The sequence below is a fragment of the Thermobia domestica genome, chromosome 17, assembly GCF_964235325.1.
Source record: "Thermobia domestica chromosome 17, izTheDome1.hap1.1, whole genome shotgun sequence".
In the NCBI taxonomy this organism is placed as follows: domain Eukaryota; kingdom Metazoa; phylum Arthropoda; class Insecta; order Zygentoma; family Lepismatidae; genus Thermobia; species Thermobia domestica.
In genome coordinates this window covers 176,123,171-176,195,259 of record NC_137470.1, presented here as the reverse complement: position 1 = coordinate 176,195,259, position 72,089 = coordinate 176,123,171, and positions in this window count along the sequence as shown.

Sequence of the window (72,089 nt, the reverse complement as noted above, 5' to 3'; positions counted from 1 at the left end):
CCTGCCCTGTACGGCACTTTGAACTTTTCCTTCTCCGCTACAGAATTTCTGGCTTTAAAACAAATCACAAACTTGGATCATTCCTCTTACTCTCCAGACCTGGTTCCGTCCGATTATTTTTCGTTTCCTCAAGATGAAGTTGCAACTAAAGTCTGAAAAATTCGATACCATCTAGGAGATTCAAAAAGCTTTTACCGACCATCTGAACCCTATTCCCGCATTAGGCGTTTTCCAAGTCCATGAACAAGTCGGAAATTCGTGCTTAGCAGTATATTGCTTCAAGTGAGTCTATTATGAATAAACAAACTAAAAAAATGGTACCAGCGTTCTTGCTTTTCTCATATTTTCCCTAAGTAAGGGACGTATGGTCCTCCTCAAACCACCACTGCTGTAGCATTGCGCAAAACTTGTAAGGGAGAAGGAATCGCAAATTGTCATTAGCACTGATTTTCGCAAATTTTTATTGTAAGCACAAATCTAACTTATGGTTCATAACTCGACAGTCAAAGACCAAATTTGTCAATTTCTACAACCATGCTAACTCTGATCCAAACCTGATAATCTGTGTCCGTCCTAATTAGATATTAGACACATTTTTTTTAAGGGTAAAATTTTAGCCGTGTTACGTGCACACTACACGAAATACATTGGCTTATATAGAATGATTTTTCTTAACCAATATTTAAGTCGGAAGTTCTAGTGTACTTCTGTCACTTTCGGGTTTAGTAGAAAGTAAAAGATAGAAATGAAACGTATTTTTGGAAGGCTTAATTGATGGATCTGGTGAGAGAGGGAGCTACACCACAAATATTGAAAATTTTAGTTTTTTGCCATTTCCTGTCTTGTACTGTCATATGTCACCTTTCATGTGAGCTTCAATCACGTGACATAGCTCCCGCGTTTTCTGCAGCACATATTCTGAGTTCATGAACAAGTTCTCAACAGGATTTGGAGTGAGAGTAGGAGCTATCCACTTACCGATGGTGTCCGGTATGGCACTAGAGAAGATACCAACAGCTGAATAGTAAAATAGTACAAAGTAGTGTTGCAATTTCCTGTGCTAACTTTCATATCACGAAAATAACTGCTGTGAAATTTGATAGAACACTACCAGGCATACCCTTCTTCAAATACATATACTTTGGCATGGAACTCTTCAAGAAGATATCATTTCTAAAACTGGAAGAGATCTAGTAGTTGATTATCCTTACGTGACTACAGTTCTTAAAAAAATACCACTACTCTATTCACATGGACGACCCATATCAGCCCTGAAGTTTAAAAAAAATCATGGCAATAATGCTGTATATCTGTCCAGTTTGTCATGGTGTTTACCAAAAACTAATATCCACGGAAACAATGGACAGTGAAAATACTCCAGAAGACATACTACAGTCTTTCTGTAGTTCATATGTAAACCTGTGAACATGATTTACACTCAGGCTAAAGTGTTTAAATCATCTTAAAACTCTTTGATATACTATATTGATTTTTCCACATGGGTATAATACAAACATTGTACTATGCATATATATTTGGATAAGGAGACCTTGAATGAATTGAAAAGCATTTCAAATATCTCTGTAAATGTTTTGACAAGTTTGTAGCAAAATGTTATACACATATGCACATATGTTGTTCTTTAACCCTTTAACGCACCATTTTTCCTATAAGACTGATATTTTATTTTTTTAAAAATTTGGAGTTGTTTCGGTGTAGGAAACACGGGATTAAAACCATTAAAGCAAATAATATGGGGTCTATGGGATATTTTATGGTGTTTGCATATAGGGTCTATGCAAAGTTGCGCGTTGACATCTGGAAAGTCTACTAAAACCAGATAGATCCAATAAAACGCGACAAATGTCAGCGCACTTCCACCTTTGCACTCATAACGCTTCTGTCTAACACAGAAAAAGTAAACGATTCAAAACTGTGCACCTAAACAAGCAAAGAAAGCTCAAAAATGACAATATGGCGTAACTCCGCGTGTAACAAGTAAGCCAAAGAGTCCGACGCTGGCTTACTCTGACATCTAGCGAAAAATTCAGAATTTCATTAGTGAAAGGGCGTCTTAGCTAATACGCAAAGCTGCTTTTCTATGTCCGAACTAGAAACTACATGTTGCAATTCAATTTCAAAGTAAACTTTGTATATATGCAAAGCTGCGCGCTAAAGGGTTAAATTATTTCACTGCCACTGTATCATTAATCCGACTAACAACTTGTGCACGTCCTGACTTCCGCGGCTGTAGCTGGAAGATTAATGATCTTATCAAAACGAGGCAAATGGCAGCTTGTTGTCCAAACCTGCCGCTAGGGGCGCTCAGTAGCCAGAGCGTACTCTGTCTGCCGGTTGGCGCGCTGTTTCAAAAGTTCGGTTCCTTTCTCAACGTCTCGTATTGAAGTGCAGATGGAATATACTCCTGAGATGACTAATTGATTGCAGACAACAGCTTCTCGCTATCCATTGCCGTATTTACTCTACATCGATCACTATTAACCAGAAGTTATTCAGTTTTGCCACTTCCGATTTGGACAGCGGGTTACAAGAGAAGATGGTTCTCATTTTTGGAACGCTAAATTGATTTCGAAAACCTGCTTTTGCTGTCTCTTATTGTTTTTGTTTCATATAGATAAATATTGAAACCGGAAGTTAAAGTGGATTTATTTCACTTCTGGTTTTAGTAGAATTTTAAGGATGGATATCAATCTTATTCTCTGGACGGTAAGTCAATTACAGGAAGTCGCTTCTCGCTATCTATAACCGTTTATGATCCTTATAGATCGACGTTAAAACAGGAAATGGTTGATTTCTAGTACTAATGGTGTATGGACCACTTCCGGTAACAAACTAAATTAGTAATTTTTTTTGACCCTTTACATCCCGCCGAAAGTTGATGTTGATCCATTAAGTAGTCGTTGAGCCTTTTTACAGACATGAGAACATATAGGTAGTTTTGATTTGTATCAAATAGAACAGATTCGGCCCGCAGGTCTTCATTTGATCATCACTGATATAGAATATGCTTGTACTTTCATTTTCAATATAAAAAAGATATAGGAAGTAACGTTAGATAATTTCAAGGGATTAAATTTCTGGGCTTTCAGTGTCTACGCTAATGTTAGCTCGTCCTACATATGAGGGATGACGTCCCTAGGTGATCACAATGCCCGAGGAATTGGAGAAAAAAGAATGAACAAGGAAAGAAGCAGCCTGGGAACATTATGTTAGGTACAATCCCGGCATTTGCCTGGTATGAATGAGGAAAACGCAGGAAAAACATCACTCAGTATGCTTGTCCTGAAAAAGCTGTTACACCTTTTCTATCTAAGAATCTCCACCGGGAATGCAAATCAGGGCCAATCGTATCAAAGGTGAGAGCGTTACCGACCACGCTCTGAGGGCTACTAAATAACTTCAAAATGCAGGTGTCGAGAAGAATGTAGAAAATTTCCCAGGATTTATTTGTGGTTCCATTATTCTTCCAACCGTGCTGAAGGGTTGAATGAAGCCAGTAAGATTTGTATTTAAGGACCTGAGACATAAATGCAACCGAAATGTTCGGATGCGGTACCCCATGTTTGGTTGCTTCCATGCGAAATTGAACGCTGCTGTCCTCCGAGCCAAAGTTGAAATAACAGATTTAGGTAAGTGCTCACACTGTTTAAGCAGGTCAGTGTATATTTATCTATTTATCCATCTAATTGTTGAGAAGACATGAAATCTCAAGAACTACCTTGATGGATAACCACCACTTTTGACCAGAAAGCAGGATCAAATGTTAGAAATCGATTTTCTTGATGGGAATAATCCATTCACCGGAAGTTGTAGAGACCAACCATTTCCAGTTTCAACATTGATCACTATAAAGTAATCTGGAGAAGAGATTACCAACAATCGATTAATATTGGCAACAGCATATTGAGTTCCCATTTTTAAGAATTTTCTAAAATCGGAAGAGTGACAAGTCCAGTACAACTTCCGTTTTTCGCCTTTAAAAAAAAAAGAAAAGATAATCTTCGAGTTTAACGTTTCACGATTATGCCCTTTATGGTAAGGAAGACGATGATTAAAACAAATAAGTGATGATGGAAGATTTGGTGGAATGGGAACGTGGGAATAAACAGTAATACCTTAGAAAATTCACACACACAATGTTGTGCACCACAAACTTACTTGGCCAGGGAGAGAACCATTCCATTGATCTGAGCAAAATTATATGTTTGAGTATAAATTTGCAAAAGTAATTTTCAAGAAAATAAACAAAAGTGATTTTTGTTAAGGTTAAAATATATGCTACACGGGAACCAGACCATCTATCAAACCAAAACTAATTCTAAAATATATCCCCAATCTTTTCCTTACGACGCTAGCAAGACTGTAGTCATGAGAGCGCCCATGGATGTCCAGCGCGTAAGGAAACCTCAAAAATCTCCCTAACTCAACATACATTTGCTCACTTTCTCAAAACAATACTTGTTTAACAGGGATTGATATAGTATGAATTTGATCAACGAACTTAAAAAGTTCGTTACTGAATTATCTATGTCTGTGTGTCTGTCTGTCTGTCTGTTATTTGCGATTTTTTTTTTTCAATTTTAAACCCTGCATTCGATAGAGAATCAAAAACTACCAAAGCAAGTGATTAAGTTTCTCGCGTCACTCTTAATGTTCTCGAGATATTGACCAAAAAATGGCCAATTTCTAGATATTTAAGAAGCCATAGCTCGGGAACCATAAGTTGTAGAGAGATGATATTGATGTTGATCAATACCTAAGAGGATGGTAAATATTTTGGTGCCAAATAGTAACCAGCGGCCACTGTCCAACTGGTCACTGGTTTGGCCAATGTTCAGCGGCCGCCAATTATTATCGCTACCAAAATCTTTACCATCTTCTTAGGTATTGATTAACACAAATATCCTCTCTCTATGACTTACTGTTTCCGTGATATTGGCCAAAAATTGCCAACTTCTTGATATTTAAGAAGCTGTAGCTAGGGAATCATAAGTTGTAGAGAGGTGATATTGATGTTGATCAATACCTAAGAGAATGGTAAATATTTTGGTATCAAATAGTAACCGGTGGCCACTGTGAAAGTCACACAGAGATCATATTGGTGTTGATCAATATCTAAGACGATGGTAAACATTTTAGTACCAAATAGTAACCACTGATTAACTGTCTACTGGCCAACTGACCACCGTTTCCCAGATATTGGCCAATAAAGTTCGAATTACTAGATACTTATGTAGCCATATTTCGAGAACTGTAAGTCATAGAGAGATGATATTTTGCTAATTTTTGCGAGAAAGAGAAGAAGGTGCGGATAAAAAGATACTTTTACATCTAGGAACAATGACAGTTATCCTTTCCGCTCCATCTCTCCATTCTTTTTAGTTCGTTCTGGCAATGCTCTTTTAGCATTTTCAACTGGATTTATACTGTATTCTTTCTCTTATAGAAAACAATCTAATTCTATCATTTTTCTGAAGATATACTGTAGGTGGAAATATTTTGCAATTATTAGGGAGTATGGTAGCTCAGTGGTAGAGCGCTTTCTGGTGAGTTGGGACTCTGGTTCGATCCCGGCCAAGTAAGTTTGTGCTGGATAGCATTTTCAGTGTACTCCCATTTCCTCCCACTTTCCCATCCCACCAATTATTCTATCATTATTCACTTTCCTTAATCATCGTCTCCCTTAGCCTAATTGTGGGGCGTTATACTGAAAGATTTTATTTATTTATTTATTTATTTATTAATAATTCCTATCTTCTTCTCGTCTGCAGAATATTACCCATTCAATATTACATAGACTTAGTGGCTTGCAGTATTGGACTCCAACCCCCAAAGCTTGGAGTCTCTCAATAAGTGCGTGTCTTGGTGCGCGCGCCTGTGTGTACTACACTCAGTGTGCTTAAGGAGACATAATGAATCAATATATATAGTAAAAGTAAGTGTGGTTTGTCCGTGCGTGCCACAAAGGCTCCGAAACCAAGACCCGGAGCCCCATGGGAGTTATATGGTACTGTAGCCCTGTATCTCCAATCCATGAAGAAGGTTTCGGTTTAGACCAGCAGGGGTCTTAGAGGGAGAAAACGCCCTAGCAAAGATGTTACTGTGCTAAAAGAAAAAGGTTAAATTTTAACGACAATGCGTGCATTTCTCTATTTTCAATTTCAATGTTGCTTTTCTTTCTACACAAATCATTATTGATCGAATATTTCAGAATGCTCTAGAATTATCAACAATCGTGGAAAATGTTACGGACTGTTATAGAAGTTTCCGAAAGGTTCGAGAATGTTCTAGAATTTTTAGGATGCTCTAGAACCTTCTAGAATGATTCAGGAAATTCTAGAATGTCCCAGTCCAGAATGTTCTAGAGTTATCAACAATCTTGGAAAATGTTACAGACTGTTATAGACGTTTCCCAAAGGTTCGAGAATATTCTAGAATTTTCAGGAAGCTCTAGAACCTTCTATAATGATCCAGGAAGTTCTAGAATGTTCCAGAATGTTCGAAGTTATTGTAGAATGTGCTAACATATTATATTATTTTCCTATAGTTTCGAAAATGTTATAGAATGTGCTCCACTAGGAAGGTACCCAATAAGAATACGGGGTCATTTTCATTAAAGTTTACATATCGTTATGTTCAGGTTCTTCTCAACATATTTAATGTTTTGAAAGAAAAATGGTGGAGTTATGTCTGGACCATGGGAGCCAGACAACAGAACATACCTAACCTAACCGAATCCGAGCTACTATTACTATTTGTACTACTACTAGCACTAGACCTACTTACTGCTACTACCATCTACTACTAGTATAAAATAATATTTAACTGTACAATTTCAATGTCTTTGATTTAGTTATGTAATGTATGCGTTATATCAACTGAAAGTTCTTTTTTCTCTATTTTGATTTTGTTACTGTTTCACAGCCTTTTATAGCACTGAGATTTCAAGGACAGATTTACTCTTAATGTGGAATCCTTATCACAACTGAGATTTCAATCCGGAACAGTTAGAATTTGCACAAGCACAATGCAAGGTTGGGGCATGGTGGCTCAGTGGCTGAGCGCATACCTCTGGTCCATTGACCTGGTACGATCCTTGGCCGATAAATTTGTGGTGGACAACATTATGTTCGTGGGTTTTCTGGGAGTACTCTCGTTTCCTTCTACAACCTCATTCCACCAATTCTTCCATCATCATTCACTTGTCTTCTCCCTTAGCCAAAAGGTCATAATTGTGCGACGTTTAACTGAATGCTTTCATTTCATAATGCAAGGTATATCTTACATACATACATACGCCGTTCCCCACCTTACAACATCACCTTCATGAAAGGTGGATTATGCAGGGTATTTTAAAACAACACCGACAACGGTAGGGGGATGATTCCTGATACCAAGATATGACAAAAAGTATAGACCAACCTGGGTGCAGAAATGCTTCCTCTAGGAGTTATAGGCTGCCGAAAACATGAAAAAAAAATTTTAAAGGTCCATAGCTCCGAACTATGGGACCTATCGCAATCAGATCAAGATTTCACTTAAAAACTAGTATATGCCCTATCCAAATATCGATGTTTCAGAATCGTAAGGTACTCAAGCACAATATTTAAAGAGGGAGTTTGGCTACAGTCATATAATTTGAAGTTCTCACCAACTACCTCAAAAAAATGTTGCATAAGTATCTTCGGATTCTGAAACATGGACTTTTGGATAGGACCCATATTAGTTCCTAAGTGAAGTCTTGGCCCAATTGTAATGGTTTTGGAGAGCTCCCTCGTGGCTAAGCGATTAGCATACGCGCCTTTGGCGTGGGAGACCCGGGTTCGATTCCCCGCGGGAGCTCATGTGGTTCGGATTCCACGTTAATCAGTAGGTCCACGTCTCATATACCCTCGCTGCTGAACGGGACGCTAAACTAAAATCAACTCAACTAACGGTTTTGGAGATATGGACCTTTAACCTTTATTTTTTTCATGTCTTCGGCAGCCTATAACTTCGAAACGAATCATTTGTGCACCCAGGTTGGTCTATATTTTTAGTCTTATCTTAGTGTCAGGAATCGCCTTCCAAACGTTGTCGGTGTTGTTATGAAACACCCTGTATAATTGCGCCACCTATCCCGCACTGAGAAAAATCCGTTCTCCGGACAGCGATATATTGTACACATATACGGAATCCTTATGTTTACTACAGAAATCAGTACGAAGAATACGTTATTCATATGGTTTATACGCACTGCTCTTAGATGTTACATCATGATGTTGTAGTATGTCTAATATGTCTAACAGTCTTCCGTATATTACATACGTACACATATGTTACATACGTCAGCTATATGTTACATACGTCCATTCATATGTGAGATCTTGACTTCCTTTATTGTTTCATACCGAAAGTACGTATAGATGGAACACTTATGCGGTAAGTATTATCAAACATGCATTTTCAGTTATACGTTTGCTGTACGTTAAGTTCAAAAATTACAGGATTTACAAATGTAATATACGTACGCCATATACAATTTTTATCTCAGCGGGGCATGCACCAAAATATATAATCGAGCTAACCAATACCGTGACCACAAATGACAGATGGGCTAGCAAAAACAATTCAACAGTTAAAAAAAGCAAATTAAAAACAGCAATAAAGCACAAATGAGAAAAATAAACTTTTGACAGGAAACGTGTATAACAATTGTCTTCAGCTAATAATTATGCTTGTGGACCAAAATTCTGACTGAAACTCAAGAGACAATTCTGGTTCTCTTAGGTATATAAATATGGAAATATTTGGGATACTTGAACTTGCAACACTGTTAAAACATTTTCTCCGCTATCTTCCGTACAAGGAGCCATCGCTGATTACAGATCCAGCGCCGGAAATGAACTCGCAATACTATTTTCATATAAGAGATGGGGAAAAAATACGTGGTCGTCAGGCGCCATATCGTCTCACAACCATTATATTTTCGTATCTGGTTCTGGTTCTGTTCGCTACCACCAGAGGGCAACATAATCGACGAAGAAGCTAGAAGAAAGCAAATCCACCCATATCTCAGTGATATTCGTGTTGAATGTTAAGCTAAAATTTTCGTGCTAGTTCCTTTTTTCTTCTTCTTCTTTCGTTTTTCATCATTTCTAGATGAGATTCTAGTCCAAGATATGAAATACAAAAGCAACAAGTAGGCAAAAATAAGGTTAAAAGATAAATTGAAACCAAAAAAATGTATGAAAAGAAACGAAATTGCTGGTGCATACCAACAAACAAGAGTTTATTTATGACACAAAGAGTTTGCTAATGTGTTTGGGAAAATAACAAAAAATTCCTAATTAGATATTTTATTGCATGGCAAGCCATTTATTGATAAGCATCGCTTGCATTAGAGATTAGTTTCAAGGTTTATTTCCAAATCCATGACTGGTCCGCTCCGTACCTCTTTGGTGTCCAATTTAGGGACGTTTTTTGCTCATATATTATTAAAATAAGGAAGAAACAGCTGCGAAGAATATGTTTGAATGAACTTGTGTAACTTTTACACTTGTAGGGGATATGAGTTGACTTTCATTGGTTTCCTAAGCAAATCTTAGTGAAGTAAATCCTAAGTCCAAATGGTACAGCCGGATAAGGGGGTGAAAAATCCTCTTACATGGATTGTTAATATTTATACCAAAGGTTCCTATATCACTGGTATACAAATTTTGATCAAGATCGTGCTTATGTTGCTTTTTCGTCGGTTTCTTAATGATTTGCACCCGCTGAACACGAGTATGGCAGTTATTTGCCCGTAGTGTCAAAATTTGAGATGATATAAGCATATCAGATTTTATTGAAACAGTAATATATTATACAATTGTATCTTATAGGAACATTGAACTACAAACATAACACACACATTTTGGACATCAAGTTTCTGGATAACAAAAATCTGCATAACAATACATAAATACCAAAATGTATGAATATTATATTTCTTATTAAAAATATACAAAAATACTTTAGATTGGAGGAAAGTGTTCATCAAGTACTGGAATTCCGTAATCAAAAGTGAAGGTTAGTGGTTCTTTTTATTTTGTGGGAAACGTTCACTTCGTCACGGACTAACCCCCAAATATAATCACCCGTCATTGCACAGTCCCACCTTCCTTGATATCTGCTTTCCATTACCTGAATGTCCTTATGGAAGCGTCCCCGGGCTCTTAGCTAGCATCTCCTAAATTATCTCTAAAGAAATCCAAGTGTGAATGAAGCATATGTAAATTTAAAGACATTATTCATACCAATGATCGATATTGATCAATGAGTGTCTTAACTTGGTGATCGAACACTTCAGTTCGGTTATGCACAATAAATACCGTCACCAACTTATGAAAGGCCTCCCAAGGGTTTCTGTACAACTCCGTCATTTTTTGTTTAAGTGAAGCACTATTAAGCATGACACGAATCTGAGGCCCTGTGAAAATGCCAGCCAGACCTTTTGCCTCTGATACACTGGAAACATTTGTTTGATACATTGTAGGGCAGGTGAATCGCGATCCAGAGCTTCCACAAATTGTTTTGAAAATCCCAGCTTAATATGTAATATTGGCATGAGAATCTTCTCCGTGGGTACTAATGCTTCATTTATCACATTATGTGTTCCTGGAATTAGCTCCGTTTTTTCAGGCCACACGGTTTGATCATAATGCTGGTTAGTTGCCAGACTGTCCCACAAACATAGAAAGCAGTAATATTTAGTATAACCACTTTGCCACCCAAGAAGAAAACCAATAATTTTGAAATCCCCACACACGTCCCATTGATGTTCCTCATGTTTAATTTTCTCCATCAGCTTCACACTTGAATAACTTTCCTTCATGTGGATGGAATATGCAACAGGGATTGAAGGATACTGGCTTCCATTGTGCAAAATGTGTCCGAACAGCCTTCGGACTAGTACTCGAACTGTCCATGAGCAGTCGCCATTCCTTTGGATTATATTGAAAGCCAATTGCCCTAAAAGGACCACCGATATCTGTACACTAGCACAATGAATCCTCAACAGGAAAATAAACGGAAAAACGTTGGTGAATGCTTCTGTATTTAGATATTTTGCAGGAAGGAAGTAGAAAGTTCCACTCTTTGAGTCGTGATGCTAGCAAATCGAACTTATTTTTCGGTAATTGTAGATCTCTAATTAGATCATCTAGTTCTTTTTGGTTCAGTAAATAAGGTTTCTCAGTATCTTCCAAAACGAACGAACTATCTGAAATGTTGGAATGAGCTGCTTCTTCACTGAAAACCATCTGGGGTGGATGTGAGGGAATAGGGAGTTCTTCACTATGCAGAACAGGTGCTCGGGAGGATATGTTTGGGTATTGTAACTGACGTCTGTTTTTGCCTTTATTATAGTGCGTCAAGTCGATCATGCAAAAATAACAATCATCATGATGGTTGGTAGGTTCTCTCCACACTCGCGGAATGACAAACGGTATGCTTTTCCTATTCCCACGCAACCAACGTTCCAACGTCGACCCGCAATTACCACAAGACACATGTGGGGCCTATGGCTTGTCAAGATCCCCAACCGTCATTACGAAGTAAGCTTTATAGGCGCACAAAATTTTGTTCCAGACACAATCCTAAGCTTCACCTGCTTCAGACCAATATGGTATTCACACACATAACAAAAGGAATCCACAAGTAACTTGCACTTTCGACCCGACAACATGTTTCTCAAATACATTAACTACACTTAACTGCACGCGCTTACATTCAGACAGACTTACACGATAATATAAAATAACTTTGGAAAATGTGGAAGCAGCACTTTGAGACCATTTCATTACTACTAGAATTGGCTACAGCTTAATTATTGCTTAGACTCTATTTAATCAATTTACAATTCTGCTATGAATCTTTAGAATCTATATTCTCTGTTTGCTACTCCGAACAATTATCTTTAATAACATATGCGCTACCATCTAGCGAGTATAGAAATAAATGTACGCAAGTTGCTATGCATAAACCAGTATAGGTAGAAAAATAAAACATGCTTATATCACTGAAAATATTGACACTACATAAAAATAAGTGCCGGATTCGTGTTCAGGGGGTCAAAATACATAAAAAATCACCAAGAAATAATAATAAACAAAATATTGTGTACCAGTGGTATTCAAAGATAACTTTGGCCAGAAAATCAACTTCAAATACTTCCAAATTTCGAAGTTATTGTTGAAAATTTGAAAATATAAAAAATAAACTACTTCTTCCAGAAAGTTATTTTTTTTATGTAAATCACGATTTAAAATATTGGTATCTTACTAAGGCACTACCACTCTCACCGTGTTTGTAGAATAGGTTTGATTATGGAGTTATATTGCTAACATTCATGACGAGTCAGAGCCTCAAAATCGACCATCTTCAACTTCTGACAATATTCATGCTGACCAAAACACCAATGTCGTAAAGTGAGTTGCCTATGTTGTAGGCAAAATAAGCATCACAACTTTGATTGTCCTTATTCTACACCAATTTGCACCAAAGGTATCAAATCATGTTTAAAATATATTATAGGAGGGTTGGTGCTGCCCCTATGATGGAAAACGAGAAATGGTCACTCAAACATAAAGCAAAATAATTTGAGTATCAATATTTTCGACTCGTTTTCTCAAGAAATTCGAAGAGCTAAATGTAATATATAAACAACACAAGACAGGGAGGTAAATATACCATGAATATGTTTTGTAGACCGTGTAAAGGTCAATCCTGACTTTTTTTTTTTTTTTGTGGAGGAGGCTCCAATACCACAGGTCACAACGTCTATTTAGTATTGAAAGGGTATCATTATGCATCCGAAAAGACTGTAAGTAATTTGAAACACTTTCACTCATATTTTCAGGAAGAAATATACAACTGGGTTGTTTTCATAGGATAAACAGTACAGATGAAGTCTAAGATCAAATTTTCATGCTACATCAATCATTTCCTTGTTAGACAAGTAGAGCTTTAATGAGAAAGTGTACAATTATACAGGCTGTCCACAAAATCCCGTTACCCCAGAAAATAAGTAATATAAGTCACTAAACGTACGTAAATAACTACGTTGGTAGTGGTATCTTAACAGTTTTGTGCAACGATACCCTTTATGAACTCCCATAGAACATTATCATAGGTGGTGAGGTTAGAGCTTCGTGTTGGCCAGGCAAGTGGCGCGGGCAGATCACTACCACGACTATTACGACCAATCCAACACCCAGGAAAGACTTCCGTAGGATATTTGCGTACGGCAAGGGCATAATGGGAAGGTGCCCCATCATGCTGAAATCAACATGTCTTTTTGATTCCATGTTCATCCAAGAGAGAAACAAACCAGTTCTGCAACATATCCAGGTATCGCTGGTGATTCATGGTTCTATCCTTGGTCCATGGTTCTATCCTTGGTCTTGTAAGTTTGTGTTGGACAACATTGTGTTCATGGGTTTCTTGTGGTACTCCCGTTTCCTCCTACATTCTCATTCTACCAGTTCTTTTATCATCATCAACTTGCCTTAACCCTTTTGGGATTTTTAAGGTGAATTTTAGACAGTCAAGCAGCTACTGCATCATCATTATTTAATCTACGATAGTGGTTTGTACCTCATTCTCTTTAGAATAAATCAGCCTTTCAAACACTACCATTCACATCTCCATATCATATGCCTGAAAATGGGAATTCTAATCCCTTTTTTCAAAATTTTTGGGCCCTCCGGACCGATCCTGTGTTAACGTACAGATCTCAAAATCAGAGGAGGAGAGAGAAGAAGCCACAACGCGTGTACTCTGTCTGAAGCTCATGTCGACGACATAAATATGTGTTCTTGCATCCCATAAAACATTTTGGGCAGCATTTGCGAGAGAACAAAATAAGCCTTTTGAGTTGTACTGTTGAAGGCCAAACAGATGACGACATGACCCCCTCCAACTTGACGAGCTCATTCTCTAAAGACACGTAACCTCTTTTGTAATGCATGTACGACTGAACAATAAAAAAAATAAGCAATAATATACGTTATAGACCATAAATCTGAAAAAAAGATTGATCATTCGTCTCCCTTAGCCTAACGGACATACCCGTGGGACGTTGGACTGAAATATTTCATTTCATTTATGTTTACACTGAATAAAACATGCAATGGCCACCATTTTAGATAACATTTTTAGGTTGCAAGTGCAAAAATTCTTTTACATCTTTCAACGGTGGTATCTTTGCTTCTTTTTCTCATCCATACACTCGGGAAATGAATGGAATAATAATAGAATAATTGACTTTTGTTTTAAATCTGATACAAAGGTAGACTTTTGAACTATAGAAATCCAATCGAAACATGAAAGGATAGATAGGTCTATTAGTTCCAATTTGAATAGACAAATGAAAGAGGAAATTATATCTATTCTTGGAGCTCCAAAATTCATACATAAAACCTTGTCTCCCCATCACTTCCTGTTTGAGCTCTATGTCAACCAATACTGGGGACGGAAGTAGTAGTAAATGCATACTACTATCAGTTTCAATAGAGAAATAACACTAGATATGGGATCTATTCTAGGGACGCTAGACCCTGTAAAGCGCAGTTTAGCTATCAGTGTTATTTTTTTTTCTATGGTGAACATAATTCAAACTGGAAGTTATAGTATCAGATTTGGAAACCAAATTGACACCAAAGTCATACTAGAGTAAGATTTGTGATAAATTGTTTTATCTAGACGCTAGGTCCATAACGCATTTCACTTGTCTGTTTCTGTTTTTCTTCCGTGGGAACAAGATTGAAACCGGAAATTGTAGTAGTAAATTTGGAAATTGGATTGAAACTGAATGCGATACTGGAGTGGTGATAGATTCTTCTATAAGGACACTAGATACATGTAAAACAAATTTTAGCTGTGTTAGTTTTTCTGCTTTGGTAAACAAGATTGAAACCGAAAGCTGTCGTATCAGATTCGGAAACTGCATTAAAACCGAAAGTAATACTGGAGTAAGATCGGTGATAGATTGTTTTACATTATCGGGACTCCAGATCCATATAAGAATACACCTTACCTATCTGTGTTTGTTTTTCTTCTATGGTTAACAAATTGTATTACCAGATTCCGAAACAAGATTGAAACCGAAAGTGATACTGGAGTAAGGTTTTTTCATAGTAACTCTCAAATTCCTATTAAGAAACCTATTTATCGGTATCGATTACCATTTTAACTCTTATGATTTTTAATATTGAGACCGGAAAATATAAACGGAGGCACGTAGTTGATGTATTAGACTTGCTATATTTAGCAAAACGAAGAAACTGAAACGAGCGGAAATTAACCTAGGAAGTTCTTGGTCTTTATTGAAGTAACGTGATACTCAAAACTGTAGCCCATCAGTTTCGGGTGTTCGTTGTCAACATAAATAATTAATTATGCCCGAGGAACGCACCCAATGAGGAAGCAATTGCCTTGAAACTACATACACATTTCTCCGCGGAAAACAATTTTCGTGAAATTGGTAAAGGGTGGAGTAGATATGAATTACATAGCTCTCTTTCAAAATAATCCAGCTCTCTATTTCGTTCTCTATCGACATACACACACAAATACACGTAACATGTCCTCGTATATATACACATGCATAAATCACAAAACAGCATTTAACATGGAACCCTTTGCAGCATTGTTGCATCAAATCTATTTGCGTAGGAACAAGTTTTCCTTCTCATCTCTCTCTCTCTCTCTCTTTCTCTTTTCTTGTGCCCTTCCACTTGTTCCCCATGCACCCTCCACGATGCACTCAGTTACAAAAACAGACAAACTAATCGAGATTACGTCAGTTTGCCAAGAAAGATGGCCCCTCACTTGGAAACCCAGCAGGACGCCCTCTGTCGTTTTGCTCTCACTCCAATAGTGATGTCAGTACTGGGAGGAGGGTGGTCAGATTTACTACCCTCACCAAAACTCTTGTACTGTACCATGTCTCATTATCTTGTCAGGGTTGGCAGCACAAAATAAATTATTCCAATACAATTTACACTGCAAACTCTCCGCTTTTTACGAGTTAGAAGACAAAGCAAGAATGACGTCATCGGAATTGTTTTGAATTTGTCTACTCTTTTTGATTAATTGGCTTAAATGTTACACCTATTTTTATACCAACGTGTAAAACAGATGCACCGACTTTTCAATGTATATCTGAACTCACTCTTCTTGCACCAAAGAGAACTCTTCCCTTATACAGGGTGTTTCAAGTATTCCCGCCGAACTTCCGGTATTGAGTTTTTATGTAAAAATAACAACCTAAAGTAGTTAGTTTCACTGCTGCTTCGTAGTTTTGCCACTTATTGGGTTAATTTAGAACATTATAAATTAAACACTTTTTTCTTTAAATTTCCTATATAGTCTTGTCAAAATGAGTATTTTATTAGCTGTGGTCATTAGATTTTGAACATGTATTTATAATGCACTTTTTGTACACCGTAAGATAGCCATCTTATTGTTTTCTATCTGGATTTCCTTTTAGTAAACAAGTATCCTCCGTTGGTTTCGTATCCTCCGTTGGTTGGTGGCTCAGTGTTAGAAAGTTTACCACTCGCGTTTGGGGTCCGTAGCTCGGTCTGCTGCTGAGTAAGTTTGTGGTGGACAACATCGAATCCGTGGGTTTTCTCGGGGTAATCCCGTTCCCTTCCACTTTTTCATTCCACCAATTCTTAGATAATCATTAACTTGCCTTAATCATTGTCTCCCTTAGCCTAAAGGGCACAAAGGGCGTGGGACGTTAAACTGAAAGATTTCATTTCATTTTCATTTTGTATCATGGTTGTGATTCAAATTTTGGTATTGAATAGAGAAGCATTAATATTTATGTCGATTTTGCACTGCACCTCACTTTTGAACTTCAGGTTAGAAAAAAACGCAGAAGATTATCTTCGAGCTTCGGTGGCTCAGTGGCAGATCTCTGGTGCTTGGAGTCCTTGGTTTAGTCCCAGCTCACTTCTAATAGGCTTCGCGGTGGACAAACGCCTTGTGTGGAAATTTTCTCCGGGTTCTCCTGTTTCCTCCCACTTCCTTTACTACACAATTTGGTTCATTGTCATCACCACCATCTCTTCTATCCTCTGGACAGAATCGTGTGATATTAGACTACTAAAAGAATACTATTTTGCATTTAATTCATTCTAAATCGGTTTCAATTCCGTTAAGAGCGTATGTTGTTCAGATCTCACGTTAAGCTGTAAGTTTATGTGAATCTGATGTTAAGATGTAGTATCGGTACTGAAATGAGAGGTCTAACCCCAGATCAGTTAACTAATCAAATCAATTTTATCATAGTATCAATGTACAGGGTGGTCCAAAAGTCACGAAGGAGATATAACTGTAAATGGCTTCTTTATTTATCGTTAGTTAATATTGATGTTTCACAGATTTAAAGACTAAACATGGGAGATTATTTACACTTATGTGTAAAATATAATTGCAGGTAGGTGTCCGCCATTATTTCACTTACAGATGCGGACCCTGTGTAGCTTGTGATTTTATTTGCAACCATTTTATTCAGTATCATCATCACCGCTTCCCTTAGTCTTGGTGCATAACCTTGGAATGTTAAGCTTAAAAAAATCATGCATTCATCAGAATGAGTTATATATTTCTGTATGTAGCAATCTTGTGATAAGAGTGTATTACAGGTAGGGGAGCTCCAGAATATTGTAAAATATAATTTTAAAATCAGTTTACATGAATTAGAACTATATTACTGAACAGATTATTACTGAGGATTTGAAATTTTAGATTTCACAGAAAGTACTATATTTTAGTACTAATGTAGAAATAATAAAAATTAATTTATCTTTGCTTCAACCCACCATTTAAATTTAATATGATAACTATATGAATGGTACAAGTATTTACAAGTACATTTTACTCTTATTGCCGTGTACATTCAAGACGTTAAAAGCAAGAGGATTCATAATTTTTAAATGTGTTTCAGATGGAGTTAAACAAGTTTATAACACGACTCTCTTAATTTTGTATCAGCCCACTGCATAAGCTGTCTAACACACACATATACAGGGTGTCCCAGGAGGAAGGGGCAATATTTTGGGAAATGGTGGTATGGGTGATTCTAAACAAAAAAAGTTCATATGAACATAGGTTGTAATCTTAACAGTTTGAGAGCTACAGGTTGTGAATCATTTTTTTACTTTGTTGCGTATTGTTTACCCTGTAACTATTTTACGCAGGTAAGACATGGCGGATTTGAAAGGTGATGGAATGATCTTTCCAACGGTGAGCAGCATGTGGCAGTGTTGTCTTTGGAGGGGAAGCTATTAAGGAAAATTGAGAAAGTTAAGGTTATTTAAATAAATTGGATGGCAACACTGATTCCAAATATCCCTCAATAACTTCTCTTCCAAAGACACCACTGCCACATATTGCATATCGTTCTAAAGGTTATTCCATCACTTTTCAAATTTGCTATGTGGCACTTCTGTAGAACAACTACAGGGTGAGCAATATAAAGTTAAAAAATGGTTCACAACCTGTAGCTCTCAAACCGTTTAGAATCAGCCATACTACCATTTCCCAAAATATTGCCCCTTCCTCCTGGGACACCCTGTATACACACAAATTGCTGGCGCTGTGGCTTTCCTATGAAGCATGACGTTACTTGTACCGCTGCTAACAGATGGTGTTAGTTTCAACGTCTATCAGACTAAATTAAAGTTGTATGAGTAATGACAATCCATTCCCAATCGAGGAAGAAATAACCAATGAGGAACGCTGAAAAAGGTGGTTAGACAATCAGTATGTTCGAAAGAGTCCTCAGATACCGTCAATATGACTATTATGTACCGATGTTCGCCACTTGACCGTTATCAATGAAAATATCTGATTTCTTTCAATTTAATTGATAAGAATATATACATAGTATTCCTCCTTATATAAAACTAAAACTGACAAACCTATCACTTGTTCTTAGAATATTGAACCTCTTCAGTCTGAAGTCTACTGTGGTTTTACAGTGTAAAAACTGATTTCTTTTAGAAACAGTTAAAAAAAATACAGTATGTCCCAGAATTCTTTCCCTGATTACAAAGATTCCTAAGGCATAAAATAAGACACATAGACAAATACATTTTATCTTGATAGCATGTAACATATTCAAGTTTTTCTGTGTACATACTTACTGTTATTTTGTTTGTTACAGGGCCCAGTGACGTAACAACAGCGGAATCGAACACCATTTACAGAAACACGTACTCAAACCAGGATACCAGTGTGTCCTCTGGTATCACGAGACACAGTCACTAAAAACAGTCCAGAGATAATTCCTGACAGCATACCATAGACAACCACCAGATGTTAAAAGCATCAAGATGAAAAATGCTAAGGTCTAGAAAACGGACAGGGTCAGTGATCTTCCCAGAACAGACAGGCCTGGACCTACTGCGCAGACAATTCAGATAATGAAAAACGCCTTCGTGGAAAGTCCCAAGAAGTCAGCCTGCAGAGACTCACTTGAGTTGCAGATTCCTAAGACATCAGTGCACGGCACCCTACCTAAACATAATCTCTTCCTTGCGTACGAAATAAAGATCGTGCAGTCCTAGAACTAACGGATTACAGAGCACATTATGATTTTGTTGTTGCCATGCTGTCTGAGATTAAGGATTATGTTGACTTTCTGAAACGTGTCCTTTTCTCGACACGTTTCATTTGAACGGTGTTGTCAACCGACACAATGCTAGTATCTGGGGGGTCCAAGAGTTTTTACGTTGTGTTTTAGACCTTCAGAAACAGCCGCAAACTGAACATATGGTGATGTCTTATGTACGCTAAATCATAGGACCTTTCTCTAAAGTGAAAAAAGACGATTGCAGCCAATACCTACCTTGACATGTTGCAGTTGTTTGTTGTGCCACATATTCAGGATAATCCGTGCTTAATTTTCCAACAAGATGGTGCGCCATCTCATTAGGTAGTTAGATGCACGTGGCTATTTAAATACAACATTTTCGGTAATATGGATCGGGCATGTTGGCCTCATAATTTGGCTCCGTGATCACGGGACATAACACCACTGGATCTCATCCTTTGGGGTTATGTCAAGGACCAGATTTACCAAACACCAGTCAACGACATCGCAGCATTACGGCGCAGAATTACTGAAGTCATAACATCCATCCCTCATGTAATATTGACCAACACATGGGTGGAATTGGAATGTCATCTGGATATCCCTGGGGCAACGAAAGGATCACATGCAGAAATTTATTAATTTTGTACACAATTCTGGGACGTATGTTGATAGACGAATACGTTTCTTTTAAAAAAAAACAAATCCCTATGATGTTCTTAACAAAAAAATATATGAGCATTTTTTCTGTTCGCTGTTTTTTATTCTTAGCAGACTGTAGAACTTGTTAAAAATACTGTTGCAGTTTTTGATTGTTTCTAAATTGTTGAATGTTTTATTTTCATTTCAGAAATAAAATTAAAAAAAGAGAGAATTCGACACAAGTCACGACATTGGCGTAAAATAGAACTTTTTAAGTAGTAGAAACAAAGAAAAAAGAAAGAAGGAAAAAAATAGTTTCAAATTTTCTAATTGTTTGTAGAATGACTCACAAAATTACATTTCATAAGTTAAAGAGAGAGAGGACAAAAAAAAAAAAAAAAAAAAAAGGAAACAGAAGCAAAAGTTAAAGAAATTAATTTCCCTTCACATTCGTTGCACTTATTTAGCTCTGAAAGAAAACGAACAAAAGAAACTAAAAAAGAAAAAAAGTGAGGCTCTTTAAAAGAATAGAAAAGTTAAACGAAATATTTAACTAACCGCCTTCTTCTTTGGACAAAAAAAAGCAGATAAAAGAAACTAAAATGGTAAATTGATTTGTTCTAGCTCGTTGATTACCTAGTCACAGAATTTCTGAGAACTTCAACGAATCTTCGTGCCATTCTCTGCAAAATACATCACGTGACCTGACCCCCAATCACGTGACAAAAAGCTAAACATATTACGTCTTTCCCCTAAACCAGAACTTCCCACGGAATTCTACATTTTTTGATAGTCTTTCGGTTTCTTGACAAGTAAAACGAAGTTCACGCATGTTAACATTATTATTATTATTATTATTATTATTATTATTATTATTATTATTATTATTATTATTATTATTATTATTATTATTATTATTATTATTATTATTATTATTTTGCTGAATTCATCCTTCTGTATTACGTTTGAAAGTTGTTACATGCTACAGTTCTTGTTATATAAGCGAAGAAATTAAATGTCGACTACAAACTGGCATTCGTGTTACTATTCAGCGTAAAATCTTTTGTCATCGCGAATTCTGTCCAAGTATTTGAAACATATAATATATAAAATGATAAAAATGCCTCATGTGCTGAATGGTTGCAAAACATGACCTCTTTTTTGAGAGATGAACGCAGACTGAAAATTTGAGAATAAGACCCTGAGACGAATATTCAGACCCAAGAGGAGCGGGAGTGGGGATTGGCGGAAACTTCATAACGAGGAATTGGATAATTTATACCGTTTTCCAAACATTGTTAGGATCATCAAGTCTAATAGGCACAAGTGAGCAGGTCATGTAGCCAGAATGGAAAAAAGTAGGAACGCTTTCAAAGCTTTAACTGGAAGATCAATCGGAAAACGACCATTAGGAAGACCTAGGTGCAGAAGGGAGAACAATATTAAGATGGCTTTCGCAGAACTAGGAGTACAAAGTAGAAACTGGATCCAGTTGGCTTAGTGCAGAAATCGGTATAGAGCTTTTGTGAATGTATTATTTAACCTCCGAGATTTATAGTCCATAGAGTTAGTTGGATAGTTAGTTACATTTCTTATTCGGACTATTCGCTATTATTATTATTATTATTATTATTATTATTATTATTATTATTATTAGTAGTAGTAGTAGTAGTAGTAGTAGTAGTAGTAGTAGTAGTAGTAGTAATAGTAGTAGTAGTAGTAAAAATAAACCGAATGGCTCACAACCAGTGCAAAATATTTGCATTCAATATATTCGCAATTTAAATTACAGCAAATATCTTTCACAGTTTTATAATAAACTCTGATTTCTGGCAATAAGATAAAGGAAATTTATACAACACTAATTTTCTTTACATAAAATACTTACTACGTTAGAATCATTGTATCTAAGACATAAATTTTCATATTAAATTCCAACAAATAGACACAAACTTCAGGTGACATTTTCTAATATTTTATACCCTCTGAAGACGTACTAAGTAATTAAATAATTAACTCTATGACCTTTGGAACTTGGAGGTTCAATGCTACATTCACAAAAGCTCTCCACTGACATCTGTTCTCAGAATATCCTCCCAATTGCACCTAGATCTTCTTAATGTTCTTTTTATACTTTTTTTTTTTTTTTTTGTTACATAACACGCTCACTTGACCATTCTACTTAATGATCCTAACAATGTGTAAATTGTATAAATTATGTAGTTCCTCATTCTGAAGTGTTTGCCACTCCCATTTCTGTTCCTCCTACGTCCGAATATTCGCCTCAGGAGTTTATTTTCAAATTCTCTCAGTCCACGTTTTTTTCTCAGAACAAACGACCATGTTTCAAAACCATACAGCACAACAGGCATAGTTATGGTTTTATACAGGGTGTTTCAAAACAACACCGACAACGTTTGGAAGGTGATTTCTGACGCCAAGATAAGACGAAAAGTATAGACTAACCTGGGAGGACGAATGCTTTCTTTCGGAGTTATATCCTGCCGAAAACATAAAAAAATGAATTTAAACGTCCATAGCTCAAATACTATGAGGCCTATCGTAGTCGGGTCAAGGCTTTATTTAGGAACTAGCATGTGCCTTATCCAAATATCCAAGTTTCAGAATCCTGTGGTACTTCTGCAACAATTTTTATACAGATAGTGGGTGAGTATTTCAAATTATATGTCCTTACTCAGGCTGCCTCTATAAAAAATGTTGTGTGACTGCCTTAGGATTCTGAAACATAGATATTTGGATAGAGCACATATTAGTTCCTAAATGGTCTTGACCCGCCTACGTTAGGTTCCATAGTTTTTAGCTATGGGTTTTTAAAGTTCTTTTTTTTTCGTATTTTCGGCAGCCTATAACTCCGAAAGGAAGTATTTGTACACCCAGGTTAGTCTATACTTTTTGTCTTATCTTGGTGTAAAGAATCACCTCCCAAACGTTGTCGGTGTTGTTTTGAAACATCGTATATATTTTAAACTTCAAATTATCCTACATAATTCCTGAAGGGAAAAAGATTTTGAACTGAATAACAACACGGGTTGTTTGCTCTCGTGTGTGTGTCAACTTACTAAGGAACAACGTTTCACCAATGTTAGAAAACATTCCATTAGAAGTCAGAAGGAATATGTGTTTCCAGCACGATGGCTGCACAGCCTACAGTGCACAATTCACTGCAGTCTGTGTTAACGAAAGTTTTTTCTCATTGATGGTTTGAAATCCTGTGAATTGGCCAGCCCATTTCCCCGATTTAACCTTACAGATATTTTTATGTAAGGAATGGTAAGAGACAACAAGAACATGAACATGCCAACGAATTTCGTCAACATAAATCACCGTATTACTGCAGCATGTTTGCTCTAGCATATCGGCTAAAAAGCTACAGCAATCTTTACAAACTAGAATGGAGGCTTGTCGTATGTCTAATGGATATTATTTAAAACATAACTTGCCAATGTGTGTGTATTGTGTTGGCAATATCTGTTGGCCCATGAAGCTTCATGCGTCCTTCTACTGTTGAATAGTGCATTCGTCTTGGTTTCTTCCGACGATATCTCTTGATATATTTGGACTAAACACATACAGTAAACGCCACTGACATTCTTATAGCTGGTGGTTTCGTTTAAATGCCATTCTAAGGAGATGCTCTATTTAAAAAATATACAAAACCGTATTCAACTGTATTTATTTGTTTAATGTTCTATGAAAATCGGTCTTCTATACACTTGTATCTGTGAAAACAGCGCATGTATTGTATATGCCATTTTCGAATTATTCATGTTAAAAATTTTGAAATAATCACACTGTATATTTCTAAATGACGGCAAACAATGTTCTCCATTAATTTTAACACATTTTGATCTTCAATACACATTGTATCTATTAAATATTTTGTAGGTTAACGTTTAACAGGCTCGGTCAACGTAGTTTAACTTAATTCTTTTTTAAATACTAGTGATTTTAATGACTCGTAACTTGAGAATACATCAGTGGCGGATCTAGAAGGTAACAGTTAGAGGGGCAGCCCGAACCAAGACTATAGCATAGGTATATCATGAGTTTACTATAAATTTTCAATAATACATAAACAATAACTTCAATTCTTTCGACACTCAAAAAAAAAACTGGGGCCTAGGTCCCACTGAACCCGGTCTAGATTCGCCACTGAATCGATGATTTTCACAAGATAATATTTTATCTGCACACAAAACTTCTTATGTGCAATATTCGGTAAGTATCAAATGATCTACTGATCGAAATTTTAACTGTTACGTAATAAAAGTATCTTCTTTAGGCAGAGGAAGATGGATGGTTATTGTAGGTGAATAATCAATCAATATATATAATAAAAGTAAGTGTGGTTTGTCCGTGCGTGCCACAAAGGCTCCGAAACCAAGAACCGGAGCCCCATGGGAGTTATATAGTATTGTAGCCCTGTATCTCCCATCCATGAAAAATGTTTCGGTTTGGACCAGCAGGGGTCCTAGAGGGAGAAAACGCCCTAGCAACGGTGTTACTGCGCTTAAAAAATGGGTTACATTTTAACGACAATGCGTGCATTTCTTTATTTTCAGTTTCAATGTTGCTTTTCTTTCTATACAAATCATTATTGATCGAATATTCCATTATGTTCTAAAATTATCAACAATCTTGGAAAATGTTACAGACTGTTATAGAAGTTTCCCAAAGGTTCGAGAATGTTCTAGAATTTTCAATATGCCCTAGAACCTTTTAGAATGATCCAGGATGTTATAGAAAGTTCCACAAGGTTCGAAATTGTTGTAGAATGTGCCAGCATATTATGTTGTTTTCCTATAGGTTCGAAAATGTTCTAGAATGTGCACCACTAGGAAGGTGCACATTAAGAATACGGGGTCATTTTTATTAAAGTTTACAGGTATCATTATCATTATGCTCAGGTTCTTCTCAACATATTTAATGTTTTGAAAGGAAAATGGTGGGGTTATGTCTAGATGATGGGAGCGAGACAACAGAACCTACCTTAACCTAACCTACCCGAATCTGAGCTACTACTACTATTTGTACTACTACTAGCACTACTAACTACTACTACCAACTACTACTACTACTGTTTGTACTACAACTACTATTACTACCAACTACTACTACTATTTGTTTTACTATTACTACCAAGTGGCTAAGTGATTAACGTAAGCACCTTTGGCGTTGGAGACCCGGGTTCGACTCCCGGCGGGAAGCTCATGTGGTTCGGATTCCACGTTAATCAGTAGGTCCACGTCTCATATAGCCTCGCTGCTGAAATGGACGCTAAACTAAAATCATCTCAACTCACTATTACTACCAGCTACTACTACTAAAGGCTGCTTCTCATATCTAAACACGATTATCTCTGTGGCGCCTCTGAAGTTTACCTGTTCCAGGTTGAGTATCCCCATGCGCCAACACAAGAAGAGTCTATAGCGACACTATTTCCACAAAGGAACGTGTTTCAGAGTTACTACAAGAATTACTTATTCAGAAGCATAATTAACTAAAATTATAGTTTACTGAGAAACAACTTTTCTGGGAGTTAAGTATGAAATAAAATGATAATAATATCAAATAGAAACCAGACTTTCCTTTCACAACAATTTTCATTTGTATTTAATAGCATTATTTTTGCTTTTGTTTTAAATGAATTTCCGTTCACCAAATTTTCCATTCTTGCATAACCGTGCGCTTCATACATAAAAGTACGAAACTTATTAAATAGTCACAAATCAATTTATAGCGAGTCACCTATCTCCTATAAACATATTTCCCCCGTGCAAAGAACGGGTATTTCAGCTAGTTATGAAATAAATCGTGGAATGAAAATGTAGAACGAGGCAGGGCAATCATGAAGAAACATAGAAAAAATATTGTCTGCTAGAAACTTGAAATGACATAGGATCGAACAAGGGACCCTTGCACATCACATTGCATTTTAAACTTCTAGCAGAAGAGAATTTACATTAAAGAAATAGTAAAGCTAATACGTTCAGAGATGGAGTGGATAAGTGGATCGTGGGTCAAGATTTTTGGGTGGGTCAATGGATTGTAGGTCAACAGGACGTGACCAACTGCGTCCCACTATCCACCATGACCCACTCTGACCCACGGACAAACTACGACACATCGATCTTCTACAACCCACGGTAAACTTAATTATATGCATTTTTCTCCTTATTTTGGCCTACCTTACTTTGATTTGAGACTTCCAAATTTCATCCTAGTTTCCACTAAATGGTATCTATAACTCAACAAGGATTATGTATGGTAATTAAATTGACTATACATAATTCCCATACAATAACCCATGGGAAACGCTTTTACCATTTTATAGAGTAAACTAGACTTTGACTAGCTGGGGACTGCGCCCCCTAACCCCCACGTTTACTCGACCTACGATTTCAAGTCTACTAAGTATCAGCCTTTGCATCAACAGTGAATTTCGTGCATTTGCCCTTAACATTTCATGACTTTGTCCAGCTGGAGCCTCCGACTCCACACCCCGCTTTCACTCAACCTACGGCCTCCCACCTCTTAAATTATATCGAATTTCAACTTTATTTTCCTATTTCAACTATCTAAAGATATGATTTTGTATTCCAAGGAAATGCCAATTTAAATAACATGGGAATTTTTCACCGTCCTTTAGACCTCTTAAAAATTAAAAATATACACCTTTTGCAATTTTCCTGTAGGTTAGTGCCAGAAGGCTACAACCATGCCAAAGTTCATCATCCTGATCCTGCCGGAAGTGGCTCAACATTTTGGAGTGTAAAAGACGTCCCATATAAATAACATGGTAAAGAACTTTCAGTTCCCAATAAAACCATTCTAAATTTGTAAATTCTTATTTTTACTGATTTATTTAGGTAACGTTAACAAAATCGTACAAGCCTACTGAATTTCAAGTTTATATTCTAATTTCAAATATCTAAAATATGAGAATATAGGTCCAAAAATATACCTATTTAAGTAGCATGGGAAATTTATTCATTTCCCCTTCAGATCCCCTAAAAATTAAAAATATTCACTTTTGGCAATTTTTCTGTGAGTTAGTCCCGAAAGACTAACATTATGCCAAATTTCAACTTTCCATGTCAAGCGGAAGTACCCCTTTAGATTATATCAGTTCATGTAGTTTCATATATAGGGTGGCCCAAAAGTAAGTACATACCCCTGTATGAATCACGTATAAGAATCTAGCTTATGGGTTTCTTTTCTTCGGTTCATGGGGTCCCCTGCTCCCGCCAAGTGAACTTTGTGGTGGACAAACACCGTGTGCGTGGGTTTTCTTGGGGTTCTCCCGTTTCCTCCCACTTTCTTCATTCCACCAGTTCATTCATTTCTCATAATCGCCGTCTCCTTTAGCCTAACCGGCATAACCGTAGGACGTAAAACTCAAAGATTTCATTTCATTTTCATGTCTACAACTACTGACTTCAGTGTTGAATTTCCGTAGTTAGCAAGTCTACTGCAGTTTCAAAGTGTCAAAAAGAAACTTACTTTCTAAAACAAAGCCGTATCCTATGCAGAAACAATATAGATATATCTAGTTTTTCCCGGTCCCGCCAAATTTAATTTCTTCATTTCATACACTGTTCGTAGCCTATGAACAGTAAATATGTACCGTGTGATTCACGATTAATGACTCAAAAGGGGAAGACATCTTGCGAGATTACCTCAGCATGTGAAGTAGCCAATCACAGAAGGAAATTGATGCACTACGTCATAAGCATTTTATTATGTGTGTGAAAGTGCTGCTAAACGCCGCTAGTAGCGCTAGTAGCGCATTCTTTCAAGGTTGTAACAGAGGAGCAACAGAAAACATTTTCCGTGTTAGAATTTGTTCTTGCCGGATCTATGGTGACAGTTCATCGACACTCTTGAACAAAATTCAGTAAGTATACAAACTGCATTGCTCGTTTCGTGAAATAGCTTAACTGTGTAATTATGGCTGTGTAATTATTACTGGCTCAAATCCCTGAGGAAAGAGGGGGACATGTCCCCTTCCAATCTTGGAACTGAGGGTTACTGTCATCCCCAATAATCCGATTTGAATTTTTTTTTTTTTTTTTTTTTTGGATAGAAATGTGATAATTTGTGTCCGATTGCCACAAAGGAAAGTGAGATGAAATTGATGTCACCCTAGAATAAGCCTCAAATCTACCCGCCTCCCAAAGTTGAAGACATCTCTGTTCCACTGATCCTCCACAGCACTGTTTTTCAACTTCATAAATATTTTGAACATAACTAAAAAAAAAAAAGTATTACCTGTCCCCCCCCTCCAATGTTGAAGACAGATTTGCGACGCTGGTAATTAAGTGAATGCATTATGTTACTTAATGTACACTGTCTGCGTAAAAATGTCACGTTGTGCTACAGCGCATCCAAAAACAATTAGATTAACGGAACATTGCTAATAGCAATCATTACATTGAATAATATAGAAGGATGTGCAAGAATTCCTTTAAGTATAATTCAGTAAGGGGCATTGCTGGCCAGCGATCGAAGTTCGGGCAGCAAATATGTTACGTACGCCCCCAAAATAAAATGTACCGGTACATGAACGATATGTTCATTTTGTTAACCTAGTTCGTAACAGAAGAAGTGTAGTTGATAAACCTCAATTGTGAGTTGACTTTAGCTGTGGAAATATTGTTCATCTGAAGATTAGGGATTTGGCGCACCTGCGTGAACGCATTTCGGTATTGGTGCGTGCAACCACACCAAGCAACGTTGCAGCGTGGAGAGATGGCAAGTATGCTTGAGTATGGTAGAAGGTAATGTCAAGATGCTGTGATTTCTGTAACTTACGGTATCTTCCTTGATATTATAAACACCTCATTTGAATTCAAGTGCTGCTTCCTAGAAAATATTAGGGACTTCTCGGTCGCCCTTCATTGTAAAACTGCGATTCCCGTATTTTTCTCTTCTCTTCTTTTCTTTTCTTTTCTTTCTTTCTTTCATTTTCTTAGAAATTCCTAGGAGTTATATGAATCAGTTATAGGAGAAACAATACATGTGATGCTTTAGGACGAATTAAGTTATTAGTGAATTCTTGATCTACAAGGGTATAACTTTCATTCTTGACAAGAAGGGTTCATCTGCAGCTTTCAGAAAAGAGTTGAGAAGGTAGGAAATGGGTGACATGGAAAAACAATCGATAACGACCGATATGAGTATCCAATCCATAGCTTTCAGGGTCGCTCAGATGAATAGTAGCACTTCTGATGCCATATAAGTTTACCTCATCGGCAAATGAAATCTTCTACCCCATCGACATGAGGATGAGACATGGGAGTGCGTCCTATCTACAGTTTTAGGCATTGCTGAGGTGAATAGTAACACCGTCTAAGTCCAAATGCCTGTCCTATCATTGTAAGGTGTTACAATACAGATTTTTATAATTGCACTTGAAAGCATTTGTTTAGGTGGGAGAGGAAACGCCCTAAGGGAGAACAGGGGTTTAAATTCTTTCCATAAACCTATTCACCTCATGCGAGAAATGGTCTTTTTCAGGTAGTATTAATTAAAACAAAGTTACTATATAAGCCTATTATTCCGTCACAACTCAGTGCACAACTCAGTGAAATTTTAAAATTTAATATTCAAGACGCTAACGAGTAAAGAGAACTCTTACTGAGAATATAAATACAGAGAAGCCATGATAATTGTTATTCAAATAAACTGACACAATATTTTCTTTGTCGTCGTTCTTTCAAAACTTGATTATGAAACATGCATCCTTTCTCCAATGACTTATTCATATGTTGAAATTCACTTTTAACCAACAACAAAGTCAATAGTGCTCGTATATACACATATTGTTTTCTTACAGTAGTTTATACGTATATGGGAAAAGTGGGTCAGTAACGGTGGCTCAGTAGTAAATCGCTTATATTTGGTGCGTTTGATCCCTGTTCGATTCCCGACCAAGTAAATTTGGGGTGAAAAATATCGTGTCAGTGGGTTTTCTCGGGATACTCCCACATTATCATTCCACCAACGCTTCCATCATCGTTCACGTGCCTTAAGAGGCCTCATCCCGGCGAAATTAAAATACCGCTAATTTTACAGTAATTATGTGATATCTTGAAATAGATAAAAGATAATCGAAATGTGGAACAAAAGCGCCCTAGACAATATCATTTTACATGAGAAACCGTTATCACGACTCACTTATCTGCTTTCGATTTCGAGCCATTTTGAAAATCGGCATTTATTTTCGCGTTTCTAAACGGCTGAAAACGGAAAACCACTAGGTGACTTGTGATAACGGTACCTTATGCAAAATAATATTGTTTAGAGCGCTCTTGTTCCACATTTCAATTATCTTTTTATCTATTTGAAGATATCACATAATTACTGTAAAATTAGCGGTATTTTAATTTCGCCGGGATGAATCCTTTTAATCATAGTCTTCCTTAACCTAACGAATATAATTGTGGGACGTTAAACTGAAAGATATTATTTTTACTTGATATATTACAATTTTCTTCTCAATGAGACGATACTGACTTTGAGGCGAATACATGTAGCGAGGACTTAATGTTTTGAAATGAATATATATATATATATATATATATATATATATATATATATATATATCAAACAATAGAACATATAGAAAATGAGATCTTTCAGTTTAACATCCCACGGTTTTGTCCTTTAGGCTAAGGGAGGCGAGTGATTAAGGTGATGATGGAAGATTTCGTGAAATGAGAAAATGAGAGGAAACGGGAGTTCCCCGAGAAAACCCACGGACACGATGTTGTACACCACAAACTTATTTGGCTGGAGACCGAACAAGAGACTCGACGCACCAAAGGTAAGTGCTCTACCCCTCCCCCTAGAACGCATCGAACTGGAAACAAATCACATGTTTGTGGGTTAATACATACCTGCAGCTTTCGAGAAAATTGAAAAAAAAAAGAAAAACAACTCTTGTTTGTTGTCAATGAGAATGAATAGTTTAATTTTCCTGAACGTCCCAAGAACAGGTTCCATTCTCGACCTACCTCTCTATTGCAACCATAAAAGCCTGATCTGAGGCTTCCAATTTGAATAGTGTTAGATCTTACAGCGCGAAATGAGAACCACTTGTTGTCTGATTTATTACAGTTTCATTTTACTTTTCAGTACCGAGACTATAGGAGACGGGACACTCAAATCGTTCCTACTTAGCGAAGTACCACCTACCAGGAATCGAATTCAAACCACTGTGCCAATGATGCTAGCATGATCCACTTTACCGCAAAAAAAAAAAAAAAAGAAAAGAAAAAATAGAACACAGGAACACAAACTTTTTTACGTTAGGTTAAATTTGAGTTTAACGTCCCTTTCAGCAGCGAGGCTATATGAGACGAAATCTACTAATTAAAGTGGAATCCGAACCACATGGGCTCCCACTGGGAACCGAACCCAGGTCTCCCACGCCAAAGGCTTGTACGTTAACCGCTTAGCCACGAATGAGCTCAACTTTTTTATTTTGTTTTATTTATTTATTTATCTATTTATTTATTTATTGAGAAAATCGTTCGACCAATACCCAGGGGCGGACTGGCCCACCCTGCTACCCTGAAAATGCAGGGTGGGCCCCCCAAACAGGCGGGCCCCCTCCACCAATTTTAAAAAGATGTGCTCAATTAAACCTACCAGCATCAAAAATATGGCAGGGTAACTCCCGCAAACTTGTGTTTTCCATAAAAAAGTATGAGTGATTTTCAAGCAGAAGTCACATTTAAAGCCAAATGTTTGGTTCAGAACTGGTGTAAATTTGAAAACATTCTTGTGGCTCTTGTTTTCAGCCAACTTTTTCACCTATGTACACCTACTTCGCAGTATTTGCAAAAATCTGGTTTGGATTACCTAACGGCTACAAAAATGATTTGTACGTTACAATCAGACTTAAAGCAAAAACGGAACGTGTTTAGTTCTATTGAAACTAAAGCTATGGAGTTTGCAAAGGACTTGAAAAGACAATTGAAGGATACGATGTTGCAGTTGAAACTTCTCTCCTTGCAAAGAGAATACCAGTAGCAACTCTTCAAGCAGACGAGCTTTCCCATGATGAGGCAAGAATTTTAGATTCTCCATCAAAAGTGTTTCAGATAAACGTTTTCAATGTTATTTTCGATACTGCAATTGAGCAAATACATTTTCGGTTTATCTACAATGACAGTCTCATAAAGGACATTGCATGGCTGAATCCTACCCGTTTCCATGAGATAAGTACTTTAGAAGAACTACCTGATTCAGCTCTCAATTCTCTACCACATTATTGCAAAGTGGAAAGATAACAAATTCAAGAGGAACTGCTCCAATTTGCTCGTCATTATAAGGACTATAATCCACCAATATGTAAAAAGCAGGATATTTTAAGAAATTAGCATGGCAGCGAGCAATATGTTCATAGTAGTGAAAAAGAGGAAAATGAAGAAGAGGAAGATAATGAAACTGAGAGTGAGGAGGAAGATGAATGGAAATGCAAACCTGCAAGACAGTGTAAAGTGTGTCTAGTTTGTGCACTGCACCTGCTTCACGAATTAAATCTTTATGGTCCATTATATCCATCGTTGTATAAAGCGTATAAGTATGTTCTAACTCGATCGTGTATCCAAGTATCATGTGAAAGAATTTTCTCGATTATGAAAGTGATCAAAAATCGGTTGCGTTTTCATCTCTTGGACAAGATTTGTTGGAAGACTTTATTCTTTTATACATAGAAAGAGCATATACGTTTAATTACAAGGTGATTGACAATCTTGTATCTAGCTCCAAAGAATTAGGTAGATATTTGAAATTGTGAGTGTAACTGGGGCATAAATGAAGATATTAATATTAGGATACATTTCTGGCATTCATATTAATATTATAATATATTAGGTTACAGTATGCAATTCAGTAGAAAATTTCAACCAATTTGATATTAGAACTGATTTATGAGGAAAGAAACTTACATTATTTGTGTCAGTGCTTTAATTATTTAGTGTTTCAAAGTTGTCTTGAGATTAGTTTTTACTTGTTGCACATGTATATATTTTGGGTTTTCTGAAACATGACACTCATTTAATTAAATAAATGGTTTAAATTCATTACATAAAAGAACAATAGCACTATATAAATAACTGAAAGTACCAATTCGGTATTGTGTGTGTTTACAATAAAAAATGATAATGCCAATTACACACTGTATGAGTTACTATTAAAATGTTCCTACTTCAGATTTTTTGTAATTAATGTTTTGCTTTTGTATGAATATATGTATGAATTTATGGGTTCGAAGATGGACTTTCATATGTAATATTTCTACATATGAAGAATGCCAAGTACATTTTTTTACTTTTTTATACAGTGGGCCCTTATTTCAGTTTAGCAGGGTGGGCCCTATGGTTGCCAGTCCGCCCCTGCCAATACCCACACAGTTGTAAGCTACACCTTTTGGACTTTTCGATATATATATATGCTCTTTCTGCAACAAACTTCATGTCATACTGTATTATTTGCTTTCATAAGTTTTAACTTCTGGCTAAGGTGCATGTTTATTCTTACTAATACAAGTCAGTTCTATTTTCTAAGCCCCATACTAAGGGTGTAATCCTTTTCATGTAGCTGCTCGCCTCTTGGTGACCTGGTTAGAAACAAAACACTTTTTTAGAAGCTACGAAACAATTAAGGTTGCACACTTGTTTTTGATTTCAGTTATAACAGCAGATGTCAGCACAGGCGTTGGTTCCAGACAACTTTCAATTGGGTAATATACAATCATTTCCTGTTGTCTATTTTGAATATTTTACTAAAATAATTTTATTCAACAGAGCATTAAAACGTACAAATAAAAAAACTATAAATATCTTAAAATTCTACAGAAAAGTGTCTTGACAATTCTCAGAAATGAAAGATATTTTTTGTAAAAATATAAAGGAACATAGAGTTTCGTCTACATATTTTCATAGATCACCAAACACTTTTCACTATACAGAAGACTTAATCCTTCAAGGAATGCAATCTTGATATAGTTTTAAATACAATCACTGTCAAAGGTCTGAGCAGTGAGCACACTTTTGAGTTTTCAGAATTTTCCTGAAAAATTATGAATTAAAGTCTAAGTTCGATCGGTTTCGATATTTTTTACATATCACCATTTCCTCTCAGAAGTGGTAATTGGACGTGAACTCAAACGGCATCGAACCTGTCACCATTCGTCTCAGTAGCCCAAAATCTATGGATTCGAAATTAATACCGCAAGTTTTCGATTATTTTTGTATGTCCCCGTGCTGTCCCTTTACTAGGTATTCTGCCTTTGTTGGTAGGCCACTTGCGGCAACTGAGAAGCTTCTGTGCTCTACATTCTTCCGCTAACCTATTCGTTTTCAAGTAAGAATTTTCTGTTTTGATGCCTTCATCAATTGTAGTCTTCTTCGCTCCCTCCCTCTTTCTCCTGTCACCATACCCTCTAGTACGTCCCATATGATACAGTTCCTTTCTAGCCAATGTCTCAACCAGTTTCTTCATCTTCTTAATAACATCTGATATTGCTCTTTCCTCCTTTACCAGTTCTAACACTCACATTCGTTTTTCGCTCGACCCAGATAATTTACTCCATTACTCTCCACACCCGCATTCCGAAAGCTTCCAGTCGTTTTTCATCATTTTTGCATAACGTCAATGTTTCTGCCCTATACAGTGCAATACTCCACACAAAACATTTTATGAGTCTTCTTCTTAATTCTGTATTCAAGTTCCCACAAAATAGTATTTTCTTTCTCCTAAAAGCTTCTTTCGCCATTCCTATCCTTGCTTTTATTTCATACTCACTCCTCATATCATCACTAATAATAATATCCCGTTGTAGAAAACTAGTTATCTGTTCTATTTTCTCCCTCCTACTTCTATAATTTGACATCTACTGCTTCGTAACCGAAGGTACATATATATATATATATATATATATATATATATATATATATATATATATATATATATATATATATATATATATATATATATATATATATATATTTTACAAATCACGTAAATTGACTCATAACTCATACGTATGGATGTTCTGTCGTTAATTTTTAGCTTTGAAACTATGGAGCGGAAAAATAGAATTGGTCGTTCCCACCGATAACCAATCGGATGAGGCCTCTGTAAGGGGGAACTAGAGAGATCGTAGTTTTTATAAATTAACACTCTGAATTGGCAACACTGCTGATGTTTCAGTGCATCATAAGGTGTGTTAAGAATCTGTCTACATTATGCAATTCCTGAAAATAACGAAAAATACATTTTGAAATTATTATGATAAAACTTTTACTTACATACAACCGGCAACACTGCTATTATCACGAAGTGAGTTATGAAGTCTACAGCAGATGATGGAAGTGACCCTATTTTGATTCAAACAACAGTTTCACACATTTCACCACGTTGTCAGGAACTTTGCGTTGCTTTCAGAAATTGCTTAATGTAAACAGACCCTTAACACACCTTTTGACACACTGAAACATCACCAGTGTTGCCAATACTGAATGTTAATTTATGAAAACTACGTTTTCCTAAGTTCCCCTCTTACAGGGGCCACATCCGTTTGGTTATCAGTGGATATTAAATTCTTTTAATTCTGTTTCATAGTTTCCAAGCTACTCCAATTAAATAAACTGAAAATTAACGACAGGGCATCAATATGTATGAGTTATGAGTCAATTTACTTGTTTTGTAAAATAAAAATACTTACACCTTGGTTACATCAGGCAACATTCTGTAGTTCCTAGCGTACTTCAATCGTTGCTTCCTAGTTTAAAAATATATGCATGAACAAGTCTATATTTTGGTATAACCATTATTTGTGTATCACTTCAGGTTCAAAAGTTCTACTATCCCAAACTCTGGGTTGCATTGTATATTGGACACCCTGTATTTAAAACAAAATCGTTTGCTTCTATAAAAGCAGCATCAAGTAGTGGTAACACATAAGATGACGAATGTATAGATACATAACAATGTTATAGGATTTGTTATTATACAATCCTGCTATACAGATATGTTTTGCGTAATATGGGAAACAGGTAGCGGACAAAATAGAAAGTAATAAATAATAACAGCAAAATATAAACTTACATTTCTACCAATCATAATATTTTCTCTATTCTTTCTTTCACACATGCGCTTTATTGTACGAAACTAGAAAAACACAGGAATTTACAAATGGAAATTTTCACAATGGGAATATAAGGACATATTTCAAAAACTGGCTGTAGCCAATAAAAATTTTGAAGAGAAAGCAATATATTTGTGGGAAAATAAACCAGTATATACAAATCACACCCAAACCGAAAACAAACATCAAAAGTTGTATAAAAAATAGCATCGCTTTCTATTCATTGGCCGCTCTTTCTCGTTATTTTGTTTCCATCTTTCTCTTTTTTTATCCATATGTCTCTTTTAGTTATATATATTCCTATTTATATATATATACATGCTTCTGAATCTTTCTCTCTACATTTCTCTCTATTCTCTCTCTTTCTTCCTCTATCTCTTTCTCTCTATTTTTCGGACTATTTTTTGTGTATTTGTTAATTTCTCTTCCTTTCTATTTATATATTTCTATATTTGTCTTTGTTTATCTAACTTTCTTTCTCTCTATTTTACTTTTTACTCTACGTGTTACTCTCTATTTGTCTTTCTTCTCTTATTCCTTCTTTGTATGTCTCTTTATCTTTCTCTCTCTCTTATTTATCTTTATACAATTCTCTCTATCTATGTCTTCCTTTTGAGCTTCCTCATGGCTAAGCAGTTATCGTACGCGCCTTTGATGTGGGAGACCCTGGTTTGATTCCCGACTGGACCTCATGTGATTCGGATTCCACGTTAATCAGTAGGTCTACGTCTCATATAGCTTTGCTGCTGAACGGGACGTCAAACTCAAAATAAACTCAACTCAACTCTGTCTTTCTTTCACTTCTTATCTATTTTTTCGCTCTCTATATTTATCCCTCTTTTTCTTTCTCTATATTTCCCTTTCGTTTTATAGCCATATTTATCTATTTCTCTTTCTTCTTCTCTCTTTATCTGTACTTCCCTATAATATTTTTTGTCTATATTTATTTCTGTATCTTCCTTTCTATTTATGTATTTTTCTTTTTTCTTCCTTTCTCTAACTTTCTCTCTCCTTTCCTTTTTTATCTATATGTTGCTCTCTAGTTGACTTTTTACTCTCTTCTTCTTTCTATCTCTTTTTCTCTCTTGTTTATCCTTATAGTTTTCTCTCCTTCGCTCTATTCCTTTATCTACTTCTTTCTTTTTCTCCATATATTTTATTATTTTTTTTCTTTCTTTATAATTCCTTTTCTTTCTATAGCCATACTTCACACTCTTCCTATCTTTTTCTCTCTGTTTCCCTATCTTTCGTACTATTTTTCTTTATATCTCTTTCTTTTTCTGCCTTTCTATTTATATATTTCTGTTTTGTCTTTTTTTCTCTAACTTTCTCTACATTTTTGTCTCTTATTTATTTTATATATTTCTCTCTTTTTTGTATTCCTTTCTCTTCTTCTCCTTTTATTTCTCCCTATATATTTCTCCTCTCCTTTTTTCTTTCTTTCTATATTTTTCTTTTGTTCTATTGACATATTTTTCTGTCTTTTTCTCTTTTTTATCTATATTTCCCTACCTTTTCTACTGTTTTCCTACAGTGTTTCTTTCTTTCTCTGTCTTCCTATTTATAAATTTCTTCTCCCTTTGTCTTTTTTTCTAACTTTCTCTCTCCCTCTCTCGCTTTCCCTTTCTCTCTCTCTCTCTCTTTCTCTCTCTGTGTCTTTCTCTCTTACTTATCTACATACATCTCTCTCTTTCTTTGTATTCCTTTCTCTTCTTTCATCTTTATTTCTCTCTATACATTTCTCCCTCTTTTTTCTCTATATTCTCTTTTGTTCTGTAGTCATATTCTCTATTTCTCTGTCTTCTTCTCTTTTTTCTTTATGTGTTTGTGCCTCTTTTTTCTCTCTTCCTTTTCGTATCTCTCTCTCTCTCGTACATCTGCACATAATAATAATAATAATGGTAATATGAAGTTTCTAATTATATGTGGAAATTATTGACATGTTTTCTCATAGAATACAGCGGGACTCTCACATAACTAAATTTAAAATGCATATATCAGTTCATATATATTTTATAATATGCTGTAAATGCATAATATATTGTAAAAATGAAATGAATTTTTTTCAGTTTAACGTCCCACGATTATGGCCTCTAGGCCAAGGGAGACGGATGATTAAGGCAAAGGAATGATGGTGGCAGAATTGGTGGAATAAGAAAGTGGAAGAAAATGAGTGTACCTCGAGAAAACTCACGGACACGATGTTGTCCACCACAAACTTACTTGGGCGGTGATTGAACACGGACCCACCGCACCAAAGGTAAGTGCTGTACTACTGAGCCACCGTGCCCTGTATTCTAGTTCGATATCGAGAAATAAATAAATGAGAAAATATGCAAAATACAGTGTATTTATCACAACATATTTCGAAATATATTTTTATATTTCCGATATTATATAATACTACATAAAACTACTTGGATTCGATTCCCGGTGGGGTCTCGTGTGGTTGAAATACCACGTTAAACTGTAGGTTCACAGCTTCTTTAAATAGTGTGTCCCATTTTACATGGCCTCGGTGCTAAGAGGAGAGTTTGAACTTCAATAACCCAAGAATCCCCTTGTGACTATGTTGTAGAGTAACGGTACACGTGCTTTATCCTCACGTTTCACTATGAAATATTTTTATACAGTTTGTACAATCCGTGGCAAAAAAAAAACCGCAACATGAGCATATAAGTTTATTGTGAAATGACGAAGTCTTTTGCTCCAAAATAAGTGTGCACGGAAGGGGGCCGAGGATTATCCTGGCGTGATTCGTTCCACTTAGACGTTATGTTCATTCCCTGTGCTGTTAGGCGTAGTTTCCAATAAACTTACTTCCTCATGTTGCAGGTTTTTTGCCGCGGATTGTACAAAACACTACAAATAAGCAATCTGTCTCTAAAAAGTTATTTCGTCTAAGTTAAATACAATTGTACCTTCTGCTCGTTGCGTCTTGGAGGTTTGAGGTTTGCTGCTTAAGAATGACCCTACCGTTTGCAGCTGTGTCTAAAGGAACCTCTTGCCCGTTGCAGCTCAGAGGTAAGATTAGAGGAGTCTCTCCCTCCCGTTGCAGCTAGGAGAGAAGGAAATATCTCTTCCCCGATGTAGTTGGAGGGAGATAGGGAATTACTAGTTACAAACTGATGACTTCTTCCTAGCGGTGTTTCTTTATAGAGTCAGTCTTCGGAGGCTGAGTCTGTGGAGGGATTGAACTAGTTTTCTTCGCATCTCTTCGTGTCTTCTTCGTGTTTTGTTCGGTGGTGGAATGCGTCGTTTGCTTGCTGGTGCTTCTGCCAAAGCTCGTAGTTTTGTTTACTAATATGAAGGGATATTGCAACATGGCTAGCATACGAGCTTTCGGTTGGTAAGACTCGTGTTTGATTTCCAGTGTTAGGTCATGTGGTTCGTATCTCACGTTAAGCAGTAGGTTTGCGTCTCATATACCCTCGGCGCTGAACAGAACGCTAAACTCCCAATCTACTAAATAAACCGTGTCCTCTCCGCCGCGCCTTTGGTCCATGGAGTTCCAGTGAGTGGGCCCTGAAATTTGAACGTGTTACGTTTGTTCGGATTGTACATTAGACTACAGGTCCACTTCTTAAATAGCCTCGGTGCTAAACTCTAACCAACCAAAAAGACTAACAAACTAAGCCAAATAGAGTCAAATGGCAAATACGGACAAGAAACATCGTTGTTTAAGTAAGAAATATGTGTGATACTATCCTAGTCATGAATCCTAAGCCAAAGAAATTACTCAATAGACGAAGAAGAAGGACAGGACACCAAGATTAATAGTCCTTCCCGTTGATATAGTGCACACGTATTTCATGCATGGGTTCCAGGCAGTACCCTTGCGAGGGCGAAGCAATCGAGGTGGTCGCCCCAGACGCCATAACCAAGGGGGCGCCGGGACGACAAATCAACAAAATTCAAGAAATTTAGATTTTGGTGGTAAATGATTTTTTTAAAAATTAATTTTTAATCAGATATTTTAATAATGATCGGGCCACGGCTAAGTAAAATTAACGGAAATGTAAAACATCGTCTAGGATTATTCAACTCGAACTCTCTTCAACCCTCTGAGAGAAGAGTTTTTATCTTGGAAAACTGGCCGAGATCTCCTCCTACTTACTTCTTATCCGTACGACAGTTTGGTACAAACTGAAGAAACTTCAGTAGAATTCAATAACATTTCTTTATTCCTATTCCGGCCAAGAAATGGTCAAGTAATACCACAATAATTGTAATACTACAATTATCTGCTTATTTTGACAACACTTAATAATAATAACCGGTTAGCATCACAAACACAACTCGCATGTACTTTCCAGTCAATAAGAGAATCAATATATTTTCAGTCCTTCAAGTCTGTACTAACCTCATACAACTACTGTGTTTATTAACTATCAGGTACGTAGCCATGGAGGGGACTCAAAAGTCCCACCCCACTAAAATGGAATAAGAAATCGTAATAAAATTCAAATTTAGGCTATACTATATTGGTTCAAACTGAAAACAGTTTTTAGAAAGGTATTGCAATGGAATTTTAAGGCTTAAATTTAACAAAAAAATGTTTTGAGGAGTACTGCCGGACCTCATGTACTCGGAGGTGGTATTACCAGAACCCTCTTTTCCGGTGCTCCGATGATAAATTTACTGAAAAATGTATGTGTTAATCGTAAGGAAAGACAAGTTTATTTTCACTATTTTTTTATTTTTAGCGAAAGTCAGAAAATTACAAATTTGTTATCACTTACACATTGGACTTTAATATTTGTATCATTATTTTGTATATTCTATGCTATTATGTTGATGTGTATCAAGTTCAAAAGAAACAAGAATAGCACTGGATTTCAAGAATTCAAAACCATGTTTTCATTAACTTTTCTTTTAACTACAAAAGCCATTCACTTTAAGAATTTGACCTAATACCAACTTATTTTGTCTTACATTCCATATTTAAATCTAGGAGTACAAAATAAACTCTGGTTGTTTTTCATAACACACTGGGGAGGGGGGAGAAGGCCGCTTGAGAATTCTCATTCCGGGCGCTTACAACCCACACGACGGTCCTGGTTCCAGGGTTCGATCTCTTAGTTTGAGAACATTGACAAATTGAAAACGTTACGATGATTCGAATTCTGCCTTTCTCCACGTTCATATCGAATTGTTGCTGGAAACGTAAGCTGAACTCCAACCGACCAACAAAGTGTTAAACCAAGCTTGTGTGAACTCAGTTTTAAACTTCAATGCGTTCAATCTAAACAAAATAAAATAAATAAAATAAAATGTAACGATATTTGGCGTCTAACTCCTACTAGACTGCTACACTTGTATTTGATGGTTAAACGTTAACTTAAGTTTTAGCACATTCGTCAAAGCAGAGAGAAGTGGTGAGAGGTGACATGTAAAACTACACGAAAACGACCGATATTTATGTTCAATCCATACTTTGCACGCTTGCTGAGATGAATAGTGACACTTCCGATTATGTTCAAGTCTAAGTTTTTCCAATCGGTATGAAGCAGCTGAGAGATCAGGATGGGAAGACTTAGCATGTAAAATTAATTGATAACAACCGATCCTAGTGTTCAATCTATGGTTTTTGAGGTCGATGAGATGAAAAGTGACACTTCCAATACACTTTAAGACCAAATTAATCTCTCATTGTCATGAGGGTTATGAGGGGAAATAGGAAGGGTTGACATGTAAAAAAGACAATCGGAAAATACCAATATTATGTCTAATCCATAGTTTTCGGGGTCGCTGAGATGAATAGTGGCATTCCTGCTACCGTTTAGGTCAAAATTCATCCGTAGCGTATCCTAAGGAAAAAGGATTTAAATAGTTTCCATAAATCTACTTTTTCTGTACGAAGAATGGTATTTCATTTAGTCAACAACTATACTTCAACGGGAGTTATCTTGAAACGAGTATACTTGGAATATTGTCACTTTCTTACAAAGAAATACTGTATTATGGATAATACGGCGCATTAAGGCCTTTGTTCGATCAGAGCTAGCGCCAAGAGAACTTTGTGGTGAACAAACACCGTGTGCGTGGCTTTTCTCGGGGTTCTTCCGTTTCTTCCCACATTTTTAATTCCACCATTTCATTCATTTCTCATCATCACCGTCTCCTTTAGCCTAGCCGGCATAACCGTGAGACGTAAAACTTACATTTTTCATTTCATTTCATGTGTAGACTGAAATAGTGATGTCGTCATTTCCTCTTGGTTATCATGGTGATCGTCATGTTTTATTTTATTTCTAAACAACTGCACGGAGCGGTAGGGATACTGTTAATAAAACAAATGTGGAATATTTTGAAGACAGAGTAAAGTAGGCAGGAAAAGGTACAGATTAACAATATGGAGCCAATATTTAGAAAATTTAGGAGTGAAATCTAGTGATTCACGAAGTAGCATCTAAAGAACCCATTTTTTCTACAGGGGCCACACCTCTAGGTAAACTGATAAGATAAAAATTTCCTATGTAATGCCAACTAGATTACCTAGTAATGCATAATGAACAAACACAACTATACGCAATGTAAAACCTCTAACATACAGACTGACGAGGTATCGGCACATTGAAAATAGAACAAATATACGATTTATCTAGAAGGAAAAAAATCATTGTCTACATTGAGAATAATGTTACTTATATTGGCACATACAGATTTTTTACGCCCACCCTTTAAAATATATGTGCATAGTTACAGTGGCTACAAAATAAACAAACAATCAATCAAAACAAACAAACAAAAACTACACTGCGCTTGTAACTATATGCGTGTTGAGATTTTTCAATCTCGACCAATTTCTGATCGGCTAACATGCGTCGGATCTTTCCTTATATTTCCTACTAGCTCAATATGACCATTCTTCACATGGGGGCTGTATTTGGAAGTCAACGCCTGTGGGAGTATCACCATTCATTTTAGCGACCGCGGAAACTATGGATTTGACACTAATATCTATCATTCTTTATAATATTTACATGTCTCGGTAATCCCCGCAGGCGCTGGGGCCGCGGTGGCTCAGTGGTAGAGCGTTCACCTCTAGTGCTTGGGGTCCCGGGTTCAAACCCTGCTCCCGCCAAGTGAACTTTGTGGTGGATAAACACCGTGTGCGTGGGTTTTCTCGTTGTTCTCCCGTTTCCTTCCACTTTCTTCATTCCACCATTTCATTCATCTCTCATCATCAACGTCTCCTTTAGCCTAACCGGCATAATCCTGGGACGTAAAACTCAAAAATTTCATTTCATTTTCAATCCCTAGGTGGACCAAGGCCTGCATACAATGGTAGCTGACTTTGAAAGTCATCGCTAATGGAAATATCACCATTGATCTCAGCGACCGCGAAAACTATGGGTTTGACACTAATGTCGGTCATTTTTGATTACTTTTACGTCTTGGTATCTTCCCGTGTGCCCCGGTCCGCATCCGAATAGATTAAATTTGGAAGTTAATGTGATCGGAGCTTCATCATTGATCTTAGCGACCGCGAAAACTATAGATTTGACACTCATATCGGTCATTTTGGATTATTTTTACATGTCTCGGTATCCCTCCGATGACCCCCTTCCCACAGTCGAATATGGTGAATTTGGATGTTATGCGGTGATCGGAGCTTCACCATTGATTTCAGCGACCGAGAAAACTATGAATTAGACACTAATAACGGTCATTTTCTACTACTTTTACATGTCCCAGTAAACGCCGCCATGAGAACCCCCTGGATCGAATTTTGACAAAAATTCTTAGTCTTGATCTGACGCCTGGAGTGAGACACCCATTACTCAAATATGGTAACTCTCGGTCCACTGGTCTGGCCCCTAGGCCGTACGAAGACAAACACACAAACAAACTCTTTATTTTATTTATGTTAGATTTATTTTTAAAATGCTGCCTATACTGACAGTGCAACAAGAAACATCCAATTATGATCTTTTTCGCCACAAGTTTTAAACACTAATTCTGTAGGCCTACACATTTGCATTGTAATGTGTTGATACTGATGGTACTACTTTTTTTTTTTTTTTTCAAAATTGTTTAAATTCAATATCCGATAGTAGACAAGCTATGTACGAGGGCTATCCAGAAAGTAGATTACGTTTTCGTCTGTGTCCGCTAGGGGCGGGGCTAGCGCGGCCATCTTGGGGTCATAGCGTTGCGCAGCTCAGTCGGCATCTAGCCGTGCTAGTGAGAGGTTCGTGCTGTGCTCCGTTAAGATACTGTGACGGTTTGAAATGTCTGCGTTAATTGAAAATCCCGCGAGCTGCGAGGTGCGTGCAGTAATAAGGTTTCTGACAGCAAAAAACTGTAAACCGATAGAAATCTATCGGCAGCTGTGTGAAGTGTATGGGGACAACATTATCACTGAAGGTGGAGTGCGACAGTGGGTCATAAGATTTAAAAATGGCCGAACCAATGTTCACGACGAAGATCGAAGTGGGAGACCCAGCAAAGTGACTGCCGAACTTGTCGAAAAAGTCGATGTTAAAGTCCGTGAAAATCGAAAGTTCACAATAACGGAACTTTCTTTGAGTTTTCCACAAATTTCGCGAAGTTTGTTGCACGAAATCATCAGCGAAAAGCTTGGTTACCACAAGTTTTGTGCAAGATGGATTCCAAAAATCTTGACAGAGGACCACAAAAATCAGCGAATTGCTGCAGCGTTGCACTTTTTGGACGCCTACAATAAGGATGGTGACTCTTTACTCGATCGCATCGTTACTGGTGACGAAACATGGGTGAAACACGTGAACTGTGAAACGAAATTGCAATCAATGCAGTGGGGGCACACAGGTTCTCCCCAAAAACCCAAGAAATGCATGCAAACAATGTCGGCAAGGAAGATGATGGCGACTGTTTTTTGGGACAGAAAAGGTGTGATTTTGGTGGACTTCCTGGAAAGAGGCACTACAATAAACGCTCAAAGGTATTGCGAAACTCTGCAAAACCTCAGAAGAGCAATTCAAAACAAGCGCAGAGGAATGTTGAGCTCTAAGATCTTGTTGATTCACGACAACGCCCGGCCCCACACGGCAAATGTCACGCGTGAAGTTCTTGAATCTTTTCAGTGGGAGTTGTTTCCTAATCCGCCGTACAGTCCCGACCTGGCACCGAGCGACTTCCACCTATTCCCAGCAATGAAGAAGTGGCTGGCTATGCAGCGTTTTGATGACGACGAACAGCTGCAAGAAGAGGTAACGAAGTGGTTGAAGTCGCAGGCGGCCGAAATTTTCGACGAAGGAATTTCCAAGCTCGTACATCGCTACGATGAATGCCTTAATTTGAATGGTGACTATGTCGAAAAGTAGTATTTGTGTGTGGCTTTCATCTGTATATAATAAAATTTGTTTCCTATACTTTGTTGATTTTTTATTCCAAAACGTAATCTACTTTCTGGATAGCCCTCGTATATTTTCACACTTAATGTAACCTTTACGTGTATAAATATTTAATACACAAAATCTGCGATATCAGTGGAAACCTTTCACCTTCAACGCTTGCCATATTTTAACATATTATTTACGTAATTGCTTGCTTTCTCTATATTTTCGTAGTTCCATATATTGGAAATCTTTTTTACATATACAAGTGTTTTTTAAACTAATAGTATGTTTGCAATTTTGAAGTTAATACGTCACTGTTTTCGCATGTACACTCATGTCCAAAATAATTGTCGCATATCTATAACTGACTTCCTGTAAGAATATGATTTTATAATGATTTTGCAGGGTACTTCTAATACTGTTGCTATGTGTATAGTCGGGAAATATATATTTGTGGTAAATTGCATAGGAAAAGAATTATAAATATGAAAATTAGCATAAGTAAAACAAACCTTTGCTAAATGGACAAGAAAGTTTTATTTTTGTTTTATTGTTATTATTTACTACTCTTTTGACATGAAATTTGCCACATACATGTTTTTGCCGATTATACACATACTAACATTATAAGAAATACCGGGTGAATTAAATTATTAAATTATATTCCTACAACAATGTATTTATAGACATGCGACAATAATTTTGGACATGAGTGTACATACATTCTTAGGTCATGTTGTTTAGAAAATAAAACTACGATAACCATTGCAACAAGAGGGATGTGACGTCACGCTATTTTAGTCCATGATGTGTAAAATGTTCAATATAATGTGCTGGAAATAATTTGAAAGTTTGATCCATTTTATGTGTATTTAAAGGGCGAATCAATATATTACATTAAGTATTGAGTGTACTCAAATAAAGCAAAATTTCATACAAGTACACAGTATTCTTACCGGTGCTTGTTAAACTCAAACAGATCGTCTGTAGTCTTTGAAACATTTCGCTTACAAGCAGATTCAGAAAATGCAAGGGTCAAATAAGGAACATGGTCTGAGTCAGGCACAACTCACAGCAACAGATTAGATCCGTATCTGACTACAATTCCAAGCGAAAGTTTTCAACGTCAAAGGGGGCTGTTGAGATTTTTATCACATTCTCACCTGCCTTTTCAACTTGCAGGAGGTGTGGTTTGGGTACTTTCTACAGTCCCATTTATCTATCTTTGCCCACAGTCAATCCTCATACAAGCAGACAAAACACGTACTACTGAATGATAAGTAATGTGCACATAATTGAGTGCTTGAGAGTGAGAAGGGGCTATGCCACAAATAGATAGTTTTGAGAAAAATGAAGTTTTATTAGACTAAGTACAAAATGCATAACGTATGGTTATTGTTATTGGTCAATGGCTTATTTGCTTTCAAATATCAACAGGGTAATTGGAAAAATTGTTAGCAGCACCAACAGGAGCTGTATCTACATCAAAATTTCAGGTTGTGTGACATAGCCCCTTCTCACTCTCAGGCATTCAATTATGCAACGGTGAATCTACTGAATAGTACAGACATACCTTGATGAAGTGTTTATATTTTTGATAAAGTGAAAATTAATTGCAATAGAAGAGATAATCTTCAACGAACTTCAATAGTTCGTTACTGAATTCTCTTTGTGTCTGTCTGTCTGTTATTTGCGATTCTTTTTTTTAATTTTGAACCCTGCATTCGATAGAACATCAAAGACTATCTGAGAAAATCATTACATTTTTCGCGTCACTCTTACTGTTCCCGAGATATTGGCCGAAAATGGCCTATTTCCAGAGATTTAAGAAGCCATATCTCGGGCATCCTAAGTTATAGATAAATTATATTAGTGCTACTCAATACCTAAGACGATGGTAAATATTTTGGTACCAAATAGTAACCACTGTGGCCAGTGGATACCAATTAATATTGGTACCAAAATATGTACCATCGTCTTAAGTATTAATTAACATCAATAATCATCTCTCTATGACTTGCCGTTTTTTTAATATTGGCCAAAGAATGGTTCCGACTTCAGGAGCTATATCTCGGGAACCGTAAGTCATAGAGAGATCATATTGGTGTTGGTCAATACCTAAGAGAATAGTGGATATTTTGTAACAAACAGTAACTAGTGGCCACTGATCAACTTGCTACTGGCCAACTGGCCACCGTTCCTCATATTTTGGCCAAAACAGTTCAAATTTAGAGAGATTTAAGAAGCCGTTTCTCGGGAACTGTAAGTCATAGCGAGGTGATATTTTTCCTTTTTTTTTTTTTTTTTTTGCGAGAAACAGAACAAGATATGGATAAATATATTTACTTTTGCATGTAGGAACAATCACAGTTATCCTTCCCGCTCCATCTCTCCATTCTTTTTAAGTTCGTTCTCGCAATGCTCTTGGAGGATTCTCAACTGGTTTCATATTATTTTGATCTGGTTTCATTTGGCTAGATTTCGCTTAGAATTTAGTTTAACTTTCCAGAGCTATACTTCATAGTTGAAAATAGTACTTCCCAAACTGTGATTCGAGGACCACAAGTTGTCCTCGGGGTTTGCCCTTGTGGTCCTCTTAAAATGAACATCATTCCAACGTAAAGACAGAAATAAATTTCAAGTGAATTTCATATTATACAGTATAGTTATGAATCCCAGACTTAGTTTGGCACCATTATTTTTTGTTTTGTGCCTTAAGACTGAAATTTTATTAAATTACCCTGTTTACTCTATAAAATATCATTAAAATCCTTTAATTTCTTTGTTAAAGCAAACTAATATAGATTTTCTCATATTAATGCGGACGGCAGGCACGGTGATTCAGGGGCATAATGCTTACTTTTGGCACATGGGATTCCTGATCCGACCCCAGGCCAAGTAAGTTTGTGGTGGACAACATCGCGTCCGTGGGTTTTCTCCCTTTTCTCCCACATTCTCATTCCACCATTTTTTTCATCATCGTTCACTTGCTTTGATCATCCGTCTCCCTTAAACGTTAAACTAAAGAATATCTTTTTTTTATTAATGCAAAAATAAAGTCAAAATAATAAAGACAGAATTTTTATTAATACTATTAAAAATATGAGTATACTGGTATTAGCTCATGCTCAAACGGTAAAAAAAAAAAAAAAAAAAAAAAACAAGAATGTTGTGATCTAGAATATTCTGATTAATAAAAGTGATCCTCATTAAAATTTGAAAGATGCTTGAGAAAACGTATGATAAATTGAACTTAATAACTAGGATGGAATTCATGAAGTGAGGAAAGTTGGAAGAATAATAAAACCCACGGGCAGGATGTCCACAACAACATACCGTTGTACTGAGTCAGTAAAATTCAAACAAGTCACAAGTGCTCTTCTGTTGAGCCACAATAATTACAAAAAAAGATCATGACTTCATTCATGGTATTTTAAAAGCCGTCATAAGTAGGGTAAAATATTTTAAAGAGGAATGTCCATAGAAATAAAAAAAATAAGAACAAGTGCTAAGATAGGGCAAGAAACAGTCAAAAAGCGCTATTTCCCTCACCTACTGTATCTTGGCAATTTTCCATACAGTGTGTTCGTAAAGTTGCGCAACCCAAAGTTTGATTGTGTGTATCTTTTGAACTAAGAACGATAAAGACCTAAGACATGAAACAAGTGTAAGTGTGTTTTATGTAGTTATTTTCAAAATCATGACCAATGTTAAAATTTGTAACATTTTTGTGTAGTAATGAAAGAAAGGTCCAAAATGTAAAATAAAAAAATGTACAAAATGAAGCAAATCAATATTCAGTTTGAGAAAACCGATTTTCCTGCAGGTAAATCCCTGTGTATATGTGCAATATGCATCAACATTTATCCGTTGGGTGTGAAAATGTGAGAAAATTAATGCAGTGTTGCCATGTAAAAAGGCTAGTCCGTAAAGTGGGTGCTTTTTGACAGAAACGTTGACCCTGCCAACACGGTTGTCGTAAAATTACTGCAACAAGTGTGTCTTAGGTTAACTAATAATAAGCAATGAGAATTTGCACATAATTGATAACCTGAGTTTTTATACAAAAATTTACGACAAAAAAATACAGTTGGCAACTTGGCATTAATCATCCATCTCCCTTACCCTAAAGGGCATAATCGCGGGACGTTAAACTCTAAAGATTTTCAATTTTGTAACATTTACCGATCGACTCTGGTCTTGTGTCTAGTGTTTTCGCTTCACAATAAGAAGGACCCGGCTTAGAAACGATGGATGTTTTCCCTTGGGTTTCTCCTCAGTCCCATCATGTGAAAGCTCAGATAGTGCCTTGAAAAATAATCCAGACCCGACTTTCTTCTACATTGTTGTTGCTAATGATAGCTAATGATTCCAGTGTAAAATAGATTTAAAGTTGTTCGTAAAACCAGTACACTTAGAACTTCTCAAAGTTTGTCACTTGCCTAACTTGGGTCCATTGTTATAGAACCTGCATTTCTTCCCCTGATCCACACATTACTTATCACTCTCTAAGTTCGCTACTTTTTACTTGAACTGATGGTAGTCAAAATAGATAGGTTTCTTTGTAACTGGATGCCAGTTAAACATAATAATTGCTGCGTCCGAGCCTTTTGCCAGCTATACGCTATAGGTTAAATTCGTTCTTAATTACGAGCTCTTATTGAATACGTTTAACTGAATCATTTATTTATATGAATTTGCTCACCAATCTCCTTGAACTCCATACCATACACTCATGAAAGTATTCAAGAACTTCGTTATACACAACAATTCCGCAGGTAGTGACATCTATCAGTCAGGCAGGCAAGTCATAACGCACATAGCGACATCTACTATCATGACTTTTTACTATTAGAAATTAGAGTGATGCACTAAGCCGATTATTATAACAGTTTCTCATTGTGTCCCTTACCCGGGAGGCGCCTCGACTCCCAAATGAACGTGACTGCCTGTAGATGTATACATTAGTCGTTTCTTTTTTCTGGTGATGTAAGGTGTACCTCTACCGTAATTACAGGAAGTCCTGTACTGTTTGGATGATGTCTGGGAGGAAAATGTCAGCTTGGTGTTTGTAGGGGGCTGAATGGTGACTGAGGAAAAGTGCCTATCCCAATATCTGGTTAACGATTTCTGATCCCAGTAGAAGGTAGGAAGCTCTGCTGGATAACGGTCACGCATCAAACTCGAATGGTAACTTAACCCGTACCATTGGGTCCGGATGAGATAAGTGAGTATCTCGACGTAAGAAATAGACAGGGCCGGGATTGAACAAACCCGCTCGGCCATGCCTGGGGATCCCGGATTGAGTTCGACTCTGCCGAGCTGTTGTCATACCGTGGGATCCGGTAGCTTATATGAGGTTATTCCAGGAACGTGGGTAACGGCGAGCACGGCGGGAGGTGAACTTGCCTTAACGCTAGGGGACCACGTCTGCAGAGCATGGGAGGAACTGACTCGACACCAGAACAGCCTGAATCACTGGGTGAACTGATAGGCGCTCAGGACTTCGTTCTGGCCGCTCAGTGGGATTATCCCACTCGCTTAGCGAATGGGGCTCACATTGCAACTTGCGAATCAGGGCAAACATACACACCTTGACAGCGCACTGCTCGCACGGGGACAAATTGTCCACGATTGACGAGATACGGGGCCAGATGCACCTAACGGTGATGGTTCAAAACTTAGGCCCAACGGCCGCAGCAGACTTGCCAACATGCGAATTGTGGAAGTATACCGCTTGATCTAAATGCCCCTAACCTTTCAATAACCAACAACACACAACTGTTGAGCAGGATTGTGTAACATTCCAGGATATCAATGTAACAAACGCGTTTTTTTTTTCTTTTTGCATTATAAATTGAATAAGTAAATAATATACTTTAAAAAAGTAACTGATCTATTGTTAGAAAGAATATTTTATCACAATTTGATTTGGTGTTTTTACAATTTCAGTTTATCTTTCTTTCAACAGACTTCACTGTGTCGAATTGTTGTCCTTACGTATTACAGAAAAAGGAGTGAAATTATTGATGTAAGCGTAACTCAAGTCAAAACTGAAAAGAAAGTTTGACACATAAGCATGTTGTTTTTTTTATTACTTTTTTAAATTAATGTAAATAATTTTATGATACTTGACTTGATTGGCTTTTGAATCACACCATCAAAGTGTATATTTCGGGAACACAATAACACGCAATCAGGCTGGTGAATAGGAGCACTATGGAGTGGGGGTATCATTCAGAAACACGAGGGTGACCTCAATTGGAAAATGTCTACGTTTCTCCAGCATCGGCGGTGATTAACTAACTCATTCTGTGGTTTATAGAACCTGAAAAATATGAAATGAAATCTTTAAGTTTTACGTCCCACGTTTAAGCCGGTTAGGCTAAAGGAGAAGGTGATGATGGGAGATGAGTGAAATGGTGGAATGAAGAAAGTGGGATGAAACAGGAGAACCCCGACAAAACCCACGAGCATGGTGTTTGTCCACCACAAAGTCCACACGGCGCGAGCTGGGATCAAACCAGGAACCCCAAGCACAGGAGGTAAACGCTCTACCACTGAGCCACCGCGCCTCCTTATAGAACCTGGAGGTTCAATACCGAAGATCTGTTGACTTCTGTCCTTAGCCAAGTGGATCCAGTTTCTACTTTGCATTCTTATTTCTGCGAGATCCATCTTAATATTATCCTCCCATCTGCACCTAGGTCTTCCTAATGGTCGTTTTTCGATTGTACTTTCAGTTAAAATTTAAAGCGCTAATACTTTCTTCCATTGTGGCTGCATGACATACACACCTGAGCCTCCTAGACTTGATGACCTTAACAATGTTTGGTAAACGGTTTAGATTGTGTAGTTCCTTGTTATGAAGTTTCCGCCATTCCCCATTCCCGTTCCTCTTGGGTGCGAATATCCATCTCTGGATTTTATTCTCAAATAATTTCAGTCTGCGTTCTTTCCTCAGAGTAAGCGACAATCTTTCGCAACCATACAGTGGATTAAATTAGTCCAAATTTTATAAATTAAAGATTTTTGAGTATAATTTCGTTATTTTCTGAACCATTATGAACATGTAATTTTAGTTGTGCGCATTACGCAACAGGATATTGAAGCAAATAAAACGCATTAAACAGAATAGTACTTTAGTTCTTCCAAACAATATCTAAGTACTACATAGTATCATGTTAGAAAAAAATAGATGCAAAAATGTATATATATGAGTATAGGGGGAGTCAGGGATTAGTCTATCAAAGCTTTAGTAATAAGTTATTTACAAACTATTCTGGCATTATATATATATATATATATATATATATATATATATATATATATATATATATATATATATATATATATATATATATATATATATATATATATATATATATATATATATATTCCAAGCCAAAAATATGCAAGTGTTATGTCGTTTGTTTAACATTAGGCATGTGGAAAGGAATGCGGAATGTACAGCAAATGAGTAATATCGATCAAAAAATGCATAGTTCTAAAACAATATCCTCCTAATGGTGAAAAACAGTCAAAACATGGACGTTATCACATATAGAAATAAAAGATGCGAAGAATGTGACCTATGCTAATCACACTACTACGAAACATGTAACATGAACTAAACATAAGGATATGAGGTTAATTGTGTGATTCTAAGTACAACCGTTCTCAAACTGGAGCTATATATAGGATGGTAAGAAATTATTTGAACAAACTTCGAAAACTGATTCCCGACACTGAAACCAACAAAATAGTCCTTTGGAACTTTGGTCAGTGAGGGATAGTTTCGATGATATAAGGTGCCGAAAGTGTGGGAAAATGAATTTCAGAGGGCTGTAATTCAAAAACAACGCAACGTAGAGAGTGCGGTTTAGAACATGCCATTCGAAGTCATACCTGCTCGATTGAAAAATGTTTCAAACCTCTGCAACATGTGTGTGAGGGATTCCCCAAGGAAACGTAAAGATTCCTTATAACCTGGAAAGTAATACCTACGTTCCTTTGGGAAATCCCTCGCACACATGTATAAATGAGGAGATGAAGCGAAAAAAATGAAAACTAAATCTTTAAGTTTTACGTCCCACGCTTATGGCGGCTAGGCTAAAGAAGACCATATATGTATATATGGACACGTTTAAATATGTATGAGTTTGAAGTTTCCCTCCTTCTACAGGTCCTCTCCTTGCGTGCTCAGCTATTTTGTCGCGAAATGTTTCATCTCCTCGTCTGAAGCGAAACGACGCCACGTAGGTTGTTCGTTCAAGTGCGAGGACAGGTGAAAGTCGCTTGGAGCAAGGTCCGGGCTGTAAGTAGTGTGATCGATGATGTCCTACCGAAACTGATTCAACACCGTGGTGGTCTTCTGGGTTGTATATGAGCGCGCATTGTCGTGAAGGAAAATGACACCATCGGTGAGAACTCCTGGACGTTTCCTTCTGATTACTTGGCGCAATCGTTTCAAGCTCTGCCTGCTGTCGATGAATTTCAGCCGCAGTTGCATGTTTCGCCGACATAATTCGAAAAACTGAGCAGAGGTCTTCGCGAGACCAGTTTACCTACAACTAGCGCGGTTGCTGGCAGGTGGCTGAAACTGTGCACAGTTGCCAACTCCATCTAGTAAAATTACCGCACACTCCTCAATTTTCTGTAACAGACGAAACTCCAGAACTATCGGTCTTGTAACTGTGGTTTCTGATTCTCCCTAGCTATAATGAAGATTTAATATATTCACAAATTTTAAACGAAAATATTGTTGCTTGAAATCTACTTTGATACAGTTTCAGAACAATCATTGCTAACACTGTTCTACTTCTACTAAACATTTTTTGTCGTTAGACATTAATCTGAGAGCTCTACAAACACTTTGTTGGATCTAGAAAGAAACACTGCGTCCAGCCATGTGTACTTTTTATTTCTTATTAAATTACCGATTGCCTTTGAGGATTTCTTTTCTTCAGAAAGCAGTAATTAAGTACAAGGTGTTTCAAAATAAATATCGGCGTTTTAAGACGTTGTAGTAATTATTACAATTAACTTACAATTAGAAATAATACATCAAGTGAAAGAGCAACTCAAACAGTTTTGTACGCACGCATGCAATGTTTCATCTGTCTGCTGTTAGAAAGCGCTAGCAACAAAGATGGCGAACAGAAAGATTTTTGTGCTTTACTTTTGCAAACACTGAATTTGTAGTTACAATGCGACGTGCTTTCCATATTAAGTTCAATTGCAATCAACCAAGTGATAATAACATCCGTAGATGGTATCATCAGTTTTAACGTGTTGAACGACTGAGAGAGTCTTTGGCGCGTAGCCCCAAGAAATCAATTCGGAAGGCTCGTCGTGAATTGGCAATTCCAGTGACGTCTCTGTGGAGAATTTTAAGGAGACGCTTACAACTACTTCCTTATCGTTTGCAGTTGCTACAAGCTCTAAAGCCTGCAGACTACGGTTTTACGTACCAACTTTGCAAATTAAATGTCGCTGCATAACGATGAAGGTTTTGTGGATCGTGTCGTCTTCAGTGATGAATCGATATTTCACGTAAGTGGCCATGTGAACAATCATAATTTTCGCATCTGGGGTTTAGCAAATCCCCGCGAGATGGTACAGTTGCAGCGAGACTCCCCTAAATTTAATGTATTCTGTGTCATACCCTGGTGAAAAATTAATGGACCTTCACGTTCCGCATGGCCTCCATGTTCACCAGATCTGCCGCAATGCGATTATTACCTTTGGGGGTTTACAAAGGATCATGTGCTTGTGCCTTCACTACCAGATGACCTACACGACTTAAGAGAATTGACGCAGTTATTGCGACAATTACTCCAAACACACTGATCAAGGGTTGGGAAGAACTCGCCTATCGACGCTATGTGTACCGTGTGGCGAAGGGTACTTACATTGAACACGTGTAGAAAAAACTGTTTGAGTTGCTCTTTCGTTTAGTGTATTATTTATAATTGTACGTTAAATGTAATAAATGCTACAAAGTCTTAAAATCACGATATTCGTTTTGAAACACCCTGTATTTATCATGTTATATTGAGAAAAGAGAGACGGAACATGTTGTTATCTCTCCACCGAGATTAAAATATTTTTAAAAACTCAAAATTTGTCGTGAAGAAACTCATTTATTTATTTATTTCAAAATGAACGCGTCTCTTTTTCGAGGCATTAAATTTATTCAAGTACTTTGAAACTGTAAAAAGTATAAGCTTTAAGAAAATTTGCATTTCTGAATCTGCAAAGTGAATCACAGCTGTGACTAGATTTCAAATGGAATACTATACACCAACAGATGTTACCTGTTTTATAGTACTGATTAATATCAACATTTTCACCTGGCTCCCACGTAGCAGGGGGTACTCCGCTCTGCAGAGATACAATTTGTTTCACACACAGTTCGTATCACGTACATGCACACGCTCTCCATATGCATATAAGGTATGCCTTAAGAGATAAACGGTCATCTATTTAAAGATCTTCCATGAAGGGTTCGAGATAGGATGCTTTTCATTTATTACAGACTAACTTATGACTACTGTCAACAAATGCAAGTGCTGAATTATTATTAGCAACAACAGAAGTGTAGATTACATTGTTAACCATAAGCTCTGTACTAACAAACGGATACGAACTTCCAAATTATCCTAAGCTTATAAGTAGGGCAACCCAAAAGCATAAAAAACATAACAGCAATTCACACATATGGTTGTACCTTCAACGTGGTTGTGGTTGTCTAAGGGTCCAGAAGAAACTAATTTTAAAAGCATAATTCTGGAAAATAAAGCATAAAGCATAATTTAAAATATACAGCACAATTCTTGGAAAATTCTTTTTAACTGCAAGTTTAACATACCGTATTAATATTTTTAAAACCGAAATTTACAGTGCAAAACCTTTGAGAACATAAAAAATGCAATAATCAAAAGCTTATTTTTATTTCTGTAAACTTTTCGGTTCAATCCTTTGAAGTGGAGAAATGAAAAAAGGGAAAAGAAAAAGAAAACTTTCCACCAACAATGAATAAACAATAGTTTTTATTCTAAGTGTAACTGCGCAGTTATGTATGATGATTCGAAATGTACAAAAAGTGCACAAGAACCCCACGTGTAGGTATACATCTTGAACTTGAGCACTTTTGGTGGCATCTTTTAATTTCCCTTTCTGCATATATGCACATCTAAGGCTCGCATAACTGATAAAAAAAAACTGACTCGAGTATAGCATATCTCTTTACAAGTGCATTAAGTATGAAAGAAACCGGTTGCATAAAATATGAATAAATAGATCAAGATATTTAGAATATTTAATATATAGTAAATATTATACATTATACTCAATTTATGTTAAACAATGATTGAAATTTATAATAAAGCATAATTTGGAAGATTATAAAGCATAATGTGGGCTGCTCTACTTATAAGGTTAGTATTATGAATTAGATTTCTTTGATTTTGGCACATATGTCCATATAAGCCCGTCACACATGAGGATGACGTCCCTCAGCGATCATGCTGCCCGGGGAATTTGGAAGGAATACAGGGAGGAGGGACGAAGGAACACTATGTGAGGTACTCTCCCGGCATTTTCCTGGTGCGCATAAGGAAAATCCAGGAAAACATCACTGAAGATGACTGGCCTAGAAAAGCTGTTACACTTTTCCGACCAACTTTCCCCGCCGGAAATCGAACCCAGAATAGCTCGCACCTCTGGCGTGAGCGTTAGCGACTATGCTAGGCGGCTCCAGGCTGAGCTAATACCATGAGGAAGAATAACAAAAATAAAACGAGAATTTGTACTATTTCATACATTTATACAATAATCGATAAAAGAAAATAGAATATTTTGAAAACTTATAAACTGTACAGTCAGCTACGAAAGTTCTTCCCGTTTGATGAAATTAGTTTCGTAAGTAACTTTTGAATGGAAGGACAATTTAAGTACAATTTTCAGTAAATTAAAAAAAAATGTAATTTTCTGTACGTTTCATACCATACCACCGTTATTCCCAAAATAAATTTTGCCAAACGGAAATAACTTTAGTCACTGACTGTACTAGCAATCTGTTATTTTCCTTAGTCGCAAAGTGTAAAAATGACAAAAGATATACTTGATAAAAATAAACACTTATTACCATTGGAGCCATTTTAATATCATGCCAAAACACACACACACACACACACACACACACATATATATATATATATATATATATATATATATATATATATATATATATATATATATAGGGTGAGTCAAAAGTGCTTGGACACTTGCATAAGTTTGAAAATCGACGGGAAAAGTAAAAAGTCATGATGGGAACAGAGGTTTGATGAGGGGCGGCCATGAATGACATACACTCCAAAAGTTGCGGCCCCTCATCAAACCTCTGTTCCCATCATCACTTTTTACTTTTCCCGTCGATTTTCAAACTTATGCAGGTGTCCAAGAAATTCTTAATTAAAGGTATTATTAATGTGTTATTAAAACTACTTTGCTAGCCATAAGTATTTTCAATTTTGTATCATATTCAAACATTCAGACACAATAGCGTCCTGCGTTTGCGCAGGACGTGCAGGTTTGATAGTATCCCTTTATTTTACATTTTTGTTTATTTAGACCTCCTGTTTTAACGAAGAGATCTGAAAAAAAAATCTGAAAAACACTAACTAGGGATGATTCCATATCGGGACCAAATACCTGAGGAAAAATAAATATCATAAGCTCTTGCTATGAGAAGTACGAAACCATTTTCAAATTATGGGCAAACCCGCAACTTGACCCTATGAGGGGCCGGTTTGTTGGTGTTTGTGACCCTATGTATGGCATATTCGACAGAATAAAAATGAATGTTACGCATAAGCGCCTGAAGCCATCATGTTCCTTTTTGGCTCATTCCTAGAAAGTGACTCCAGCAAGTGTTTGCTAATATCACTTTGGACCCAGACACACCCATTTGATCAGTGTTGCAAACGAACTATAAATACAATGTGATAGATGGTTTCTGCACCTGTGTATGTAAAACCATGAAACGTGGGATAAACATCATTCGTCGTTAGAAAAAAATATACTGTGGACATATTCCTCTTCCAAGTACCCCAGTTTGTCAGTGTTGCCAACCAATTGCAAAATGAGAAGTTGTAAAGCAGGTTCCGTACGATGAGACGTTTATACGCCAAGCTTGGTAGAAACATCACACGACACTATACCAAAAAGACGTTGAGTATTACCGCCTCCCAACCATTCTAGGTTGTCAGTGTTATATACATCCAGTGGTACAGAAACCATCTATCACATTGTATTTATAGTTCCTTGCAAACACTGACCAAATGGGTATGTCAGGGTGCAGAGTGATATTAGCAAACACTTGCTCGAGTCCCGTTCTAGCAATGAGCCAAAAAGGAACATGATGACTTCAGGCACTTACGCATAACATTAATTTTTATTCTGTCGAATATGCCATATATAAGGCCAAAAACACCAACAAACCGGGCCCTTATAGGGTCAAGTTGCGAGTTTGCCCGTGATTTGAAAACGGTTTCGTACTTCTCATAGCAAGAGCTTTTGTTTTCCCCAGGTACTTGGTCTCGATATGGAATCATCCCTAGTAAGCGGTGCACTAAAAGTGTGTGCAAAACTTCAATCTTCTGGGTGCAAAAGTAAGCCTGCCAAAAAAATAATATCCGTTCAATACCTCACAAGAAAAGGCCACGTACTGGCTCCGCTGAGATCCGAACGAGACCGTTATGTTTGAATTTGATATGTTACAACTAGACGAATCCCAAAGTTATACGTGCCATCGGGCAGGTTATCATGAGTTAGAACATATTTTGTAATGTAAAACCTGGCAAAATAGTTTGAACCGCGTGATTTGTTCGGAAACGGTTGGAGAGATGGCACGTATCCCATTAACTTAAGAGCACACTTTTCGGGGTAAAAAGTTTACCCAGGGTCCCCTACAAGATCCCAGACGGGGTTCAAATCAGAAGTTTCAAATAGTAAGGGGAGGTTAAGTAGCATATTACTTGAAAGCTGTTGTGAAATGAAAGAAGATGGAGAAAGTCGCGGCTCTCAACGACAACCCTATTCAAAATGATGGTGGGTTAAAATGTAAATAAAAAACTTAATTGAAAAGACCATGACCATCCGTATAAATCAGAAATGGTGAGACAAATGGGAAAACATGAAAGCACTTCTGGCGTTAGTTTCAAAGTACCACGATTTAAAGTAAAGAGGTATTGTCCCAGGGTCCCAGGTAGTGTCCAACTCAAAGTTTTCAAATGGCAAGGGGGTTAAGTAGCCCATCGTTTCAAAGCTGTTCTTAAATGAAAGATGATGGAACAAGTTTCGACTCTCCACGATAATCCTGTGCAAAATGACAGTGGATCAAAATGTAAATACACAATTAATTTAAGTCTATGGCCACCAGTGGCGGATCTAGCCGTGGGGCGAGGGGCCTAGGCCCCCAGGTTTTAAGTGACAAAAATAATTTAAACTATGATTTATATATTTTTGAAAGTGGATAGTAAGTTTATATTCTGGGATCTGGCTTCCCCCCGGTTTTTAACTTCTAGATCCGCCTCTGATAGCCACCTTGAATTCAAGATGGCGACTTAAAACCTATGTCGCAATTATAACGTTCCAAACTGCTGAAGCTAGGGAAACTAAATTTGCGTGAATGTGGATCAGTAAGGATAGGTGACGAAAAGATACGAAATGTTCAAAAACACGACATCTTGAGTTCAAAATGCCGCACTGTATATCACACGCATGTCCAGTTCAAACCACTGGAGCTGGAGAAGCGAAATGTGGCATTTACGTTTATTGTCAATAGTAGATATCCACAAAAAGTCAAAGACGTATCTTAAGAACGAGTTGCATCTTCATTCATTCGACCCGTTGAAATAAAGAGATCTACGAGTGACCAGACCGAAGTACAGAAGTTGCTGCAACCAAACGGCAGCTCAAACCGTCGCAGCAGACGATTGGAAGCATCATAGAACGGAGACTACTATTGTTTTTCTTTAATTACCATTTCGATTACTTCTTATTTCTTTGTTATTCCCACTTTCATTTTCTGTTCTAATTGCATCATATATTAGTTAGTTCGTCATTGTGAATTCATCTTCTTTCATTTCATAACAGCTTTAAAACGATGGGCTACTTAGCCCCCTTGCTTTCCGTTGAACCCCACTTTGGACTCTGCGGGGACCCTGGGACAAGATATTTTTACTTTAAATAGTGGTACTTTGAAAATAATGCCACAAGTGCTTTCCTGTTTTCCCACTTGTCTCACGATTTCTGATTTATACGGATGGTCATGGTCTTTTCAATTAAGATTTTATTTACATTTTAACCTGCTGCCATTTTGAATAGGGTTGTTGAGAGCCAAGACTTGATCCTTCTTTCACTTCACAACAGCTTTCAAATGATGTGCTACTTAACCCCTCTTGCCATTTGAAATTTTTGAGTTGGACCCCGTTTGGGATCCTACAGAGTACCCTGGGGCAAGCTTTTTTTTTTACCCCAAAATGTTTGCTCTTAAAATGATGGGATACGTGTTCGTCGAGTTTTCCAACCGTGTCCGAAAAATGACCCGGTTCAAACTATTTTGCCAGCTAATAGATTTCACATTACAAAATATGTTCTAACTCACGATATCCCGCCGGTGGCACGTATAACTTTGGGATTCGTTTAGTTATAACATATCAAATGCAAACACAATTGTCTTGTTCGGATCTCAGCGGAGCCAGTTCGTGATCTTCTCTTGTCAGATTTCCGTATAAAGCACGATCTCAAGTATAAACTCCCTGAGACATTCCTATTTATTCTAGGATCAGGGTTCGTTCATCTCTCACTTCAGAATAGAATAGCCTTTCAAATGTTGCCATTTGCGTGTCTCCATCATGTACCTGAGGTGGAAAAATCGCAAAAAAGGGATTTTTGTTCAAAAATATCCCTTTATTTTACACTTTTGCTGATTTTGACCCCATTGGTTAAACGAAGGGACCTGAAAAAACCTGAAAACTACAAAAGGGTGCACTGAACATAAGTGAAAAATTTCAGTCTTTTAAGTGCCCGCCAAAAAAATAATATTAAAAATAGGCCTAAAATTCCTTGGTTTCAAGTTATGGCGTCATCACACCCTATGTCTCGAAACAGAAAGGCGTGAAACCATGCGTAACGTGTTCTACAATGCTTTTAGACTAAAAAAAAACTGAATTAAAAAGCTTTATTGGTTCCTTTTTAATCGAATAATGAAGACCCTACCTTAGTACCTAAAAATAGGCACTAAAACACAAAAGAGGTACATAATGTACTTACCTATTTATATGTGTTACGCGTTAAGCGTAACCATTTTCATCAAATGGACCATTATTGAGGGGTAAAAATAGTTGTTCCCTACAATGCAATAAACTCTACAATATTATTTGTGTTTCGAAAAGAGTCCAGAAGATTTGATATACACCAGTCAATAGACTTCAAGGAGTAGAACAAAATATCATCATCATCATCATAATCATCATCATAGGCATTTTGTCATTGTTGATAGGTCACTTACCGCAACTAAGAAGCTTCCATGCTCCACGGTCTTCTGCTAACATCGTCGTTTTTACGTACGTTATTTCTGTTTTAATATCGTCCATTGATTATAGTCTTCTTTGCTCCCTCCCTCTCTTTCCTGCCACTATACTCTCTAGCAGATCCCTCGTGATACAGTTTCTTCTTATCGAATGTCCCAACCAGTTTCTCTTCCTCTGATTAATCTATTACATAAAATTGAAAGTGACTATGTTTGTGACTTACCGATAATTTCACAGTTCATTTTTGTGAGTACATAACTCACTCTTCACACTACCCAAAGGATGCATCTAGCAGACTGGGAACAATTGATTTATAATTTAAAGGTTATTTTGAGACGCGAGCTTATATTGCTCATGTGCGCCTCTCAAAAAATAAAAATTCAGGTGAGCTTGTGAAGTGAAGTAACGAATTTGCTGTACACTCATCTATGACTGATGACTGAGGCAAATTTATTTCTTAGTTGGATGAATATTTTAATGAGAGCCTTTGCGATTTGCTATCTCATATGAATTAATATGAGTTAACAACATTCTTTAAATCAAAGTTTAAACTAACACGATGATATTTACTCCACTTCTTTTTAGAAATAATACGGTTAAGCTATACTTTATTTGAAAGAACATATTCTTACTTAACACAACAAAATTGTCTTCCTCTCGTGGCGATTCTGAGAACTGTTGTAACTAATTGTGAAAGCATGATGTGTTTACATGCAATGAAGAAAAGGGGCCAAAAATAAATAAAATAAAATAGAGCAATATTGTTCTTGAAGAGTTTAAGTAGAAAGATGAGTACCTGTAGCGGGGGCCAAGAGGGCAATTTTCCCCATCAGAATTTTTGAAAGGGGTCCAGTCCTTTGAAATACGTATCAAACCAATTATGAATGTTCAAAGAGCATTCCCAGAGCAAACTTAAACAGAATTATCCTTTTCTTTTAAATTTATATGCAATTGTATATTAAATTTATTTGATTAAATTGGGCAGCAGTGGCTCAGTGGTAGAGCGTTTACCTATGGTCTATGAGGTCCTTGATACGATCCCACTGCGCGCCAAGTGAGCTTTGTGGTGGACAAACACCGTATGCGTCGCTTTTCTCGGGTCTCTCCCGTTTCCTCCCATTTTCTTCATTCCACCATTTCATTCATTCCCCATCATCGCCGTCTCCTTTAGACTAGCCAGCATCACCGTGGGACTAAAACTTAGAGATTTCATTTCATATTTGATTCAATTAAATAAATAATACATTTACGTATTTGGAACCTGTATATCAGGGTATCTATTGAAAATGAAATCTTTGAGTTTTACGTCCCGTGGTTATGCCGGTTAGGCTAAAGGAGACGGTGATGATGAGCAATGAATGAAATGGTGGAATGAAGAAAGTGAGAGAATCCCGAGGAAACCGACGCCCACGGTGTTTGTCCACCACAAAGTTCACTTGGCGGTGGCTGGGTTCGAACCCAGGACCACAAGCCCCAGAGGAGAATGCTCTACCACTGAGCCACAGTGGCACCCAGGTATCTATTGAGTTAGCTATATTGAGTTATCAGTTTTTATCAACGTATATATACTGAAAATGCAGAAAGAAGCAGTGCCTATCGGTTACTATTTGGAACAATAATGTTCACCATCCTCTTATGTATTGATCAACACCAATATCATCTCTCTATGGATTACGGTTCTCGAGATATGACTCCTTAAATCTCCCGAAATCGGAACTTGTTTGGCCAATATCTCGGGAATGGTAAGAGTAATGCAAAAAATACTCTCACTTTCTCAAATAGTTTTTGATGCTCTATCAAATGGAGGGCTCAAAATTGAAAACAATAGACACAAACAAACAAACAAACACACACACAGAGATATAGAGAATTCACTAACAAACTTTTAAAGTTCGTTGGAAATGTATACATTACTTACTCGCAACTCTACTTAATATATTTACTGTAGTTAATAAAATTATGCAACATGCATAAAAAAATAATTGTTTCATGAAGTACTATTCGGATCAAGGTATGTATATCTTCATTTCCATTATGTGTCGTTCTTTCGGTCTCTCCTTTCTTTGGAGAAAGTCTTCCAAACGTTTCTAAGGAGAAACAAACCACATATGCAAAAATGAAGTTACAACTTTAGTTACTAACATTCTGAAAACGACATAAGGTTTTATGTTAACTAATATATATTAGTTAATATATACTTAATATTAGTTGACATATATATATATATATATATATATATATATATATATATATATATATATAGGGTGAGTCAAAATAAGTGTTACAAGCCAACATCTCGCGAACTATAAATCAAATTAAGAAGAATATTAAGTGTCAATGTACAATACTGAGGGGCCTAAAAATGAGTCAAACAAAAGGTTCACCCGGCCCCCGGCGAAGAAATATTATGCGTAGAAGAAAAATTTATTGAATTTGACATTCGCCCCCCTCCTGAAAGTATCACATTATAGACACATCATTCTTGATGCACACATCATGTACAGTAACACTAATTCTAAATCAATTTGGTAAAAAATATCTTGCTTTATGCGGAACCGTCCTGAAAATAAATGTAATTTACGTCAAAACGATGACTAAAAAAAATGACCAAAATTTCCCCTCCACTCCCATATAAGCAACAAATAAACATACAGGGTATTACCATGTAGTGGGCTACATCATTGCGTCACATACCAATTTTTGTGGGTGCTCTCCCAAGGGGGGAATGGCCCACCAAAAAAAAAAGAAAACTGATGCATTAAAACAAAAAAAACTTTGCTCTTCCCCTCTGCTGTGGTACCCCCACACATATAACATGCATATCAGTGGAAAGCTTCGTTCTTCAGAAATATTTGCTACCAAAATTATCTTTTTTCATTTTAATTGGGGGCTGAGTTATTGGGGTTTAAATTTTTAACAATGGGCGTTTAAAGGTTAAACTCAGGACGGGTAGAGGGCGGCAATTGTTTCTTGCCTTACCCAAACGATACTTCTGTTCCCATTACTCATACCCATAAAAAAAACACTTTCATTTTATATGTGAGACTTTAACATCGTCTTTGAAATCTGTAGCGCCTTAAACACTTCCCCTTAATTAAATTTTAGCAGTTATTGTTCATAATTCTAATCCTAATGTTAAAACTTATCTCCCAATTTCGAGTTTCGAATATATTTTTTACAAGCACAGGAGAAACGAACTGTGAACCTAACCTCAGCTGTACAAATATGACGACTTCGGTTAGCTAAGCAAATGGATTGATTATAGTATTCAAGCAAGGCAAAATAGGGATTTTCTTTCTTTCGTTCTTTCTTTATGTGTGTGTGTGTATATATATATATATGAATAGGCGCAAGTGAACATTCACGGCAAGAAAGGGCTGAGTCAGTTATAAAATTTACCGCGTACGTAAGTGCGATGCGTGAACGTTTATTTTGAATTTTCGCTCCTTCTCTTATCAGTTGCTAAGAGCAACTTACGTGACTTGCGCGGAAGTAGTTCTCCAACCTAACACTAGGAGGCGCTGGTGTAACTGATGTGACAAACGCGGGCAGTAGCTGAGATCATATGTCATAGCGACGAGAAAATTAAGTATAAGCACTCATTCCAAGGGAAGCGTAAGTCGGATGTACTGTTTTTCTATGCAAATACAAAAAGGTTTATACAAAAGAAGTGTGACTTAGGTAAGCATAATCAGAAACTAAAATACAATTGTATTAATTGCTTTAATACTGTGAAAAATGTGTAAATGCAAATTATTTTATCTATTGGACTAATCTATGTTCTGAAATTTAGGTGTTTCTAGTTGCGACTGGCTGTTCATGACGTGAAGGTGATAGAAAATGTGCTTAAAAAGAAGTGAACTTTTGGAAATATATTTAAAATCAATATGTTATGTCTTGGTGTGAATAAATTTATTTGATACATGATTTTGCATGACCAGAATGTAATTAACTATAAGTTTAGCTTACTTTAGAATATTAAAATAACATAATGCTTAGTTAATTAACGTATTACGTGCGAAGTTAGAGAAATGTAGTACTTATTAATTAAATAGTACCAGATAATGATGTGGTAATATACTACAGCTTTTTTTGGAAGTGAAAAAATGTGGTGGGCAAACAGTATGTACTTTGAATATTGATAATACGTGGTGGTCTGTACACTTGCCAATTTGTACTGAATTCAAGTCCCGGTCGGAGCGCCAATCCCTCGTTAACAATTTATTTCTTCTCTTATAATCTTCTTGCTACATAAGGATGCTTTAGCAAGTGAACATCGTAAATACTGGAATGTCTCTCTTATGGGGCGTTTACACTTAGTCGATTTAGTCGCACGACTAAATCGACTCGCTGCATTTGCCACTAAATCGAAGCAACTAGGCCGAATCAGATCGATGGATGTGTTCAATTATTTCAACCACAGAAAATAGAACGTCTTTCAATTCAGTTGCCAGTCGATTAGTCGCCTTCGATCAACAAGCGGTTAAGTTGAAGTCCCGTTTACACGGTCGATTAAGTTGAAAGTGACGTCAATTCAACTGAATCGAACGCAAATCGACTAAGTGTAAACGCCCCATTAGCGATTCAAGCAACAATTTTCTGCTGCAGAGTTTTAAATTAGGAACGATATCTTTGATTAAAAGGAAAAAAACTTTTTGTGCTAAATAAAAGGAAAGATGTGTGCGATTCGCTCAATGTATTTCTAGAATTAGTAGTGTGTCCTTTAGTTTTCAATTTTAGTCAATTTCATGGCCAAAACTGAGGTCAAAGCAGAAAAAATGAAGAAAACATGAATAGTTTCTTCTTGTATTTTAGTAGGTTTATTTGTTATTTAATACCACCTACAAATGTGTAGTGAAAAAAATCGATTGAAGCTACTTTTTTTTTTGGCCATACATATTTATATTATAGATTGCAGATTTTAATCGTAAATATCTTGTATTTTTTTAAAATTATGATCTGTTGTTAATTCACTAAGTTTACTAATAATCCAGTTTGTTCTACAAATTTCTGTTATATGAAAATGAAAGTAACCATGTTTCTGACTTCATAACTTTTGAAACCCGAACCGATTTTGATCAAATTTTCAACACAGATGAAGTTCAGGTCTGAGATGATTTTTTTATTATTATTATTTCACTTTGAAGGTGCAACTTACGGTAGATGGAGGGGAAGATATTTAAAAATGATCAAAAATGACCGATATTGGTGTCGAGTCCATAGTTCTCGGAGTCACTGAGATTGAACAGTGACATTTCCGATGCCGCTTAAATCCAAATTCATTCCTTTATGACTAAAATGAAACGTATTCTCCCCGTGCGAAGAACGGGAAAATCTGCTAGAGATATAAACGTGTACCATATTTCCTTCAATATTCGCTATTCTAATAAGCCTGCTTGTTTAATGATTTTAAGTTTCCTAAAAGAACCGTGCCTCTATATCAAGGCACTTAAGATTACATCCGAGCATGGGATTGAAACCAGTAATCGTGTTTTCTTCTGACAGTTAGTACCTCTATCACGAACTGAACCCAGTTCGTTGGTTGTTTACCAGTTTAGTTCTATTTGAGCACGAAAGGTATATGAAAGATGGATTTAGGCCCATACCTTAACTAGGAATCCCAAGGACATGAACTCCCACAAGAAATCAAACCCAAATGTTAGGGGGCAAGGTGGGCCAGTGGTAGAGCGCTTACGCCTGGTGCATGGGATCCCTGGCTTGATCCCCTACCAAGTAAGATTGTGGTGGACAACCTCGTATTTGTGAGTTTTCTCGGGGCACCCCCATTTCCTTCCGCATTATCATTCTACAAATTCTTCCATCATTATTCACTTGCCTTAATCATCGTCTTCCTTAACCTAAAGAGCATACTTATGGGACGTTAAACTCAAAGATTGCATTTCTTTTTTCAAACCCAGATCTTTTTGTTTGAAGATACATGTATTGACAATGTAAGCACAAGGAAGTTTTATCATGAGAGTGTATAGAAATTGGATTTTGCTTCTTCTTCTTCTTCCTTTTTTTTAGAAATTTCAGAAATGCTTCATTAATTTGGGTCTCTAGAGTACCGAGTGGCCAAATGTCCAAAACTGAAATTTTCCAAGAGAGAAACTTGAAGTTGAACGTCCCATGAAAAGTTCATATTTCTGTTATATCGACAACTAAAACAATTGTTTATTTATTGTTTAATATCTTACTGTTTACAAGATCCATCTTTTTAAAAAAAATAAAAGTAATACAGTGAAACCTCCCTTAGCGGACACCTCTCTATAATACGGACAGAGTTTTTTGTCCCGGCAAAATTATATGTTCTCTTACGGAACAAAACCCTCTCTTTAACGGACACTCTCAGATACGGACGCGGACAGTCCTTTCCCCCCCCCCAAACTTTTCAATAACCTCTTCATAACGGACAGGAATTTTTCTCGGTTCTGCGATATATTACATGAGACAGAAAAGTCTTCTCCCCACAAGTGTATCTATCATGAGTCTAGACCTGGTGAATCATCAAACAGAACAGCTTCAAGCTGAACTTGAAATTCTTCTTTGTTTATGCCCGCAATAAACTGTTTTCTGATGGAAATCCTAGAAAAACTTCAATAAGTAATAACACTCGTGCAGGGTCAGTCGTAAGGCCAAGAATTCCATGCAAAAGATCTTCCCTTCCCTAACAAATTTAGTCCTTTTTCATCTGGGCCTTGCATCTTTCCCGACAATTTCTTAAATAACAAAATATTGTTTGTTTTACAATAATATTTTCAACGAGCAATGTTTCCTCTCTTACTTTTTTGGAAAAGCAACATTTTTCTGTTACGTATGATATTGGAACAAGTCTGGGTTGGAGTTTTCCCGGCTTCTTTTTCACTTTTACTAAGAGGATATTCTTTGTGATTGGGACTGGGTCAATAAACATATACACTTCCAATAAGTTGCCTTTTCATCCAAAGAACGAATATATTAACACATTCTCCAGTAATAATAATATTTAACAGAAATGAATTTCTCCTTCATCCCTCCCAGTAAGTCAAATACGTACTAAATAGAGTATTTTCATATTGAATTTTCCGTATCTACGCTCATACATAATGCATTTACTACATACAGTATTACTGCATACAATTACCATTGTGAGAAAGTAAATTTCTGTAACCTCTCTGTAACTGACACCTCTCAATAGCGGACAAAAATTCATGTCCCGTTGGTGTCCGTTATTCAGAGGTTTCACTGTAATACTCATTTATAAAAGTGAATTGCGGCGTTAGTCCATTTTTTTTTCAATTTTTTTAATACTCAGGCCACTTCGTATTCAAGTGGATCAATTGTTTGGGAATTGTTTCTTATCTGCAAAGCTGTACAGTCTAGTTTTGGACCGCGGTGCCTCAGTGGTAGAGCGTTCTCCTCTGGTGAATGGGGACCCTGGTTCGATCCCAGCTCGCGTTAAGTGGACTTTTTGGTGGACAAACACTGTGTGCGTGGGTTTTCTCGGGCTTCTTCCGGAGCTGCGGTGACTCAGTGGTAGAGCGAGGGTCCCTGGCTCGATCCCACCACTTGCCAATTGAGCTTTGTTGTGGACAAATACCGAGTCTCTGGGCTCTCCAGTTTCCTCCCACTTTCTTCACTCCATCATTTATTCATTTCTCACCATCACTATCTCCTTTAGCCTAGCCCGCATACTCGTGGGACCTAAACCTTAAAGATTTCATTTTTACAGTCTTAAAAAAGCTAATCATTCACCTCTATTAAAAGTGCCTTACCCTTACAACTACATGTAGGACACTTTATTATTGTGGCTTAAAATAAGGACACTAAACAGTGATATAAAACTGACATTTTTTTTAAAATCTTACTTTCGCTTATGAATAAAAAGTACAAGTATTCCTAAGAGCAAATGAGTAGCCAATATTTTAAAACATGACTGTACTAAATAAATTTGGTTTAAGGTATTGTTTAAAGATGACTTATTTAAATAATTATTTGTATTTATGTTTGTTTCAGGACATGATTTTGTAGAGTTTTTGCTTGTTTTCTGGATATTACTTTTTTTTAATCAACTTCGAAATTGGTGAAATAAGCTTGGACGTCTGAAGGGCTGTTTCAGCCACAAACACCCGCACTTGGGCATTGTAAGTTCTCTAATAATCTTATTGATTAAAATTAAGTCCTGATTCTTTTTACACACATCCTAGCTACTGCAGATATAAGGAATAACCATGTGAAAGATATAGGGTTAAGTATTATGTAATATATCCGTTTGGCTGTCAGTGGCGGATCTAGAAGTTAAAAACTAGGGGTCAATCAGAACCCACATTATGATAGGTATATCACGACTTATTATGAACTTTCAAGAATATATCAATAATAACTTAAATTATTTCTGTCATCTGAAAGCTGTGGGGGTCTAGACACTTCCAACCCCACTGTAGATCCTCCACTGTTGGCTGCATTAATGTTGGTCTAAGTCTTACAAAATTAAATTGAGAAAAATCATAGTAATTAGTAAAGTCAGGTTTTCTTGAGGTTTTCCCCATTCACACAAGGGAAATGCCGGGATGATACAAAATATATAGGTCAAGGTCGCTTCCTTCCTTCCCCAATCCTTTCTTCCTTTCCTTTCCACGAGTAGTGTGCGAGGGACGTCATCCCTCATTGGTGGCGAACTAACATGGCCATAGATGCCGAAAGCCCAGAAATCGAATTCCTCAATCCCAAACAAGTATAATCAAGAATGTCTACGTTAGCAGGCCCAGGAATTGACGAGGTAGCTCGTTGTTATGTATGCTATTCAATTCTCTATTTCCAAACATTACGGCGGCCGCAGTGGCTCAGTGGTAGAATGCTTACCTTTGATTCGTTACGTTCCTTGATCGTTTCCCGGCCAACACATTTGTAGTGGACAACGTCCTGCTCGTGTGTTTTTTTCCCGTGGTGCTCCTGTTTCCTCTAACATTCTCATTCTACCTATTTTTCGATCATCATTCACTTGCCTTAACCCATTTAAGCCGATTTTTTTTTGTTTCAGAATTTCGTAATTCTTTCTAAACTTACTGATTCTGACCTTATTTAATATGTTTTGAGGATTTTAGTGGAAGCAGATGGACTGGTAGCAGGTCCTTATTGTAAAAGACGAAATAAATTGATAACAAATAATCCACTAATAAAAAAAGAGATAAAAAAATAAATTGTTCCTATTTGGGAACAGTGGGCTTAAATGGGTTAATAATCCATCTCATTTAGCTTAAAGGGCATAGTCGTATAATGTTAAACTGAAATATTTAATTTTCCTTTCCAAATATTGTACAAAAGCTGTGCTTCTTCTGACTGTGAGCGAAGTCAGGTACTTCTGTTGTTACTTTCATCATTCAGGGGTTGATCTGCCCTCCAAATTATCCTTCTGGTTCTTTCGATGTTTAGAAATCGGAACTGGATTCCGATCCCACAACATAAGTTCTTTTCTCATTATGCTGTTCTTTATTTTGAATTTAGCGTCCATTTGAGCATCAAGGCTATATGAGTCGTGGACCTGCAACTTAACGTGCGATCCGAACCATACGGACTCCCACCGAGAATCGAACCTAGGTTTTCAACGCTAATGGCGCATATGCTGACAACTTATCCATGAGGGAGCGCATATTTTTCTTTCAATACTGCTGCGTAAATGCTGGTAGAAAATATTGTTCTTTCTATGT